We start from the raw sequence: 72,089 nt of genomic DNA on the forward strand, positions 1-72,089 counted from the left end.
ATGTTAGAATCGATCTAAAGGGCATAATAGAGTCGACCGATCTTATGACCTTAGACAGTTTGGTAAATCTAGCAATTGATTAATAGACCCCATACAATTGACCTAGTGAACCGGAAATCCTAGACTTTTAATATCATTGTTTTAATCTCTTTTTATTTCTCGCATTTAGTTGGTTAGATAACAAAACAAAACAAACCCCCATAAAACGGTTACCTTAGACAATTTAAATATTTACAGACTTAACTTTTACTGCCTCCCTGTGGATTCGATACCTGTCTTACTGCTAGCTATTCTTGTTAATCTTGAGATAGTTTTACTTTGATTTGGTGACACGACTTAAGCCTTATCACTCATTTGGCTCGTGACATGGCTATGTATGCATCCTATCTACCATCTTCATCTCCTACAATGATTGTAAGAACCCTTTCTTTCCCTATCTTCTATGTGTAGTTGCATTTATGTAGTTACCTCATGATTAAATCCCTTTCTTCCTACATTAGCAATAGTATTTAAAATCGGTTTGGGGATGTTAAACCATGAAGCGACATACATATATCATATAGTATAGGCTTGCATTTGTGAAATATTTCATATTGCATTCACATTAGTTAGTTCATATAGTATAGTTTGCATTGTAATATATCTCACATGTTTCATATAGTTTGTTGCATATAAACTTGCATTCATGCATACTCACTAATGACCAAACCTATTCCTTTCTACGCTAGAAATAGTGCTAAAATCGGTTTGGGGAGGTTTGATCATAGGTGACCATAGCTTAATAGAAAGCATGCATCATCTAGTGTAGTTTAGATTGTATTCATTTGTTATATATGTCATATAGAATTGCATTTAGTTAGAGCATGCATTCATTCATATCATATCATTACATTTGTACTTTAAATTCCATAAAACTTTAAAAATCCAAAAACATGTATTTCTTTTTCATTCCTACTCCAACATGTACATTGAGGACAATGTCCAAAATAAAGTGGGAGATGGGAATTTATATTCCAAAAATACATAAAAACTGAAAAATTTCGAAAAAAACTCAAAAATATGTTCTTTAATTTCATAAAACAAAATCCATAAAAATTTGAAAATTTCAAAAACCAAAAACATGTTCTTTCCTTTGTAGTGTAGAATTGTATATATTTGTTTGTTTGTTTGTCACTCTTATCACATTGGGTCGACTACGCCACATTCGAGGCATGAAGGAAATAGAAGACCGCATCGTATGATCTTTCCAAACCTCCTTCCTCCTTTTTATATGTTAATGACAATGTGGCTATATTTTGATTGATGCGGTATGAACCAATGTGTTGTTAAGAGTTTGCATTTAGTTTATGTGGCATAATAGTTGATAGAAGCATATGCATTTGGATTGTATATATGTTAGTTGCATCATGGCATGTAGTTGCATGGTTAGAAAATTTTGTGGAAATGCCTATTTGGGAAACTTGACAAGTGTATATAAGACCCTTGTAGATAATTTTTCTCCTTGAGACTTCTTTGCTAGAATATTCTCAAGACACCCTAGGATGTGTCATACTAGTATCTTTTGACCCATGGACTAAGGCCTAGTCAAGAGTAACTCGTGGTGTGATAACTCCTTGGCTACCGTTTATTCCAAGGTGACCCTTGAAACCATGCAACCGCTTCTCACTTCTACCATATTTTGTCAACAAAAAGGGAATGGGCACAAAAATCTCCAAATTGAGTTCAAGTACCAAGATCAAAATCAAAAAGTTTGCAAAATGCATCAATGAAAAGAGGAGCAAAAATAGACTCATGTGCTTTAATAAAAGTACCCTCGCTACAAATGGGGTTACTTTGAAAAATATTCAAAAAAAAACAATATTGAAAAGAATTGTTAGAGTATCAAAATGTCAAACATAAAAAATGGCAAAGAATTGTTCTCAAAAAGTCAAATGCCACAAGAAATTGGGGGGAAAAAACAAATCAAAAAGCAAACTACAAATGTGAAACTCAAAGCATATTGAACCCTTTTTGTCCTTTGATGATCCTACTTTGTTTCATGGTGGAGAGGGGACGACCCTTCTTCTTATCTAGGCAAGAGGGGGAATTTCGCGATCCTACGGTGTTTCTAACACCATAAGGAGCCTACTCTTGACAGAAACATTTAGCGATTGAGGATAAAAGTACCCTAGTTTGGCACAACTTGGAGGTGAATTGTTGGTATCCTTTTAGACTTAGTAGCTTCGAGAAATGATATCTACAATGGAGTGTGTACCCTTATATTACTTCCCCTTTAGATGATTTCCGCCACTTATATGAAGAAAGTGGCTATTCTTTTGTAGATGCATTCATTACTTGTTTTGTGTGCTTAATGCTTGGATGTATCGCCATTTTGGCAAGCCCCGCCTTGTCTTGCAAAAAGGCATCTTACCTCATGGATGTCTTGTTGTGAGTTGAAGGGGTGGAGTGAGACCCGCTAATTGTCTCACATCGGTTATATTATTAGGATAGTTTAAATAAAGGTCTAGTTAGTCACCTCTTTACTCGGGACGAGTAAAGGTTCGGTTTGGGGATGTTTGATATGACTCTTAATTGCGCACATTTAGTCCCCTAATTGAGCCTATTTTGCATACTAATATAGCATTTCATGGTCATTTTATCCGTCAAATCCTTTCTATTTTGCTTTCCTAGTGCATTTTATATGTCTTATAAGAAAGGAGATAATGAGGCGGAATTCCCGTCTCTCGCGCATATTCGGAAGCTTGTTGACGATCTTGGATGGACTAGTATGAAGAGGAGGCAAGAATGATGACCAAGGATATAGAAATAAAGAATATATTGAAGGGCCGTAGGCTTAAAAGCAAGGAAATGGAACATTGCCCCAGGATCGGTGCGTCCCAAGCTCTGGACGAGCATCTCAGCCCAAGATCCGAGCGTCCTTACCCAGGATCCGCGCGTCTCAGCAGAGAATCCAAGCGTCCCAATGCCCAATCCGAGCGGATCCCCTTACAGGATTAATCGTGCTTCAAGACAGGACGCGCGGATCTCCCTAGGAGTTGCTACATGATCCGTGCATGTCCCTCGGGACTTGCAAAGCTCTACTCAACACTTAAACATTGTTATTTACTAACCTACCCTTGCTTAACCTAATGATGCACTACTATAAATACTCTATTTGTAATAATCAAGGGATTAAGTTCCCTTAGTATAGAGAAGCTCTTAGATTAGATTAGAATAATTAATCTCAATCATTCCACAAAATTACACATTAATCTTTCCTTAATTATTGTTCAAGTTTATTATTGGGTAATTGAAAATTATTGGGTTATTATTGGAGAATTGACAACTCTTCATCAATCAATCAAGTTTTCTTCTATTATTCTTTCCTTTCCAATTGTTCATCTTAAGTTTGGTATAATCTCTTTACTCTTTGCTCTTTATTGTTTATTTCCTCACTCTTTAATCATGTTTATACTTGTTGTGATGAATGACACCATTGATAGCATGTCTTCCATGATAATGAGGGAGTAGTTATTTAACTAGGATTAGTGGCAGATTAGGGGAGTTAATCATGGGATAAATTTATGCTTAATGAGTTCATATGAATGCTTGCTTATTGTTATTCAACTTATGCACATATCATGTTTGATGAAATGCTCGACTATGAAACCTTGCATTTTTTACCCGTCTCTTATCTTTTCAATGAGGTTTGTAAGATATAAACCAACTCAAGCCTTATTAGACCATGCATAGAGTTGAATAGGGAAGACCCAAGTCGACTTGTAGGTGTTGTAAAGTCTTAACTGACTCGGCTCCAAGACGTAAGTTTTCCTAGGATTTGGTTTATCATGCATGTAATTTAGTAGGAAGAATTAAGTCGACTTGTAGGTGTTGTACAGTCATAAATGACTCGGCTCCGGGACCCAAATCTTCTTATAAACTATATGACATGAACTAACTTAATTCCCACAATAATAAATTGCTTGCATCTATATAACTCATTTATGCTACCTTACTATGATTCCCTTATGATCTCATGACATCCTAGTATCCTCTATTATTTGTTTACATCTTTATTTGCTTTATTACTTGTTTTACTTTATTGCTTTCGTTAGTTTAAAACCCAACTACAAACCCAAATCAATTGTGACACTAGCATAAATTGAGATAGATAGACTTAGAACCCAAAGCACACCGTCCCGTGGATCGACCTCGACTTAACCACTAACTAGTTGTTTGTTGAGAATATAAATGTGTTTGATTGAGCGTGTGACGACCGCGTGACCATCAATGAGTCAAGTTATTTTCAAATAATAATATCAATAGAAGATTTAATAGTTTATAATCTTATATTATTTATACTTTAATTAAAATATTATAGTTTAGCGTTTAGTGAAAATTATATAGTTTGATAAAAAGATTAATTTTAATAAAAAGAATAATATAATGAAAAACATTATAATTATTAATTTCCTAATTTAGTTAATACAGATAAATTATCAATAGCATCCTTATATAAAAAGATGTTTTTTTGGAGGGAAAATTTGTGAGTTCACATATTCTTTTAGTAGATAGGGGATTATTAAGCCAAATGTATCAATCTAAATATAAAATCACTTTCATTTTGATCAATATTAAGCTTAATAATTATCGGTTCTCAATTTAATCGGGTTAGTATCGGGTCGGGTCAATATCGGCTCGGGTCTAGGTCGGGCTCGGGTCATTGATCATCGGTTCATGTCGGGTTACGGGTCGTCATCGGGTTGCAATATTCTCGGGTTTGCTCGGGTTTAGGTTGGGTCACTCGGATTGGGTCAGACTTGTCAACTCTAATGATAATATGATATCGCCATTTTTGTCTTCTATTTTGAGGCTTTGGTGGATGAAATTGGAATGAAAGTACAAGTGTAGACAGGGTGTATTTAAAGATCAATAAAAGGAAACAACGTACAAATATTTGCACCAGTTCCCCAGGACTTGACTTTAGTATTCCTCAAAAAAAATGTCAACTGGCCTCGACTTATCAATACACTTGGACACTGCATTGTTACCCTTGACTAATTGTATCCGTAGTTTTATTTGTTTCCATTCACTCTAGAGGCTGGAATTATTCAATTCATGTGATCTTCATTTATGCTGTGATAATCAAGAGTTGGTTGAAAATGGATACAATCAAGCAATAAGGATGCATCACACGCCCGTATATATGTCAAAACTATTTGATGAGTTCACATACATGCACGCTTATTCAACTAAACTTAATTAGTAGAATAGTAGATGCAAGTTAGCTTTGGTGATAGACTTATTTTTGAAATTTTTTTGACACGTGGACAGAGAAATAAAGTTACATATTAATGGTTCGCTTAGCTAGTATATGAGCCATTTTATTACAATTTCTAGGAACATAACGAAATGAATGACAATGAAAATAACAACCTACACTTAAAATGTCTCTGATAATGACTTTAGTATCTATGTTAACCGGAATGAAGTCCAAGATTTGAGTGACGACTTGGAGACAATCCGAGTAAATACACACATTCAAAAGGTTACTTCTCCTAGTCCATCGAAGAGCTTCCAGAGTGGATAAGGCTTCAATTTGAGAAGTAGATTGTGCGTAGCGATTTGGTCTCATATTAGTGTAAATGACAGCTCCAATATCATTACTATTCTTAACTGCCCAACCCATACCAGTAGCAAGGTCCGTTCGCCAAGCAGCATCCGTTAAAATAAGAAAATATACCTCACGTAAAACAGGACCAATAAGAGGAATAGTATTTCCATAGTGAAGAGCATGCAAATTAACTTCACCATCATCCGAAATAAGTGTATTATTCAGCTTTTTCCTAATATCAGTCCTCTCTTTTTCAGCATCAATAATCAAGCTCAGTTCGTGCTCATGTAAGCAAATCGAGCCAATAGGAGACAAAGGTCCAGCATGACCAAAAACTTGCTCATTATGAGTAACCCAAATGATCCAAAAAGTGCACCTAAAAGAAATAACCCCGTTATTATTATTCTTCTTCTTCAGCAATAGACTAAGCCAATTGATAATTTAATCTTGATTACTAATATAAGAGCCATTATTAGCATTAATACCAAAGGATATTCGCGCTCCACAATCTTGAGGAGTACTCGCAATCACGAAACTTATTTTTGAATCTTATAACTAATTATAAGTTATAATCCTATCTAGTGTCTATATTATATGAGTATTAGCTTTTTACTTCTTTTAATGAACAAAAAATAGTCAAATTTAGGCATCATTTGATTGTCATTTTTAAAAAACGGGTGAATTGGAAAAAAAATTGGGTTTGTTTGGTTGCCAAAATCACGTGATTTTCTTTTTTTTCACATACATTACCCATTCCTCCATAATGAAGAAATTTGGTTACTTAGTCCCCTAGGTAATTGGAAATTTCGACATGAAATAAATAGCCAACCAAATAAATTTTAGGGAATTTAAATGTATTATCCAATTCATGTGTTTTGTAAAATATTTCCCAATGGCACCCAAACGAATATATATAGCTTCGAGAGTTTTGCTCTTTAACTCTACCTAGATATAACCCTAATTCTCTAATTTACGTGGTTTTATGTAGAGTTGGCAAATAATGGCACGACACGAAAATACGACACGAACCCGACACGAAATTAACGGGCTTGGGTTGAGGCTTAATGACCCATTTATAAAAAGTGGGTCGACACGAACATGACACGATAATTAATTGGGTTGGGTTTGGGTTGAGCTTTCTAAACACGAAAGTGACACGAATGACCTGTTTACTAAATTAATCCTAATTTTTCTTGATTCTCCATCACGTAAATATACTTAAACTTTCCAAATATGGGCATGACACGAAAACCCGACACGAACCCGACACGAAATTAACGGGTTAGGGTTGAGGCTTGATAATCCATTTATGTAAGTGGGTCGACACGAACACGACACGAGATTTAATTGGGTCGGGTTTGGGTTGGAAGGTTTGTGACCCGTTTACATGTGACACGAACACGAACCCGGCACGACCTGATCTGTTTGTCAGGTCTAGTTTTATGACTTAAATAAAACGTACCACATTCCTTTATAAGTTGGCCAAACAAATATTTAGATGAGATAATCATAAATAAGGGCCGCATGACTCGAGTACATCCATGATCTAAGCTCGACTTAATTTTGGATATGGAACAAGACACAACCTAAAATCGGATACCCTTTTTGTAAAAAGATAAGGGCTATGCATGGTAGCCCATTTTGATGGTCATATAGGCACTGACCCGTACTAATATAATGTATCATTAACTTCTTTAATTTATTTGTTTGTAATTTTAAGTGTAAAGAAAATTAAATTAACAAAGCTAATGAAGTTATTCATTTATATTAACTTCTTTAATTTATTTATTTGTAATTTTAAGTATAAAAAAATTAACTTAATAAAACTTATGAAGCTATTCACTTAGATTAACTTGTGCAATTTTATTTTATTTTTATCATAAATATACTATTTTTTTTAGTAAGAAACACTGACAGAATATGACAAAAATTTGTCCAAATTAGCTCGAACCAATTAGTGGCCAACCTAGCTAAGGCAAGACATTAGGCACGACCAGTGGCGAATCTAGGATTTATGAAATGGGGGTGTTTAGTAAAATTTATAACATAAAAAAAAAACGCTAAAATATAATTACTCGATCAGGCTCGCCCCGACATTTAACAAATAATATGAATGTCAATATGTTTATGGTTAGACGGTATTACAATAACACATCATTTTACAAACAAAAACGAAAGATACTCACATTTGTAAAGATCTCACTTGAAAGCTTTCCCTAAATTAAAAAATTGCTTACACAATCATAATAATAACTGAAAAATCATTTTAAACTAGGGAAAAAAATTTCAAGAAGGAAATTATTGAGAAAAGGTCGAAATTTTAGAAAAAAAGAAAAAGAAAACAAGAAAGTTACCATCTTGCCAAATACATTATCAGCTAGTCTTGCTTGTGACCTCTCACAAAAAGGGAGAGGGACAAGGTGGGGCATCCCCATGTGCTTCCCACTCACCTTTCAATAAGTATTTTGTGAGAGGAAACAGTATCCGTCACAAGCTTGTGACGGATACCGCCATCACAAATGAGAATTTGTGATACATTATATGCTTCTCATTCAGAAATTTAGTAAAGTAAAAAAATAAATGCAATTGTGGGCTAGATCCCTGGTTATTTTGATGGTGGATAATAGTTTCTACCAATAAGCCACGAAGGTTTGGCGTAATTTTAACACACAAACAAATATATTCTCCCTCTCATCCAAATCAAAGGTTACAGTTGCTTTTTGGCACTATTTATGGTCGTAGGGAATCTTTGATATTATTCTTAATCTATAAGACAAAATATAGTCATGTGAGATCTTGTTTGATTTATCGTCATGAATGTTATAAGAATATCAAATTTTTATAATTTTTAATAATGTGAATTAAAGATATCGCGTTAAAAACGCGTCTTCATGTGGTGTGATCAATCAGTATGTCTTTGGTGGAGGAAGTATCAGTTATTTCTCAAATTAATGGGGTGAGGCCGTGAGGGTTCACCCCCTATAAATCCGCCTGGGCACGACACGAGAAAGTAACACAAGGGACATCGGCCATGTCAGACACTTATTTATATTAGGCACAACTCATGAGCTACAGTCCAATTACGGAAATAGTACGTGACAGCCTGTTTAAAGAGTATAATAACATGTTCAGTCCATCTTGTTTAAGACCGCCTTATTTTAGATCGCAATAAAACCTCTCACAAGTGAGAAGCACATGGGTGGTGGGACACCCTCATGTGTTTTCCCACTCACACCCTAAATGGGTTTTTTGTCAGAGGAAATGGTATCCATCTGACCATTTTAGACGGATATAAAGGTCTGAAATAAGAATTTGTGTAATATGTTTACCTGAAATCCAGGTTAGATGCATTCTAGAATCACTGAAACCAAGCAACACTAATTAAAGATCGTAAACATTTACTTTAGATCAGAAGTTGCACAACTACAGATAATGTGTCAGTGTCCTGCTAGTTGAGTTCTTGTGTAGAGTAAAAAATTACTAAGTCAACTCCAATGTCGCGTTGACTTAGCACCCATATACATGGCACGTGATCATGGAAATTCTCAACCACACAATCCTTTCTACTTTCTACTCCAAGCCAGCTCAATCCTAAAGCGAAAACACGTTGAAAATTCTTGGCTTTCACACTATTTGTTCCCACTTCTACCGCGGAATATTTCGTTACTATTTACTACCGTTTGTTGTTTGTCCATTTGTTTTCATCTATTAACGTTTGTTTTTAGTTTAACACAAAATTTCATTGAAGACGGCACGTATCCGTCACTTTTAAATGACGGATACCATTTTCTCTCACAAATGACCCAAATAGAAGAGAGAGGGAAGCACATGGGGGTGCCCTCACCTTGTCCCCCCTATCCGTTTTGTAAGTGACATTACCCGTCACTTGCTCCGACCCGTCTTCAGCAAGACTAACTGTTAGTTTAAAGCCCACGAGGACAAATAAGGAAAGTTTCAGTGAATTCTTAATTTACAAATAAGTTCTATGTTAATAAACACGAGATGAGTCTGGCCTTACCCGCGGTGGAGGAGAGAAGTCTAACTCACAAGCCCAAGAATGTTCTTATCTCCCAAAACCAATTGGATAGACAATCTCTCTCTTTTTCACCGATGTGGGACTCACAAGTGGATTTATACTCCAACACACCCCCTCACTTGTGAGTGTAATACTCCGTATTTATGAGTCTTTGGGTACTCTATCGAGTAGGCCTTACTCTGTCGAGTAAGGGTGAGTTGCGTTTTAAAATAGTTTCTGACCTGTTGGGTACTCGATCGAGTAACTAAGATACTCGATCGAGTAAGGGGGCACTCGATCGAGTGCCTTAGCTACTCGATCGAGTAAGCTTCTGAGGGATGTTTTGTCGGGTTTTGTTAAATGATGCGAGATAAGTATAAAAGGTTGTCCGTCACTTTTCTTAGTTTCTTTTATCTTTTCTAAAACCTAAGTGAGGAGAAAAGGAGTTATGTAGTTCGTCTGTCATCGCATCATTAGCAAATCCCGGAGCTAGAGGTGTCGGATTTCATCGTTGGTTATACCGTTGAGATCCTTGCGTCGAGGGTAAGATCTATGTACCCTTTTTACTGTTTTTCCTTTAAGTTGGTTAAACCCTAATATGAGGATTTGGGGGTTTTGTGTAGATTGTGATTTGGTAGTGTTTATGTGTTTGTTTGATAGGAGGAGGTTTTGTAGAAGAGCCTTTTTGATACAGTTGTTGATACCGTCCGATCATTGTGTGCTTTCCAGATAGGATTTTCTACTCAGTATTAGTCCCATAATGGGATGATTGTTGATGTGTTGTGTTTGGTTGTTTGATATAGTAATTGTATTGTGATTGTGGTTGTGATCGTTGTTGATGGTTCGCGAGGCGTGGCCTCGGCTGAGTGGGGTCACTTGCGGAAGTGACTTCACGCCCTAGTTTCGCCTTCTGTGGAACCCGCCACAGAAGGGATGTGCACATTAATGGACAGGGTTATCGCTCACTATGTGGAGCGGGGATTTGGTGGGTATGGTGCGGTCCCCCATCGGCATGGTCGGTCCAAAGGGATGATCGGTGATTGAGATTGTTGGGATTGGTGTGATTGTGTGTGTGTGACGGTTAAGGTCGCTGTTTATCTTATTGTTGATATATTGAGTTGTGTGATTAGTATTGACCCCGTTTAAATGTTTTAAAAACTGTGGTGATCCATTCGGGGTGGTGAGCGATTATTGAGCGGTATGGTATGACGCGTATGGGATAGCCGGGATGAGTCATCATGTGGCAGTTAGAAGTCTTCCGCTGTGTCATACGATGTTTTATAGCTTTAATAGTTTTAACAGTAGACCGTCTGAGAGTCTTGTATTTCTTTTTATCAGTTTGGTATTGCTATGTAATCACTTTAAACTTTATTTTCTTTTAAAGTTGTTTCGTTATTGTCTTATGAATATCATGCCTCGGTAACCGAGATGGTGGCATCCTTATACCTGAGTGGTCCCGGTAAGGCACTTGGAGTATGGGGTGTTACAAATGGTATCGAGCGACGATCCCGAAACCTCGTAACCAATGAACCCAATGAATATAGGGAGTCAATTAAAATGAACCCGGGGTAAAGGTTGTAGGAGCTAATGCAAAGACTTGGGAGACGTCCTAAAGTCGCTAACTCGCCCTACAATTTTGAACCGGTCACCATGGGATATGAGTCGGGATCGCTATGTGTTTATCCTGTGAATGGTGTACCTATATGGTGATGTGTGGCATGAATCAGTGGATGTATGTATGTGGAGAATGAGGAATGTGTAGAAAATATGGTGATAATGTGATTTCCTATGTTGTTGATTGAAAGTATGTTGCATGATAGTTGGTTTACCATGTTGGTTGGAATTGTTCGAAAAGTGTATGAGAATGATGAGTAATGTGTCGGAAATGGATGAATTGATTGGAAAAGATGGGGTAGCAATTGCATGAGAATATGAATTTTGTGATTATGAATATGTTTAAGTGACGAAGTGTATTTGTAATGTTGTTGTATTAGTAACATGGAAATAGGATTTGTAATGTATGAGAATGTTGTGTTACGAAAAGTTATAAAATTTAAAGTATGCGGTTAGTACATGACTAATGAGTTAAATAATATATGTGCATGATGGATGTTGTTGCTTAATTTTTGAAAATAGTAACATATGATTATGAATACTGGTTTTATGAGTTTTGGACTGGTTTTGTTTGCTTGGTTGTTGTTTAAGTTGTTTGGAAGTAAAATCAAGTAGTTGTGTTTTTTTTTCGATTATAAAGAGGTTGTCTTTAAACTGTTATAACTTGAGATGCATAAATGATTTTGATGTGATTCCAATTGGAGGTGATAGCTTGTTCTTTTACGATTCTAAAGATAGGTCACACGCCCAAAACGACGAAGAAATGAGTGAGTTATGACTGTTTTTCTTAAAAAATCGACAAAGTGATCTTTGAGAATTGGGGTACTCGATCGAGTATCCTTGGTACTCGATCGAGTAAGGGGGCACTCGATCGAGTACCTTAGTTACTCGATCGAGTAGCCCTGGTGATTTGTTTTACGTGCTTCTGATCTTCACCTACTCGATCGAGTAAGTCCCTTACTCGATCGAGTGGCCTGTACTCGATCTAGTGACCCCTGTTTTGGGTCATATGCTTATCTTTTGACATTCGTTGCATATTATGTTTAATTCAAAGTTGTTATTTTACTTCTTTATGCATTGTTTTACATGTAAGTTGGTATTGATACGTAAGTTACCCAATCTTATGTGGTTGTGCTGAGAAGTGGAAAAAGAAAAAGAATATTGATGAGCTGATTGAGGCATGGTGCAAGTTTTGGTGAGACGTAGTGAGTGATTTGTTCGCGAAATTGAGTGATGTAAAAGTAAGTGAAAGTGGGCAATGGATGATGTGGGTCTAAGGAACGTGAGAATGAAAAGATTGAAAGGAAGGTTTGGATAGTGGCAACTTGAGATGTGTAAAGAATTATGGAGTGAGATGGTTAGGAGTCGTGTGGGTTAAGAATATACACAGTGAAAGTTCGTTTTAAAGGGGTTGAGAAGAGTAGTATATAGTGAACTTTATGGAGACATGTTGCGAGGTGGATTTGTAGACAGTGAGTGAGTTTGGGAGATTTGGTTTATTAAGAGGTGAAACTACGTGTGATTTCTTTGGGCATTTAACGGCATGAAATGAAGTTGTTTAAACAGTGAACGTTGATTTTATGGATAGGTTAGTGACAAGTGTGAGCGATAGCATAATAAGAGAAGATCCATGGTAAGAAAGAGTGAGATGATATCGACATGAAATAATGGGATTTGAGCTTTGGCGGAATGAGAAGGTAATTGGAGCAATAAAGGGTTAGGTAGAAGTAATAAGGAGTTGAGATATTAAATGGAATTGTTGAGTATAAAGAGAAAAGAAGGATAAAAGTAAGCTGAGAAAATTTTCACCGGAGTTATGTGATATAAAGGTAAGGAATCATCGAAATGTGTGATATTATCATGAGGATGTTAGTTAATGGTTATATGGGAGCTTCAGGACAACATGATTAATAATGAGTTTCGAGGAATTAAGAGAGTAGGAGTTGGTGGAGTATTTACACGATATGAGATTTTTGGTGGAAAGTTAGATGACGATACAATTAAGATAGTATTGGGAATAATGTTGAGGTAATTTTGTTGATGGGTTTGATGTTCTTTATTTGGGGATGTTAACCAAAGATAGGAGAAAAACCGTGTTGTTTTGATACGAGTGTAAGAGGTTTGATATACGAGCAGTGGTGGTATTGTGGTGTTGTCACTAGTGGTTAAGGGTGATGATAGATAAGAAAGACAAGAATCTAGAGAGGTTGATTTTACAAAGGCTGGATTGATATGTATGGTTGTAAAGGAGTATAAGATGTGGTTATACGAGGCGAGCGCTAGTGGTTGAATATTAATGGTATGGCATGAGGTGATGGTTATGCGAATGGGAAAATATGTTATGAGGGGCATATGAGTTAAGCTCGGGCGACAGGTAACCTTTATCGAGTGGTAACTTACGTGATCAGGATTGACTAGTTGGATGTGATTATGGGTCTATGATGTGTATAAATGTTTGTGTGAGATTCTGACCTCACGAGAAGCGGTATGGTGTGGTAGTTATAAAGATGTTATATGAATATTTGTGATATATGTAGGGTACGACAATCTGATGGAATGAGGCTAAAAAGGTAATAATTTGATTGATGTGGCATGGCTAGTTATAATTTTATGTGTATTGATAACACATGCGTATTCCGTGAAATGGTAGAGATGATGTTCATGAGGTGCTTATCTGTTTATCCATATAATATGTTGCGTTGTGATTTAATGAAGTGGATTTGAGTAAGTTTTTCTTGTCCGAGAAGTTATCTTTGAGTCGGTGTTTATGGGTTTGAGTAAGTTGTGATGTCTATCGGTGTGGTTGTGGTGCCTCGGGTGGTGATCCGGCACGGTATTTAGTGTTGTGATGCGGGTATTTTCGCACCGCTGCTGTGTGGTTGTTGGTGGCGGTGTTGTGATGCCGTCACCGGTTGTGGTGGAGTAGGCGGGATGATTATGATTCGAGTTTCGAAAGTACATACCATCATACATAGATTGTTGTTTTGTTTGATGTTGCTTCTGTGAGTTTCGGTTTGTACGAGATAGACAAATTGTTTTGTTATCGATATTTCTTACCGATTAAGTTTTGTAATGAGGGTAGAGTATGATATGAAAGAGAGTTGTACATGTTTTCGTTGTTGTCATGGTATAGTGACATTCTGTTGATGGGACACAGTTGTGAGAAATTGTTACAGTAATTTTGATCTTGTTTTAAGATGAGGCATCGGTAGTCATAGTCATGGCAAGTGATTCGTAGAACATGTGTGGCAATGATCTGATATATGCAGGTAGTTCATAATCCTTTGTTGAGACAGTGAGTGTAGGGTGTTGAATAATAAGTGTCGTGTTAAGTTATGTATAAGTCTTGCAGTAATGAAAGAAAGGAACTTGAGGATCTAGTGTGAGTGTACGTAACAAGTGTAGATCGTCAGTTATGCTTTTGCCGATAAGCGTTTTAGATAGTTTATATAGAGAGGTGTGTCATGTGCGGTAATAGGGAACAAGTGAAGTTTTGGGTTAAGCTAAGGATTTTGTGGTATAGGTTAGGTGGTGTGACGAGTGAAGTGAAGTATGAGAGTTGTTTAAGTAAGAGAGCCTTGGATATGTCCATGGCGAGTGTTTAGATTATAGGTGGTTATCTTTGACATGCGGTGGTGATGAGGATAATGAAAAGATATATCTAGGATTTAGTATTAGCGAGTTACGCGGACGTAACATTTATCTTAAGAGGAGTAGGATGCGATAAAAGAGATTTGGATGGGTGTTCATATGGTAATATATTTGGAAGTTTGAATCTTGATGTCGAATAAAAGGTTGATTCGTGTTGCGGTTAATTTTGTTAAAGGTTATGACCGTGCTTATAGTAGTTCGATGTTCAGGAGTGTGAGAATATTTCACCAGTGTTGACAGTTGGATGATGATGTTTATGAGTGTTAGTAAACTTCGAGGACGAAGTTCCTTTTAAGGGTGGTAGAATGTAACATTTCGTTTGATGTCTATGAGTGTCATGATTTTGGATTTGATAGTGGATGATACTATGGAGCTAGCAGCGTTAGAGGATAGTAGTTGGTGATGTTCGGAGTTGGTGTCGAGAGAGAATATGATGTAGTTGATACGATATCGTGAGACATGTTGTGGAGTTAAGTATAGTTGGTGGAGTTGGTGTTAAGCGTTCATGGTTTCATGTTTGGTCGGTTGGGGTTTTGTTTTGAGTTCTTAGTTGGTTGTTGTGTCTTGATCGAGTTAGTATGTTTGTTTTTGAGTATGGGTTGAACTTCGGGGACGAAGTTCTTTTTAAGGAGGGAAGACTGTAATACTCCGTATTTATGAGTCTTTGGGTACTCTATCGAGTAGGCCTTACTCTGTCGAGTAAGGATGAGTTGCGTTTTAAAATAGTTTCTGACCTGTTGGGTACTCGATCGAGTAACTAAGATACTCGATCGAGTAAGGGGGCACTCGATCGAGTACCTTAGCTACTCGATCGAGTAGCCTTTTGACGGGGATGTTTTGTCGGGTTTTGTTAAATGATGCGAGATAAGTATAAAAGGTTGTCCGTCACTTTTCTTAGTTTCTTTTATCTTTTCTAAAACCTAAGTGAGGAGAAAAGGAGTTATGTAGTTCGTCTGTCATCGCATCATTAGCAAATCCCGGAGCTAGAGGTGTCGGATTTCATCGTTGGTTATACCGTTGAGATCCTTGCGTCGAGGGTAAGATCTATGTACCCTTTTTACTGTTTTTCCTTTAAGTTGGTTAAACCCTAATATGGGGATTTGGGGGTTTTGTGTAGATTGTGATTTGGTAGTGTTTATGTGTTTGTTTGATAGGAGGAGGTTTTGTAGAAGAGCCTTTTTGATACAGTTGTTGATACCGTCTGACTGTTGTGCTTTCCAGGTAGGATTTCCTACTCAGTATTAGTCCCATAATGGGATGATTGTTGATGTGTTGTGTTTGGTTGTTTGATATAGTAATTGTATTGTGATTGTGGTTGTGATCGTTGTTGATGGTTCGCGAGGCGTGGCCTCGGCTGAGTGGGGTCACTTGCGGGAGTGACTTCACGCCCTAGTTTCGCCTATACATGGAACCCGCCACGAAGGGATGTGCACATTAATGGACAGGGTTATCGCTCACTATGTGGAGCGGGGATTTGTGGGTACGGCTGTGGTCCCCCATCGGGTGGCCGGTCCAAAGGGACGATCGGTGATTGAGATTGTTGGGATTGGTGTGATTGTGTGTGTGTGACGGTTAAAGGCTGTCGTCTTTATCTTATTGTTGATATATTGAGTTGTGTGATTAGTACGACCCGTTTAAATGTTTTAAAAACTGTGGTGATCCATTCGGGGGTGGTGAGCAGTTATTGAGCAGGTATGGTATGACGCGTATGGGATAGCTGGGATGAGTCATCACGTGGCAGTTAGAAGTTTTCCGCTGTGTCATACGATGTTTTATAGCTTTAATAGTTTTAACAGTAGACCGTCTGAGAGTCTTGTATTTCTTTTTATCAGTTTGGTATTGCTATGTAATCACTTTAAACTTTATTTTCTTTTAAAGTTGTTTCGTTATTGTCTTATGAATATCATGCCTCGGGTAACCGAGATGGTGGCATCCTTATACCTGAGTGGTCCTGGTAAGGCACTTGGAGTATGAGGGTGTTACAGTGAGCCCACTTAAAGATCGGTCTGGAGGGACTGGACATCCTCACAGCCGTCACAGTGCTCACTCGACCCGAGGGACTGGACTTCCTCATGCTGAAACCGGAGGGACTGGACATCCTCACGGCGGGTCGGTGCACATAAAGGCTCAGTTTTAAACACGAGACCCAGGTCTTTTTTTTTTTTTTTTGCCTTGGGCTCTGATACCATAATAAACACGAGATGGGTCTGGCCTTACCCGCGGTGGAGGAGAGAAGTCTAACTCACAAGCCCAAGAATGTTCTTATCTCCCAAAACCAATTGGCAATGGGAGAAACACCTCTAAGCCTTATAAGATAGACAATCTCTCTCCTTTTCACCGATGTGGGACTCACAAGTGGATTTATACTCCAACATATGTAGAATAAGAAAAAGAGCTAATTAGTAGTTATGTGAACTATTGTTAGAGAATAATCATAGAGGTAATTAGGCCATTTAGGCATTCACATTATATATAAATACTTACTCGAAAGAGATCGAACAATCATTTACTTAAAGTGTGAAACTTGTGAATGTAAATAATTTCGGGGATGTAGCAAATTGCCCCCATTACTTTCATACTATATGCAAAGCAACCCTTTAAGTTTTATTTGTAGCAAATTAGGCACATAAATTTCCAAAAATGTGTAATAATTAAGCACAAATTAAATTTTCTATCATTTTTTAACTAAAATTAATATTTTCTATTATAAAAATGATTTTAAATATATCTATTAAAAATTAAATACAATATATTTCTACATATTCAACGAAAAATAAAAAACAAATTTAATTTAAACAAAAAAATTGGTCATGTAATTTTGTAACTTCACTTAAATTCTCATATTATGAACATTTTTTCACCAAAATAAATAAATAAATATTATAAAAATATATTTGAACATGTTTTTTTATAATTAGGAATTTTAAAATTTATATTTGATTAAATATTTGGACTTTCAATAATAGTATAATAATTAATTTAGTAAATTTTATTCTTAAAAATACGATTTGTGGTTAATTACACATTGGGAGAAACTTATGAGGGTGATTTGCTACATTAATAAGTTAGGGGCTTAATTACACCTAGTATCAAACTTATGGGGGTTATTTGCTACATTTCCCTAAATAATTCAGGAAGAAGGATGAAGTACTTTTTAGTTTTTACCTTTTGTGCTCCGCACAACATAAATATTACCGAGTACTATGCAATTTATATAAATCTAGTGATTGAATCCATTTGTAAAGTGATCACTTGGTTAAAAAGTAAAAGGACAAAAGTTAATAACATGATTATACCAGATAAAATTGGCCTGATCCGAATAAACACCATCCGAGCTTGAACCTACAACCGAAGTGAAGGCCTGAGCATGACCCATAACTCGGTTTGAACCGAACTAATATGATACGAAACAAACGTTTATTGCTACAAATTGATAAAAAACCTGATAACAATTGACCCGAAAATGATCCGACCGAATTTTTATAAGCCGGAAATGACTCAAGTCAATCCAAATTATTAGAAACCCGAAAACAATCCAATCCAAACTAACCCGAATAAGTTGACATATGCAACCCAGATGTACATGTAAGCATGACTCTTGAAATATACTTCGCAGGGAGTAGTAGACGTAGACGTAGTAGAAGAAGTCAATTGAAATGAGCATGTTGTATTATTTTACTCCGTATATAATAATATTACTAGTCCTCTAACCGTGCTTTTATAATGAGTCTCCCCCTTATCAACTTGCTTTGCTTTTGCCCATTTCTTGCAACCTTCCTCCCACTTCATTTCCTCATTCAAATATCTCACCTTCATTCCTTCCTGTACTGTTGATCACAGTAGTGGTTTTTTCTGCAGATAAGAAGCTCAAGGCTTTTATTTGGATTTGATGGGCTGCTGTTTGAGTGCCAAAATCAAAGCTCATGAATGTCATGATCTCCAACATTCAAGTAACTACTCAACTCCCTCCATCTTCTCTTCTCTTCTCTTATATTTCTTGTAATGGATTCATACCATTAGTTCAGTTTAGCTAAATACAAAGTATTCAGTTACTTCTAATACTTTGGAATAAGTCTTCTTAAGACAGTTTTATCTTATGACCAGAAAAAAAGAAAATTGTCAGTTTTTTAACAATAAAGAAACCGATTGGTAACATTTTATGAGGAAATATTTACATTTTTCTCGTAAATTGGTGACATTTGATTCGTCTTAATCTCAGACGAAAATAGTTCGTCTTAATTTTTGCCAATACTTTGTTAATATATGATTTTTTTGGGTCAATTTATCAATGTGAGCTAGTATCCCAATGTCCCATGTCCCATGTCATTGAGATAGGGATAGTGTTTAAGTGGTTTCTTTAGCTGCCAATTGGTTTAAGGATGGAACCTGATTTCGCTTATGTTTACAGGGCTATATGCTTTTCACATTGATTTATTCATGCTTTTGTTGTTGTTGTTGTTTTCATGTGATTTTGAATAGTCTACATGGAAACAGTAGTACAATTATGACTATATCAAAGACCCATCAAATAGTTTATGTTGGTATTATGTATATATCTGAGTTTTGGTGACACTAGAGCATATACTTAATTCCTTCATAACACTATATTTCTGATAGTTCAATATTGTTGTTGTTAATTACAGATGGTGTCAGTAGCCGAGCTCAATCTGGAAGATTGAACGTTATAAGATCAGAGGGTGAGATTTTGCAGTCTTCAAATTTGAAGAACTTTCCCTACAATGATCTCCGGACTGCCACTAGAAATTTCCGGCCTGATAGTGTGCTAGGTGAAGGAGGTTTTGGTTGTGTTTACAAGGGTTGGATTGATGAGCATACTTTGGCTCCGGCTAAGCCGGGTCTTGGAATGGTTATTGCTGTCAAGAGGCTTAATCAAGAAGGTTTCCAGGGTCATAAAGAATGGCTGGTGAGTTGCTGAACAGAACATATAATCAATTAATCATGCTGCTTCATTTGCTCAAATGTGTCGTCTTTTGATTCTTCCATGTTTATCATAGTACGCAGTTCTACTCCCGTTTTAACAACACAATATTAGGCTGTTTATAGACTACCGAGTACCGACCATGAAAATTGCATCCGATGACTGCTACTACATCACAGTAAAAAGAAAGTAGCCAACTTAGTGAGACATTTTAGTTTTTTTTCCAGTGTGTTTGAATATGGTAACATTTCTCTAGTGATGCTGTTCTTTTTTACTGTTTACTGCAACATAGATATTAGATGCCCAACCGACCCCAAATTATTTGTAAATGAGGCGTCGTTGTTAGTGTTGGTGAGTTTCAATCTAGAATGCATCTTTAGTAGGATTTGTATGAGCAATGTGCACCAAGCCGCCAATGATTGTCCCGAACTGTTTAATATCACAATTTTTTATTATTCTTGATTAAGATTTTCAGATAGTAATTGCTCTGTGAATGTTGTCAATGGCAGACTGAAATCAACTACTTGGGGCAACTACGGCATCATAACCTAGTAAACCTCATCGGATACTGCTTAGAGGATGAACATCGGCTCTTAATTTACGAGTTCATGCCGCGTGGTAGCTTGGAAAATCATTTATTTAGAAGTGAGTCTAATTTTTTTCTCATCTTGCTTAGTTGTCTCACACTTTCACTTTCTTCTATATATAACATGAAGATCTTTCTTTTTGAGTTTTCTATCTATAACTTCGAGAGTTTTCTATGAACAGGATCCTCTTATTTTGAACCTTTATCATGGAATCTTCGAATGAAGGTCGCTCTTGGTGCAGCAAAGGGGCTTGCTTTCCTCCATAGCCCTAAGACAAAAGTCATTTACCGAGATTTTAAGCCTTCCAACATACTCCTTGATTCAGTGAGTCAAGCTCCTTTCTAGTAATTGTGAATTACCAACTACTTCAATTTTTTCACTAAGTTATTCAGATTCTTTATATTAACTCGTAAACATGTGCCGGGTTCTTACTCTTGGGTGTGGGATTGAGTGTATGACACTGGGACGCTTTATGACATAACCCAGTTCAGCACTTAGATACACGCACCCATATCAGATACTTTTGGCTGAGCGGCTCAACATAGGTTATCTATCTTGCAAAAGAAAACAATAAAGCATCTCTACTTACAACTTAACAAGTTACAATGGATTTCAATTCAAAACTTTCTAACATTATCTCTTGCCTATGTTATAGAATTTCGATGCAAAGCTTTCTGATTTTGGTTTGGCAAAGGATGGGCCATTGGATGAGAAAAGTTACGTCTCTACAAGAGTCATGGGCACCCATGGATATGCTGCTCCTGAGTATCTATCTACTGGTGAGATTTGCCTTCTTTAATTTCTACTTGTATATAACACGATAACGAGTAAGACGCTTGTCCTCTACCTCTGTATTATTTTCTGTTTCTACAATTTGTTATTGTTGGTATTTATTTCACATGTTCATTAGTTATATGAAGTCATGTCTTATCTTTCTTATTTTTACTGTTTTCCAATTGCTCTGAAATCTGACCTTTTCTTTCCTGTCACTCCAGGTCATCTCACCACAAAGAACGATGTTTACGGATTCGGTGTCGTTCTCCTTGAAATAATGACGGGAAAGCGTGTCCTTGACCCAAACCGTTCCACCAGAGAGCAAGACCTAGTAGAATGGGCAAGACCTTTCCTTCGGAAGTGCAAAATCTCTAGGATTATGGACTCCAGAATCCAAGGCCAGTACTCTTCAAGGTCAGCTAAAGCAATAGCCAACCTTGTTGTTCAATGCATATCTATAGATCCTCGGTTTCGGCCCAATATGGACCAAGTAGTCTCTTTACTAGAACAACTCCAAGATGGTGCTGATACTAATATTATTACAACTGAGGATCTCTACCCTGTTGATAGCCAATTAAAATTAAAACGTGCTTCTGACCGTCCTAAGTCGAGCCACCGGTCTAAGTCACGTAAGAGACGTGTTGTCGCTAGTCAAGTTCGTAATGACAACGCTATGATTGTTTGTAACTGATATGAAGACGATTGTTTGTATGTTTCTCAGCCTGGCTTTTTGAGGTAGATAAGTGACTAATTTGTAAATAGATTTATCTTATGTCAAGTGAAGGATATGGTTCTTGGATTGGCATATAATGTGTTTTAGAGAGAGATTAATTGCTAAGTGTGCTTAGTTTCTTCATAATTTCGGAACATTAATGGGAAAACTGAAAGTCGGAGATATGCATCAAGTATAGCCGTCTCAATAATATTATTCCAATGCCACCGTATGAGTTCCCCTTACGCCTATGGCCGAAGACAAAGGGTGACACTTGAAGCTAGCTCGTAATTTAATTTTGTGTTCAGTGTTGGGACTTTACTTTGTGTCGAGTGTTGGACACGGGTAGGGGAGGGAATAAGACGAGTTGGAATAAAATAACAATTGGTTTTGTTTTATATTGTGATCCAAACCCAAAATAGAGCAATTACAGTTTCCCCACTTTGAACTAATTCACATCATCAGTGCCAACTCCACCAGCTATTCATTCATTCAGTTTCTCCTACCATTTTGTCCTGACCTCTTCTACTCCATCAATCCACACTTTATATCCCGGCTTGTCCTTAGTATAAAAAGGTCACAAACCCATAGCTTGTATTCATCACATTTCATGATGAAACTCGAAGATTTATTAATGCAGTCTACCCAACAGAAGTGTCGAAGAACCGCGCTTGAAGAAGAGGTAATCAGTACTGCAGTTAAAAAATGTAATTTCAAATTTTTAGCCGGTGAAAATTTCATTGAAAATTATTATATTTTAAATTTTAATAACTCGTAATTTCCCCCGCCTTCAATGGAACAAGCGGATTATTTTCAGATAACTGTAGTATGAATTACAACGAGAACCAAATTAGATACGGAGTAACAGTTACTTCGTCCTTATAATAAAAGAATCGCGACTAATTTAATAGGTCTCCTAAGCTGTGTTAAATTGTGATGGACAGGTTGAAAAGTTGCAGCATAGATTGACCAAGGAGCTGAAGATAAACAGTGTGTTACGATATGCATTGAAAGGCCCTGTTCTTTATTATCCACCATTTTCATCACTTCTTCCTTTGAAGGTAATCTCAATAACCTCATTCACAAATTCTTATGTAAGACACGAACGAAAAGTAATATGCTTGTAGGTGTAAAACTGTAAGTCCTTCGAGTTTAGAAGAGTTACTTTTAAAGTCGATAAGAAATATGATTTTTGCGATCTGTACCTTATTTTATGAGACGTGGTGCAGGCGCAGACACTCTTGGCGGAACTAGAAGTTGTAGAGAAGGAAATAATTTGTCTTGAAGCAAAGCTTAAGAGGCTGAAAATAAGCTTATACAAAGAGAAGAAACTCAACAAAGAAGCAGAAATAAAGCAGCAGAGAAAGTGCCTTGAAATGCAAGTACCCTGCAAATTACATATGCATGAAGAACGAAAAGATTTGCATATTTGGAGTCCTTTTTGTAGGATGCAAAATTCCATTATATTTTCCAAAACCCATGTATGTAACAAATAGATCGCCCATGTACATTTATACGGACTACTACTTTGTAGTTTGTAACCCGTGTTTTTTTTATTTTCTACATAATAACCTCATCTTTACCAAAATGCCTTTGACTGACCATAACTCACATCATGAGTTCCGAAAGCGACGATTTTTTTTTTTTCAAATCAAAGATATCATAAACGCGGTCAATTTGAAAAAAAAATATCGCATTCGGAACACGTTACATTGTTACAAAGAGGTACGGCCAGTCAAAGTTTAATGTTTGACTCGCTGTAATTCTTGCCACCAGTTCAGAAACTGAATTTTTTTCCCCCAGATCAAAGATTTCCTAAAGCTGGTCAATTTGAAAAAAAAAAATCGCCGCTTTCAGAAATTTTGATAGTGAATTATGGCCACTCAAAGGCATTTTTGTTAAAAACGAGGTTACCATGTAAAAAAAAAAAACACGAGGTTATCACGTAGAATATCCTTTCTTTTTTATACTCCCTCCACACGCGCCATTTACTTTTTCACTGTCTCCAAAACAATACTTTTACCGTAATTTCCGACTAGTAAATAAGGCAAGTCAATAATTAATCCTAAGATTAAGGGAAGACCTAGACTAATTGATTTACAGAATATTCTAATTGATTTTACATAATATACAATATTCTATGGGTGGTGCTCATTCATGTACGAGTTTTACTCATTCATGGACGTAAATGACCATAATACCCCTTTAATTTTAATGATTTCAATTCAATACCCTTCTTTCATTCTCTATCTGTCTCTTCTTCATTTACTCTTTTCTTACTTTAACTACCACCATCGAACCACCACCCGTCATCCACCATCCACCATCCACCACCCGACTCCGACTCCAAATCCTGAAACAAAAATAAAGAAAATAGAAAAAATTACTAAAATAAATACAAAACATTAATAAAAAAAAATGAAAAATTCGGAAACATGCAGAGTAATCAACGTAATTCATGTATTACTCGTATTTGTTATGGCTTATTGTGATTTGGTTGTCATGTTCACAACTCCTACAAGTTTAACTAAAGTTGGTTTTGGGCTATTTGTTGTGCACGCGACGTGTGACTATGTGCTAGCTAGACTAATTATTAGAGTTGGTTTCGTTCTACGAGTTTAATTACTTGATTGATACAAATCCTAATTTAATTAGTGTAAACAAATCCTAATATAATTAATAAAATTAAGAATTAGAATTATTACCTGATCGATACAAGAATTAGCATTCATAATGAAAAAAAGTCTATGAAAGAGTAAAACTCATCCATGAATAAGCAACTACATATTCTATTACACCATCGTAGTCGAAATGTGAGGTGCTTGAACGCTGAGACTAGAGTGAAAATCGTCAAAGAGGGCTTTCGGAAGACCTTTAGTAAAAATGTCGACACCTTTGTAACGTGATGACACATGTAGCACTTTTACTTGGCCGAGACCAACTTTTTCCGAAACAAAATGTATATCCATCTCGATATGTAAAAATGTCGGCACCTTCAGTTTAAAACTCTCGGTTATACATAAGGGAGATAAAATAATATCGGAAGAAATTTTTTCTTTTTACCTAAATCCCTAATATTTCCTAGAGCATCCGCCCTTATAGGTTTTCACTATAACTTATCATTTTTCTCTTCCTAACTGAAGAGTCTATCAATAGCCGAAATACTCAAGAGGAGGGGGGGGGGTTGAATTGAGAATTGAAAAACTTAGCCAACTTTTTCGATTGTAAGTAATTAATTATTTAAAGTTTATTGATTAAACTTTAACTAATCAACTAATCAACGAATTAAAACAAAGTGTAAATAAAAACGAAACAAACGAAAGAGAAGAGACACACACACGATTTTGAAGTGGTTCAGTTTCACAAATCGAAACCTACGTCCACTATTCTCGATTAATAAATTTAGTACCTTTCTACGGATTACAAATTTACTAACCCAACTCGTACAACTAACCCTAGTTGTAACTCAAGTAAGTATCGTTAAATACTCGAGTGACTAACTTACGCTAATAAGAAAGCACTAATGATTCTACTAAAAGTTCACGTTGATGAACGAGTAAGAAATCAATTAAGCACTATTATCTTATAACGATAACGAAAGAACGAATGCACAAGTATAAGACACACAACCTTTTTCGAAAATAAACAAAACGGTTTTCTTGCTTTAAAACACGATTTTTGCTTTTGAAAATAAAATCAAAATTATGCTCAAGGTCTTACCTTCAAATGTAGCAAAGAGTAAAGTATTTATAGTACAAGAGGAAGCAAGGCTCACGGTTTCACGAAACCCTAGAGGCCGAAATATAAGATATGAAAATAGAATCATATCTTATTATTTTTATCCATAAAATCTTAGGAAAAGATATAAGTTGTTAATAGATTATCTTATCATATATTCACCTAATATACTTTCCTTAATGCCCTAGATATGCCGAATGACAATAAGGAAAAATCATAACAACTTTCCTTATTTTATTTAAGCAATCTCTTAGAAAAGATTTACGATAATTATAAGATAATCCAATCAAATATATACTTAATATATTTTCCTTAAACCCCTAGATAGTCGAAATATATGATATGTAAACAAATCATATCATATTATTTCTATCCTTAAAATCTTAAGAAAAGATAGTGAATAACTAAAAGATAATTTTATCAATTATTCACCTATTATCTTTTCCTTAAATCTTAAGATATGATAAGATTTTTCCATAACAAAAATATCTTATCATATACTCCCTCCCATCCACTCTTTTCTTCTCTATTTCCTAAAACGGATTATTCAGGTTTTCTTTTCCTTTCCTTTTTGAGAAAGTTTTTATTAATATTATACTCCTACCTCTCTCCACTCATCAAACCCCACCATATCCTTTATTAATATTTAATTCTAATTATCCCTACCTCTTTCCAATAACCAAACCCCACCTATCCCCTTTATTAATATTTAATCCTAATTATTCATATCTCTCTCCAATTACCAAACCCCACTCATATCTTTATCAATATTATACTCTCCACTCTTAATCCCCGTGCCCACTTCAAAGGGGAAGAAAAGAGTGGATGAGAAGGAGTATAACCATATCATGCTAAATATAAATCATATGTTAAGATAATTCTAGAGAATAAAATCTTAACAATACTTAACTTCTATTGTTAGGTTTACACGAGATCCACACGGCTCATAAGCCTTGTTTTTGTGAAAACCCTAGCTTGACATTAGGTTAAATTTAGGGTTTTAGAGTGTGTAGTATTAGAAACCCTAGTTAGTAATATGACTCAACTTATAAGTTAATTCAACATAATTACTAATTATAAGCTTAAAATAAAACCACACTCAATATGAATATAAGCTTCCTTGTAAAATAAATACTTCTACTAAAATCATTTAAAAGAATAAAACAGCTTTCTAAAAACAATTTAAAAACTATTTTTGTCGTGTATTATATAAACTTCACATCTCAATGTTATAGTAGAAGAGCTATAACATTGAGCTCTTATACGAGCAATGTTATAGCTGTGAGGCTATAACTTTACCAATCTAAGAAGTGCATTCTTACGTTATCATTACGAGATAATTACCTACACTATTCTAATCTTCTTAGGAGATCTTCGAATGTTGGCTACATCGTTATTCAAGCTTGATCAATCTTTAACTGAGCTTCATCTTCTCATGAATACTTGAATAATTCTTCAATATCTTGTAATATCTTGATCCGTGATTAAAGGCTTGATCATAATATGTTCTTGTATACTTCCATCACAATTCTTTAATGCTTGCGATTAATAAGTCTAATCTAAAAGAACTAAACAAACAATTACGCGCAACGAGTATATAGAATATAAAGCACTCTTGACATCATCAAAATATAAATATATATTTCTATGGTCCAACACTAACTTTTACTCTAAGTGGCTCGCTATTGGTTTCCTCATTTTACTGGAGCACCATGGGTTTTCGCTCCCTCATCGGCTCCATCCCGCTTTTGTTGAAGTGCTTTTTTAGATTTTCATCTGACCAGGAATGTTTTTCTTTCTTTTACTTTCGTTTTTCTTTTAATAAATGGGTAGCTGAAATAAAAAAACACACCACACAAGTACAATGATATACAAATCTAAACGATTCCACCAAACTCCTATATTTTTTATTCACCGAATTCTCTCTCATACTTATTCTTTATATTGTATTCACCTACCCTTCTATCCCAATAAATAGTTTACACTTACTTTATTTTGTGAAGGGAAAATATTTTATAAGGGGGGAAATAAAATAAGTGTAAACTATTGACTGGAATAGAGAGAGTATAATTCTATAAGGTCATAAAAAAGGTAAGTTAATCAAAAGACATCATCACATGACCTCACACTTAATATTTAATTAGAGTTTTTTATAACTGCTACCACGTCTAATTCAAATTTTACCAACTGCTATTAAAGTAATATTTCTTTAAAAACTGCTACCAATATTGCTAGTTTGGATTAAAACTAACTACCACATGACCAAGAATATAACAACCCAACCCGCCATCGTCGTACCATAACCCCAATGAGATGAGATGTGCACTTTTGGGCCCATTAATTTGTCCTTACTTAAGCCCAAAAACACAAGGCCTTGTTACTAAGTTATGGGTGGAATGTAACAACCCGGATTATAAAACAAAGGAAAATTTTATATAAAGTAAATATCAGAGTACGATACTGATAAAAGGGTCAAGGTGGCGCAAACACCTGACCAATCCAGTTCGCTACTAAAACCAAACAACTAATACATTATTCAAAGGGTTCTTAAAACTTAAAATCAAACTCCTATTTTATTATTAAGCTCGCTTCGCACATTCCCCAAGCAAGCATCAACCAGTCAGCAACATCTGAACAACCTGAGAAAGGGGGTCGACAATCAGTCGGCAATAACTAGATGCTCTCCCAGTCATGTTTACAACAATTCAATATAACCAACAATCAATAACAATTGGAATGTAAAACAAGTAAACATGTGAGATCATCTATACTCGTGAAACCCAACACAAACTTACCATAACTTCATCTACCTTAGACGGATGCAAACATGCAAACCTAGACCATATGCAACAACTAGACCATGAACACTTACAAGACTAGTAACGATAAAAGACCCACATCAACGAAAGGCACAAAACTAGCATTAAAGCATACAAACATGATGACACATGATCCACAGCAACAGAAGGCACAAATCTATCATCAAAGAATAGCCGAATAGAGCGAACGCCGTCAGAGCGTATAACGCACTACCTCTAACTGCTAGAGCGTATAACACACTGCCTCTAGCTGATGAAGTGTATAACGCACTGCCTCCATCGGTGTGGAGCGTATAACGCACTGCCTCAAAGGTACTATGTATAGCGTATAACCACTGCCTATATGTCTAAGACCTGGCCAGACTCTCGATGCAAACCGAACGACACTCGGGGAACTTAGCGTTTAACGCACTGCCTCTGTCCCCCCCCCCCTCCCTCGACCATAGACCATTCACCAGTCCCCGAAGGGTAGCGTTTGTTCGTTCCGATAGTATATAACTGATACTACCGTCATCTATTCAAACCAGCCAACAAACAAATGTACAGTATAACTGACTGTACTAACATGCGTGAACAACATCACGACTCAACTGACAGGATAGTATAACTAACTACCCTACTTCTCATATGAACAAGAGTAACCAACGTCAAATGAAACATAGCATTATATAATAACAACTGAACATCACATAACATATGAAACAAGTATAGGCAACCAATGTTATAGTAACTTCAGCTATAACTTTAACATTAACCATTCAATGTTATAGTAACCCTAACCATAACATAAACTTTGGGTGCCAGGTTATAGTAACCTCGACTATAACTTCAACATATACGACTTGAAGTTATACTTACCTCAAGTATAACCTTGACACGAAACTCAAAGTTATACTAGTTCCAACCATAACCTTGAGCCATAAATTTCAGGGTACGTTAGTTTCAGCTATAACTTTAACTCGTATCCAATGTTATAGTAGATTCAACTATAACCTGGATTCATATTTCCAAGGTTATACTTGTTTCAGCCAAAACTAGAGTAACTACCCAAAGTTGTATTAACTTTAGCTATAACACTTGAATCATCATCAAGGTTACACTAGCTTTAGGTATAACTTCGGAGAGAACTCTTGGCCGCCTATCATGCCACCACTAGGGTTTGATTCGTAAACTCTAATTGCGCTCATGACACCCATAATAAACATGTAAACAATATACAAGATATAATTAAAACACTAAATCATATACTAACATGTGATGAGTTGTATTTTAGTCGCTTTTTACCCAGCGTTAATACCTTATTTCGACTCGATTTTGCGTGTTTAAATGATCAAAAAGCTCATTTTATTTACTAATTTATAATAATTAGTCGTATGTATATATTACATTAGTATTATTATTATTACTTATTTATTAATATTATTATGTGTAGGTAAGATGGGATTGCAAGACGGAATTAGCGAGTCAAGGAGAGGAGATGAGTCAAAGTCAAAGTCAAGCCAATCTTGACCAAGACCTTAATCATCGTCCTCCATCCCCCTGCACTTCATCACCAAACCCGTCCTCCATTCTCCATTTTCACTCACCATCACCATTAACAACCCAACACCATTTCGCCCTCTGCAATTCAAACCGACTCCAGACTTTCGAACCCACAATAACCAATTCAATTCCCTTCCATCCTGAACTCATCCCCAGCATCACCTCCATCGCCATTTTTGTCCCCTTTCATCACCATTAAACTCGACAACCATGGCTCCGTTTTCCGTTCCTCAATTCAACAACATAGCACCTACCCATCATCTTCACACCATCAATCCAATTCGAAAACCCGTGTTGCACCTTCACTCCACCTGCAACCACCGTCACCATCATCAATTCATTCTGCATCACCTGCACCAACCTCGACACACCATCATTTCTACTCACCTATGCCTCACATCACAACAACAACCCACGACAAGCAGCAGCAGCAGCTCCACCTCATCATCACTTCATCATCCCCACCGCGACATCATCATTCACTATTCACAACAGCAACAACTCGACATTCGACGCACCAATTCGAGCAACCCAAATCCCAGATTCAATTCAAAAGGCTCCGTTCAACTCACCTCCGTCCAAGCAGCAACACCAGTCGCAGAGCTTGCCTCCATCAACAACATCGCAACAAACTTGCATCCCCAGCTGGTCTCACCGGTGGCCGGTCAACCGGCTCACAACTCAATTACATCAAACTTGCATCACCAGCCGGCAACCCGACCGCCGCCCCTCATCCCAGTTGGGAATACATAAAATTACACCCTTTTCTTCCAGGGACTTCCCAGCCGGTGTCAAGCCCGACCGCCGGTTGGCCGGCTAAGCGTATCATGCTGCGTGATTTTCCCCTTTTTATGTTAGACGATTAATCCTCTTTACCCTTTTTTGTTTTGTTTTGACTCATGTATCGTTGGTTTGGTGTGTCTTTAGTTAGATTAGATTATGTGTTGATTTTCGTAGTACAAATTTTACTCATTACAGTACACATTTGACAATTCTACCCCTCTCATTTATTTCTATCATGTGTACTGTATAACAAATTGAAAGAAAAAAAACCACCCAAACCCCGTGTACTACTCAACCACCTTTTCCCACCCCCACTAGCCCCTCTCTCCAGTGAACACCACCACCACAATATTGCCACTAACCCACAACCTTGCTGACCGGCACCACTGTCAACCACACCACTATGAGAAGGTAAGAAACCCTCAAAACCCACTGCCGCATGTCGCATCGCCCACCACATTCTACCATCATACCGCACCTGTGGCGCCTTTTCAGTCGTCGACCACCCGTACCCGTGTCCCACCAGTCGACCCGCGCTCCCCTTGACCACCACAGAAAATGCCAAATTGGCCAAACCCTAAAAAAATCTAAATTAATCATAAAAAATACTCAATTAATTAAAGAAAACATTAGTTCGTCCGATAGTTGGCAAGTAACATATCAAATAGATGTTTAACCTACAAATGGAGATCCCTATTTGAATAGGTTGATTGATTTGAGGGATTGTATTGTTTGGAATTGATAAAATTAGGCTATTGAGTTTTTTTTGGTTAAGGGGCAGGTAAATAGAAAATATTGTGAAAAAAATACTGTAATGAGTAAAAAATGTATTGCGAAAATAAATTACGTATTATTATTATTATTATTATTATTATTATTATTATTATTATTATTATTATTATTATTATTATTATTATTATTATTATTATTATTATTATTATTATTATTATTATTATTATTATTATTATTATTATTATTGTTTCAATCATGTTTGTTTAGATTAAAGTACTTATCTTTATCGTTTTAATCATGTTTGGTGATGCAATATTGTTAGTGGATTGTTTGATTAGTGTAGTTTTACACATGTTTAGTGAGTAGTTTTATTTGTTGGGGGTTGGAGTTTATGCCTTGAATGTATGGTTCTCTTTAGGTCAATATTTCATCAACAGGTTTTGAGGTTAATTTGTGGTTGGTTTTACCTTCTTGATTGTTTAGTTTGTTAAATGCACCTAGTAGGCCTCTAGGACCCGCATTTTATACCACTACCCTTCCGCAAGGAGACTTGGGTCGGGAAAGGGAGAATCAAGAGATGGGACTTAGGATCCATTGTCACGAGAGTGAGTGGTGACTTTGTTGGGATTTGGTGCGGACAATTGTGGTCACGAGAGTGGACGATTGTTCTAGCTTTATGTTAGGCTTAAGAGAGTCTACCATACCCCTTTGACTAGCACACTTTTACCTTGATTCTTGTCTATCTTTTAGCCTTTAGAAAATCATCACCTCTTGGCTTGAACTCCGTAAATCCTCCAACATCTTTCTTAAATTAAGTTTAATCTCATTTCCTTATTTATTTTAGTTGCTTCATTCATCTTAGTTTTATTTAATTGTCATTTAGTTATTTATTTCATGTTTTTAATCATTTCAATTAGATGTTTAGTTCAAACCTCTCATTGTTGATCGACTAGACTAAAGCAAAGACCGAGACTTATAACCCATTTCTAACTCCGCCATCCTTGTGATCGACCTCGACTTACCCGACTTTACTAGTTAGGTATTGAGCTTTATAAATTTATTTTTGATAAGGGTGTGATGACTTTACCCGCTTATCAACATGCGAAAACATAATTAACATGATAATAAACAATCAAAACATGTACTAATCATACAAATCAATCATTAAATCACATTAATTACATCAATTGGCATAAACACAATTAAAGGAAAACCTAGTTACCTTTTTAGCAGAAAAATCCTAGAGATCGTCTTCAACGATGTAGATGTCCTCTCCAGGTGCAGTCTCCACGCCTTTATTAAATCACCACACGTGCCAAAGGGAAACGTTCCCAATTAAAACGCTAACGGTAGATATAAAACTATAAAACTATAAAAACAACGCGAAAGACGTAAAACTTATAACGAGGAAAGATAGATCCAAGAGGTAGGATCGATCTAGGCACAATAGATGAGGAGGGAAGGAGGAAGAAGCACACGAAAAACCCTAAAAGAGGGGTAGGGCGTGCAGCACAAAGAGGGAGAGAAGAAGGAAGAGATTACGTTTAGGGTTCGAGAGAAATTATGAGAAAAGAAGCTAGGGTTTAAGTTAGCTCTCATATATATAGAAGATATCTTGGGTTTATATCAAGTCTGGGCCCAAAACCACCCATCCTTTCCTACATCACACGTGAAACCCAAGGAGGAGCGGGTCTTTACAGAAATTCGAGCCCAACGAGTCGAATACGCAAAAGACGGATATTTTCCCGAAAATAAAATATGAAATATGGGAAAATAAAATTATAGAATCATATTATGGAAATTAGGGGTGTTACATGGAATCCCTTAGAAACATATCACAAGCTAATTTTACTCTCATAATCACAGGCTTACCACGCGGTCGCAGAGTTGCTTTGATACCATTACTAATAACCCAACTCGCCACCGTTGTAACACAACTGCAATAAGATGAGATGTACACTTTTGGGCTCATTAATTTATCTTCACTTAAACCCAAAAGTACAAGATCTTGTTACTAAGTGGTGGGTGAAATCCCTTATAAAACATATCAGAAGTTCCTTAATTTCCCGATGTGGGACAATTTTCTACTCATAACCTCATGGGGTGTTACAATGAACCTCATATTTGTGCATGAGAAGAAAATAACACCCCTATCTTACAGTGCCCTCACTCATACCATTCAATTACCCAAACATATTCCCTCTTTAACCTAAATTTTTAACTTCAGTTATCATTCAAGCTAAACCTAAATTACATCCCAATTAAATTGGGGAATCTGAGAATCATCTCAATATTTTAAACTTCTTCCCCAAATTGAATCCCAGATTAGAATTTATATTTAATCATCTCAATTTTTTAAACCCTAATCAAGAAATCATCATTCATACTCCTTATTCCCCAAATTGAATCCCAGATTAGGTTTGTCTTGTGTCCATGACCTGAGTAGAGCAACTGGAATCCCACAACCACATTTAATTGCCCCAAAATTTCTGTCACCACTACCTTATTCGACATTGTTACGACGATTAAAAAACAAACCCATAAAAAAGAACAATGAAGAACCCTAATTTGAAAGCATGCAATGGTTATATGAAATAGAGGAAGTGAAAAGAAGATATAGAATAATTATCTAAACTTGAAAATAAAAGATGAAATAAGAAATCAGAATAAGAATAATGAAGTAGAGGCAGAGAGTGAGTGAGTATGAGTGTAGATACCTCGTTTCTGCACCTCTCGCAAACCACCAGGTGATGATTGGGCCGCATGTTTGGTACGCAGAACAATTTGTGACAATTCGTAAGTTTATCGTCAAGTGATTGCTCAAATATTAATGTCTACCTCTTAGTTCTCATCTACGTGCCGATACGGTCGTTTTGACAGTAATTAGAGTACATTTGGAGTCCGGGCCTAAAACCGTCTTCATTTTCTGATAACCGTTAAATCCCGAGTCAGAATGTTCTGGAATGTTCCGGATATTTCAATTCCATATTTCATAATCTTTATCCTTTGGTAAACAATTTCCCGAAATATTCACATAAAATATTAAGGAAAACCAAATTATTCCGTCCTACCATAACTTAAACACGGAAATCTTTCTTCCGCAGGAGGAAACCACTTGGGAACAGACGCAGCGGTGTCGCGCCTCTTCCAAGAGACGCAGGCTCGCTGCGCCTCTTCCCAGTCCTTTCTCGCGTATTTCTCGTATCTTTTTCATATCTTTCCGAGATTTACTTCTAAAGAGTCTCCGAAACCCTAATTCCTTCACGTGATTAGTATAAATAGGAGCCTTCGCTCCTCATATTTCTCACGCGAGTGTCCGCCCTTCTCTTCTCCCTTTGCATTCTAGACCTTTGTTCTTACTTTTTGGCGTCTACGTGCTTGAACATTCGACCACGTAAGCTCGGATCCTTTTGAGTACCAGCCTCGTTTGCATGACCGACCAATTTGACCAACTCCACAATCAATCAACTTAATCAATTTGTTTTAATTCCTCTTACGAGGGCACTTTCGTTACATTCGCGTCGAGCATCACTAATCGATATCTTAGTCCATCTCGTTTCGTCAAACATGTAAGTCTGAGGGTGTAAATCTCTCTTTATTTATTGTTATTTACTTTTTGTATCATCAATTTTAAGGTTTATGTCGAAAATACCAATTAAAACCGATTTCTAAAACCATACTTTAAAACCTCTTTTTACGGATTTTCAGAAGACAAACCGTCGAGAAAAGACGCAGCAACTGCTGCGCCTCTTCGAAGGAGCGCAGTACCTGTTGCGCCTCTTCGTGAGGCTGCCGCAGTTCCTGCTTCCTTTCTTCTTCCTTCGTCCTCTGTAATTCGTTCGTTCTATTCGTTTCGTTTGTTTATGCTAATTCTTTGACATACAATCGTATTGAGTTTCTGTAATTCACTTCTTTGATATATTTTCATATGTCTATTGTCATATGTATCGCATATTCATCGCATATCTGTCATTAATTCATCATGTTTAGTTTATTTCATTCACTCATGTCACTAATCAATCACTCGTTCATGTAAATTAGTTCGTTTAATTCCGTCTTATCCATGTTTTATTGCTTTTATGACCACTAATCGCGTGTAAATAACCTGTCAAATCACTTCCATCCGAGTAAATAATTTAATTAACCATTAAATTCACCAATGAGTATTAACAACACGCAATTCCGGCTTCACAGCCAGAATTCAAGTCAGGAACAGACGCAGCAACTGCTGCGCCTATTCCAAGGGACGCAGCTCTGCTGCGCCTGTTCCGGGTTGAATTCTGTCCCTGAACTCCGTTGTTGCTTGACCTAGTTTAATTACCCTTACGTATAATCAACTATTATTCGTATTATCACCTACTGATTCATTCGTTAATTCTTTCTTTTATTCTTTTTCTCAAATTATCCGTTTTAAAGGTATTTTCGACATAAATCATTAAATCCGATGTAATTATTGTAATTTTCTTTATTTTATTTTTTCTTTATTGTGTTTATCATATTTCATGTATCATTTGTATGTTTTCACATGTAATTGAGCATTAAATCCTACTTCGACCCAATTGTTTGCTAAATTGTGTGTTAACCGACTTAGTCTAATCTTCACATGCTAGGATTAAAACTTGGATGTTGCATTGCATGCATATAGCCGACGATATATCGAGTATAGATAATTTCCCTAATCATTAGTAGAGGCCGCTATCGAGGCGGGCGGGATTAGGTGTTCGATCAAAAGAGCTTCCTAATACGTACCCTCACCCCTTACTCCAGATCTCCGTGAACACCCGTGTTCATTGGCATCCGCCACGAGAGTCATTCTAGACATAGAATGCTAAGGGTAACGATTGCTTAGTGTTCATGTCTCTACTTTGTGTCTTGACATGACACGAGGTATTCGAACGGTTCCAATTTCCCATAAAAATTGGTGGCGACTCCAACAAAAATGCAAACGCTTGTTCTATTCCTCCCAAGCGCCCCCGTGGGCACCCCCGCTGTCCACAATGAGAATTAAAATTGATGAACTTGAAAATTGATGGAGGTGTTTATGAATGAATTAGAAGAATATACTATAAAGGAGAGGGTAAAGGCAATAAAGAAAGTAAAAATACAACTTAAGATGACAATTTGAAATGTATGGCTGAGATCTTCTCCTTTTTTGCTTCATTTCCTGTTTTAATAGTTAATTTTAATCCGAACCGACAATTATTAGTGTAACAGTTTTTAAAGAAATATTATTTTAATAGTAACAGTTGTGAAATTGTGATTATACATAATAGGGTTTTTCTATCCTATGCCCACTAGGCATAGGATAAGAAACCCAAAAAGAAAAGAAATAAATGTATTTCTTGTAAGGAAAAGTAGAAGTGATAGGATATTGCAATTTCCCATAAAAACATCATTTAATTCTTTCCTTTTTAGTTTTCTTATCCTTAGTACGTGTTTTTTCTGTAAAAAGAAGGGACACATGAAGATGGATTGCATTAAGTTTAAGGCTTAGCTAAAGAAGAAAGGTAATTTTCATGCGTTTGTTTGTTATGAGTCTAATATGGTTAATGTTAGTCATAATACATAGTGGATTGATTCTGGATCTACAATCCATGTTTCGAATACCTTACAGGGTATGGCAAACCTAAGGAAACCAGTGGGCAGTGAACCTTCAATCTATTCAGGAAACCAGATTAGTTTACATGTGGAGGCCATTGAGACATGCAGCTTAATATTAAGTAGTGGTTTTATTTTGCATTTGGAAAAGACATTTTATGTTCCGAATTTCTCTAGAAATTTGATTTCAGTATCAAGACTTTTACCTTTGGGATTTACCTTTAATTTTTCAGACTCTGGATTTAGTATTCTCAGAAATTCTGAAATTATTGGTTATGGTATTTTGTCTGATAATTTATATCGTCTTGAACTGCAAAATAATATTACTCATAATTCTTTGCATGTCAATGCTGGTTTAAAACATTGTATTATGAATGAGAATTCCTCTATTTTGTGGCACCGGAGTTTGGGACATATCTCCATTAAGTGGGTAAAAGATTAGTAAAGGATGAAGTACTTGATACTTTAGACTTTACTGATTTTGATACTTGTGTTAGTTGCATTAAGGGTAAGCAAACTAACATGTCTAAGAAAGGTGCAAAGAGAAGTTCTAGCTTATTAGAAATCATACATACGGATATTTGTTGTCCGGAAATGAACGCTAATGATCCAAAATATTTTATCACCTTTATTGATGATTACTCACGTTATATGTATCTTTACTTACTTTGTTCTAAGGATGAAGCTTTTGATGCCTTTAAATTGGTTAAGGCTGAAGTAGAGAACCTATGCGGTAAGCGCATTAAGATTGTGAGATCTGATAGAGGTGGTGAATACTATGGTAGATACACTGAGAACGGACAAGCACCTGGTCCATTTTCTAAAGTTCTTTAAGAGCATGAGATTGTTGCCCAATACACTATGCCTGGTTCTCCAGATCAGAATGGTGTAGCAAAAAGAAGAAATAGGACATTAATTGAGATGGTGAGTTGTATGAGAAGTAATGTTAAACTTCCTTCATTTTTTTGGGTTGATGCTCTTAAGACGGCAGCGTATATATTAAATCGGGTTCCTTCCAAGGCTGTGTCTAAGACACCTTTTAAGTTATTTAAAGGATGAAAACCGAGTTTGAGACATATACGCATTTGGGGATGCCCGTTGGAGGTGAGAGTGTCTAATCCACAAGAAAAGAAACTTGATCCAAGGACTATTAGTGGGTATTTCATTGGATATGCCGAAAAGTCTAATGGTTATAGGTTTTATTGTCCATCTCATAGTACAAGGATTGTGGAATCAAGAAATGTTAAATTTCTTGAGAATGACTTGATCAGTGGGAGTGACCTAATTCAGGACATTGTCCTGGAGAGGGATCATCATGAAGTTCCACCTTCTGATTCAAGTGACAGATTGGTTGTCATTCACACTCCTCAAGTTCAATCAAGTGTTACACAACCAGTGATAGAATTCCACAAAATGTTGATCAAAATATAGTAGATCATAATAAGGAAGAGGTTTACCATGAGGATGAACAAGTTCCATTAAGAACATCTATTCGTGAAAGGAGATTGACTATTCCTGATGACTATGAAGTATATCTACAAGAATTGAATTATAATATTGGAGCTGATAATGATTCTATGTCGTTTTCACAAGACATAAGTTCTATAGATTCAAACTTATGGTTGAATGCTATGAAAGATGAGATGAATTATATGGCATTTAATGGAGTTTGGAATCTCGTTGTATTGCCTAGTGGTGTAAAACCCATTGGGTGCAAGTGAGTCTATAAGACTAAAAGAGATTCACTTGGCAACATCGAGAGACATAAGGCAAGACGCGTTGCTAAAGGATTCACTCAAAGGGAAGGAATTGACTACACAGAGACCTTTTCTCCTGTATCAAAGAAAGATTCTTTTCGAATTGTCACGATATTAGTAGCTCATTTTGATTACGAGTTACATCAGATGGATGTCAAAACAGCATTTCTCAATGGTGATTTAGAGAAAGAGGTTTATATGAAACAACCTGAAGGATTCTTCTCTAAAGATGGTGAGCATTAAGATCCATAGAGATAGATTCGAGGCATTTTGGAGTTGTCTCAAGAGGCCTATATCAATAAAGTACTTGAAAGATTCAGGATGAAAAATTGTTCACCAAGTGTAGTACCAATTGTGAAAGGTGACCGGTTCTGCTTGGACCAGTGCCCCAGGAATGACATTGAAAGAGAACAAATGAAGAATATTCCATATGCTTCAGCTGTTGGTAACATTATGTATGCTCAGGTCAGTACTAGACCTGACATTGCATATGCGGTTGGAGTGTTAGGAAGATATCAGAGTAATCCAGGTCTTGATCACTGGAAAACTGCAAAGAAAGTGTTGAGATACCTTCAAGGTACTAAGGATTACATTCTTATGTTTAGACGAACTGAGAATCTTGAAGTAGTAGGTTACTTCGACTCCGACTACGCTGGTTGCACATATTCACGTAAATCCACATCAGGATATGTGTTTATGCTAGCTGATGGAGCTGTGTCATAGAGGAGTGTGAAGCAAACCTTGACGGCTACTTCTACTATGGAGGTCGAGTTCGTATCTTGTTTTGAGGCTACCTCACATGGTGTTTGGTTGAAAAGTTTCATATCTGGGCTTAGAGTTATTGACTCTATTTGTAGGCCGCTAAGAATGTATTGTGATAATTCAGCTGCTCTGTTTATGGCTAAGAATAATAAAAGTGAAAGTCGAAGTAAACACATCGACATAAAGTATCTAGCCATAAAAGAGCGTGTTCAGGAAAAGAAAGTGATCATTGAACACATTAGCACAAAGTTGATGATTGCAGATCCCTTGACTAAAGGCATGCCAATTAAGACTTTCAAGAATCATGTAGTGAGAATGGGACTTGGTTCCATTATGTAGTACATTCATTAAGTTTTTGTAAGAAACTTTTATTAAGTTGGATATTTCTCTTTTGGATTTACTAGTCGTTGATCCGCGCCCTACCGGGCGCGGTGCCCCAATTTGATTAATCGTAAAAAATACCTCGTTAGCATGTATTGTAGTGAAGTTTGATATTGCGAGTGACGTTTTGTACGATTTGTGTATTACACGGTAGGAAAACACTACGTATAACACATCATGTAAAGATTGAAAACACTACGTATAGCACAAAAAATATGTGCATTTTCCCGTCCTATGTTGAGACTGTCTCAAGGAAGACTTACTCAAATGGTAACCATCTACTTTTTACTCCATTTACTTGGGATTCTTGTATTTCCAAAAAAATACATACATGAATACTATAAGTTTAAGCATTTATATAACAAAAATAAATTAAGACTGGACTTCATTTTAAATTTTGTTTCTTGTCACCCGAGGAATGACAAACATTTAATAGCAGTTTCACAATTATTGAACCTAAATCAACCATCTTAAATTGATGATGTAACAACCACGGTAAAATAAGAATATAAATTATGTTCAAGGTGGCGGAAACACCCTGACACCGCGGTAGCTACTAAAAAAAAGCTCTAAAAAGGAAATACATGGTCTACGGGGAGTAAATACCCCTATATCCGAAATAAAATAAGACTAAAAACAAGAGTCAAATAAAAACTAATAGAGTGCGCTAAACAAAGGCGCTCGCTAGCTCACTCGATGCAACCCCAGCAAATAATAATAAGCAACCATCAACCAACTGTCAGTCATAAGAATGACAGCCACAGTCAGTGGGGAGTAACTCGGACGTCCTCCCAACCATATTACATCACGATAAAGCAACCAAGTAATTAAGATAGATCAATAATGAACAAATGACTTACCAATAAACATATTATACAATTAAAATTATAAGCTCATTATAAATTAATCACACTTTAAACTAAATAAATCAAATGACTCATTTAATAAAGGTAAACTTATTAAACCAAACATATTAAATCGGTTACTACTCAGTAAGGCAAAAAGTCAAGGCAACCCATCACTGTTACCTTATCCCTACGGTAGGACTACGATATATATATACGGTCCCAGTCTAAGTATGGCCATACTCTCGGGACAAATAACCCCGATTCGACGATCACCAAGCCTATAAAAATCCAGGCTGATGACCCCATAGACTCCATATTAACCTATAAACAACCGGGCTAATAGGATGACTCCGACCTGCCTAGACTGCCCATACACACAGCTACTAGGATACAAGTGAAGCGGATAATAAAAGACAGATTCATACTTACGTTGGTTAACCAATTAATAGAAGTACAGAAGCATATGTACATACAAATATACGTGTTGCGATAGTCAACTCTATAAAATTAGTCATATAAACTCATATCGTTACTAACTTGCAGTATTAATATAGTATTAATATCATATACTGACTGACATTGGAACCGTAATAAGAATAACCACATAATGGCTCAAATGTTTACAATCACGTGACCAACTAACTCGATAACCTTTTAAGCCACTGACCAATTTGATGAACCATGGAATTAGAAATGACCAAACCCATAAATAAGTTAAACATTACCATAATGCACATGGGTTAATTTTATCAGTACACTATTCACTTTGATCCATATTTTACATGCACTACCCTGATATAGAAGTCAAGGGTGAATTAGCTAAAATTCATTTCTCATATTAACATCACTAGTATGTAAACTTTTCCATATATTATCAGTATTATTACGTTCAATTGCATTAAAACATGAATCACGCAAACAATAGACCAACTTACACATAAAACACTTCATAATTCACATGCTGTAATAGTCAAATACAACATCTACGTACCACTTACATTTATTTCCATGTACTTATATGATGATGACGATATTTAATCAATGCCCACAAATTTGCAACATGGAGTACGTACAACATCAGTTCTAATAAGTCTTGTTTCATGTGAGTTTTATTAAATCAATATCACTCCATACAACAGACTAAGCAGGTTGAAACACGATCCAATCAATCAGGATTAACATAAACATCATTGAGCAATTATCGATCCTAATCTAATATACAAGATCACAAAACCGCGACGTGATACCGAGGACAGTCGTCGACGTTACCTTTTAGTGCTTAATCTTCAATCGAATCGTCAACAATGTAAGAGTCGACGTCCGGGTCGTCTGGGTTTGAACCTATGTCGAAAACGGAACGAAACGACGTTAATTTACACGTTTTATGATACAGGGACACGTATAAAAGGAGGCTAAGTGGAACGAAAATAATACGAATACGATCCTTAACACGAGATGAAGAGAATGGCGCAAAAATCAATAAAAACGGATGAGAAATAAGGGAGAACGGAGCTTATGAAGATGAGGCTTTGATATAGAGAAGAATAGAAGATGAGGAGTTGATATCTTAAGCGAGAAGAACACTAGGGGCTTCCTCTTATCAAAATACTATTGCTAACTGAAACGAGATATTAGCTACTATAATCTTGGGATGTGAAATGATCTTCCACAACCCAAATTTACGAGTTGACTAATTAGCTCTGTTACGGTTTTACATAAAAGCTTAGAGATTAAGCTTAGCATCAAAATGGTCTTATACAACATTAAAATAATGCGGCCTATATAACAAATACGTATCCCGATATTAAACTATGAGTTGAAAATAATTAGTTTTATATTTTATAACAAAAATCTAAGGTTTCGAAAATAAGAATAATTTATAAAAAATAACCTACTTGAATAAATACAGCGGCTTATGAAATATTATAAAATAGTTTAATGAAATTAAAACTCCCTACTAACTAATATTATGACGGATAAAACGCGGGTGTTATAGTCACCCCACCTTTTAAAAAGTTTCGTCCTCAAAACTTGACAGCAGAAATGAAGGGTTATATAAAATAAATATGGAATTTTGAAATCGGTAACCAAAACATTAAAAGGTTACTTACTTGTAAGAATTAAAATTCTTTCAAAAGGTTCAATTAAAATTTTCCGACAGAACCCGGTCGAAAGGCAAATCATTGGTATAAATCAAAAATCAAAATGCTTTCGAAAGCATTAAAAGAGTTTTCAAAAGTGTAAGTCTCATTCATGGAACGAAATTGCTCTTGTTTTGCACACAAGAACGCTAACTTTCCAAACCAAAGACAAATTTAAAACAAAATCAATTCGTCGACAAGTGTAGAACAAGTTATAAAACGTTTCTAATAACGAGTTCTAACATCCGATCAACGTTAAAAGCAAAAGAAAAAAGATAATCCACTCAAAGTTCCTTTTGCAAAAGCCACAATGGAGATAAAGGTTTAACTTTTAACTAAAAAGGGAATCAAATTCCTGAAAATATAACGTTATACTTTGACAAAGAAATCATAAATGGATCAAAGCTAATAGAAATTGGGTAAAATTTAAAGAATTCTCGAGTTTAGCAATTAAAATCATGGTAAAGAAGTCTATACTCAAGGAACAATTATGGAATTAAATCAAATTTTTATTTTTTCAAATTTTTAAAATAGGCAAGGTTTTGCAAAAGTAACATCAACTTTTAACAACGAATCAAAACTGGTAGCTTGAAAGTTTAGAAGTTGTACAAAAAGGAAGGTAACTTAGATAGCATAAATGTAACACCCGCGAATTTCCCATTTTGACATTTAAAATTTATTAAACCGTTTGGTTACTTTATTTTATAATTTTGAATTATTCTATTTAATTAATTTTGTGTCAAACACGATTTTTTAGAAACGTATTATATAAAAGCTCATTTTTATAAAAATACGTATTATTAAATTATATTTTTGAGGCATATATTATATAAGAATAAATGTATACGTATTGTTGGTCGGACAGTAATAGTGATAATAATAATATTAGTTTCCGTCTCAAGTTAAAATAAACACGAGACATTTTTCCGTCTAGCTATAGACCGTCACATTTCACCTTATACCTACTTTAATTCGGACCAACCAGTTATCGAAACCACATTGCACTCACTTACCCCTTTTTCACTCTACTTTTATATTACTAATTATTTTATATCATTAGATATTATTATTATTAGATATTATTATTATATATAATATTATTATTATTATTTATTGTTGTTGTTTTTAGGCGTGACCCCCCACTTCCCTTTCTTTCCTTTTCTTTTCTTATCCCCTGCACAACGACTCAGCACCAACAACACAAACACAGCTCCGTCCAACTCCATTTCCTTCCTCATTCAAACTCCGATCCCGCTTTCGTTTCTCGACCAAATTCGATGATTTTTACACCATTAGCTTCCCCTCCTCATTCTCCTTCCTTCTATGTAAAAAAGAGCCAAGCTTTCGTCTGTTGCATTTCGGTCGTCTTTCAAAGGATCCGGTTTTTGAGTTTTTCCGTACCATTTTTGGGTTTAAGATCATCCTGGGGCGATTTCTTGGACGTTTAGGAGAGCAAAAAGGTAACGGTGATAGGTTACTCGACAGAAATGTCAAAATTTCCGTCTTATGTGTCTTTTTACATGCCTTTGTATGTTAAATCTCGGTCCTTTATGCTTTACTCTTTTGGATGGTTGAATATGTTGGCATAGTACTCTATTAGAATCGAGAGCCGAGAAATATTAGCCAAAGCTGTGTAGTAACTTTCTCTATATTCTACAATTTGGGTATTCATCATTAGTTTTGGGTATGCATCATGAGTTTTACTATTTATTTGTGGTTAGCGTGTGTTTGATACTAGTTATTACCAAGGTGACCATAACTCTACGCTAACCATCTCTCGAGCTATAACTTATATGCTCACTTGAGGTACTTTTGTGACTCGTGCTCTATATGACGAGTTTCCGTCTCAATGTGCTCTTAAATTGGACTGTTTTGGGGATGGCTTTGTGTAAGTTTTCGGGACTGTTTTAAGACGAAAGGTGGACTGTTTTGGAGACGGTTTTATGCAGATAGTTCTGAGCGTGTAAATGATCCCTTTCGGGACTGTTTTGGGGCGTGAGAATGACTGTTATTAGGATGGTTTTACTGTGCATTTTGGGACCGTTTTGGACAGTTTAATTACGGTTGCATTCAGGCCGAGTTGGGACTGTTTTTAACATGTTTGAGCTGAGAAATTATAGTGCTAGAATTGTTGGTTGAAAACGTAAATTATTGACTTCCATCTCATGTATATAAGATTGGCTAGGTAGTTGTAGTACTCGGTAAACCCGTCTTTTAGCTTTTTGTTGGTCTCGGCTTGGGAGCCGTGACAGGCTGAGCGGAACTCTGTTTTTGGTATGAGATTATGATGTGATGTGGACCATTTTGGGACGGGTTGAGGCCGTGTTTGGGTGCTGCCAAGTAGCTCCTCAAGTCGTGTTAGGGGTGTTTGTTTTAGTTGCCAAATGTGATAGATACGTATTATTTAATTTTCCATATGGTGGAGTATATAACGTGATTTATTAGTTATCGTTCATTTATATACTTTGTCTCACATGATTTATAATTATGAAATACATTTATTAATTATCTCATTTGTCTAGGAAATGACATGTTTCCATTTTAATATGAGTCCAATGTAATTATTCATGCCTTGTGAGTAGTAAATGGTTTATCTTAAAATTGAGTCATTTATAATTGAATGCTTGTTTGCTTGTTATAAATGGTTCATTTCCGTTTATTTACATTTTTATTCAAGTGACAAATATTAAAGATTTGGGTTACTTATTCATATTCATGAATATTATTTGGCGTGAAATGTCTCATTTAGATTAGCATCGACGCATTTCATTATTAGTCTCTTTCCAAGTTGATTCGTATCGCTTGGTAGAGTCATATCCTTGATAATGTCTTGTATTTTTCGGTTGTGAAGGTCTTGGTCCTATCGGACACTTGGGGTGAGCCATAGGCCCTCTAGTTGCGATATGATCGTTGGGACTAATGTTCTCATCCGTACTTATAGTGAGATGCAAGCCATAAGTAGGGGTGTGACATTAATAATCCCGTCCCATGTACTTGTTTATTGTACTTGTTTATTTTATTTAACCGGCATGTATAATTATGAAATGAAATGTTTATTTATATGTTACAAGTATGAAAAGGTTATTTAAATAATTACTGGTAAGAGTCGTATTCTTGTAGAAATGCCATATTACCATCATATGTGCTTGACATACTTTTTTGCCCTGCTTATGCTATTCTGGCAAGCACAGGTTTAACCTACTTGTGCTGTTCTGGCAAGTACGGTTTTGGCCTACTTGTGCTGTTCTGGCAAGTACGGCTTTTGGCCACTTCGTGCTGTTTTGGCGATTGGGGTACTCGGTCTCCTAAGTAGTCGAGTCTTGGGTGCGTGCTGTGCTGGCGCACGTCGAATCGAGATGTACACCCGAGAATCTGCAGATTTAGACTAGGATCGTATTATTATTGTAGTCCTACCCGGGGAAATTATAGTCTAAGAGTGATAAATGTCTTGCATTATTTGGATGGTTACTTTGATCATATCTCCTTGAAATATGTGCTTGTGGCTAAGTGGTCGTGTCTGTTTCCTTGTCTTTCTTCTCTTTTTATTTTATTGTTGCGTATGCCTTACTTACTTGTTTATTCTATCATTTCTTTTATCCTTGTTGGTTTAAACACGTATGATCCCATGTTTAGTTATAAGTCGATTCACTCATAACTTATCTAATATGGTTATTTGTTCATGTCCTTTCTTATGTTCGTTTTGACATCTTGTGGCTGGGAGAACCTTGAGTTACTCCCCACTGACTGTGGCTTTCATGTTTACATGAATGACAGGTTTGTGAAGATGCATTTGTGGGGTTTAGACGTGTGAGCTAGCGAGCACATTGGTCTAGTAGTTGGTTTATTAGGATTGTTTAGACTCACCTCTTATTGTATTGTCATTCGAGGGATATATTTTTCCTCACCTTGACTATTACGTTTGTATAATTTAAATCTTTATTTCCGCATTCTTTATTTGTGTTTTATGTTTTAATGAACTCGCGCTTTAATTTTTAAAAGTTTTGAAATGTTTCTAATTTCCGCTTGAATTTATATATATTTTCCGCTTTATCGCGGAGTGTCACAGTTGGTATCAGAGCCTATGTTGCTCCCGACGCACACACGTTTACCCCAAATCTAAATTTGAACTTGACCTTAAATAATAAATGAGAGATGGGTAGACTTAAGGACCTAAGGTGGTAGTCTGTAGTGTGTTTGCTCTTTGTTAGGTTCTAACATGCTTTCTGATTGGCATTTAATAATTGTGGTACCGTGGATCAATAACCGTAAACCTACCAACGTGGAGATTAAGATTTGGTGCCTATTGCCGAGGATTGAAGATTTGTTCAACCTTTGAAGAATGCTTCTACTTCCTCGAAGATGTTTCTCATTCTTTGTGTATCTTGCCGTATTCTTTATCTCTTGGTGCTTATCCTTCTTCTAAACTCTCTTCGGTTTTTCTTGAAAGTTACTCTTGTACCCCTAACTTGTCCTTTATTTCTTGCTTATCCTCCCTTAACGCCTTTTGATGGTACTCTTTCTTTTGAGGAATGTTGACCTTGGTTGGAAAATTTGACTTTTGAGGAGATTGTGGTGTTTGATCCTTAAACCTGATTTTGAGAGGATTTGATGTTGGAAAGACTTAAGTAGTGTGATGAGACATATTTAGTGATTCTCATACCTAGTTCTTTGGTAAAGTGTGTATAATTGATCGCTGGAATTATGTGTGTTAAGTGTGAGTTGCCTATGATACTAAGACTATGGAACTTGGCCTTGTTGTTTATACTTGGAATTTGAGGATTTGGTAACTTGAGTTTTGTTGCTTGGGTTTTGACATGGAGTAGAGTTTATGATGAGAGCTTGGAAGGAAACACCTCTAGGACGTTGTTGGCCATTGGTGATGAAAGTGTTACTTGGAAATTTGAGTTGAACTCGAGGTTAGAATAGTCGGTATACTTTTGTGAGTGTTGTGATGATTACCTGAGAACCATGTTAGGTGTCCACTTTGCGGTAATGAGGTTTAGTAGCCAGAGTTCTTGAGATGCGATTATAAGTTGGGATAGATAGAGGTTGAGATGAGTTAGATGTTTTGGGTGGTTGTCTCATAACTAGGAGAATGTCACCATCTATGCTTTAGGTTTCGAGAGTATAACAAGATCTCCTTGGGATTAGGTGTTCGATCAAAAGAGCTTCCAAATACGTACCCTCACCCCTTACTCCAGATCTCTGTGAACATTCGTGTTCATTGGCATCCACGAGAGTCATTCTATACATAGAATGCTAAGGGTAACGAGTTCTTGGTGTTCATGTCTTTACTTTGTGTCTTGACATGACACGAGGTATTCGAACGGTTCCAATTTCCCATAAAAATTGGTGGCGACTCCACAAAAATGCAAACGCTTGTTCTCTTCCTCCCAAGCGCCCCCGTGGGCCCCCCCACTGTCCACAGTTTGGCGACTCCGCTGGAGATAATACACTTACGTGTAGCAAGGGTGAAACTTGAACAAGGTTAGGGAATAGTTTGTACAAGACAATTGTCGGTTTTCATAACTCGGTCTTCCTAGATCGTTTATTCGGCCTTCCTAGGCCCAACCCATCCAATTCGACCAATTGTCCCGTCTAAACGGTCCTAATTCTTATTTGGGCCTAAGGATGGATAACGATTGACGTCATCCATACCATGATGCTTACTGTTGTTTGTATCAAGGGCCTTCACTACTTGAGGAAATGGACTAGGAATCGGCCTTACTCTTGTTTGGTACGAGCCTCTCCACAGACTTCGGGTTTGATGGTTCGGTATGGCAACCCACCCTTTAAACCAAAACCCTTTTAAATGCACTCAGCATCCCGTTATAATGCTTGTATGAATGTTCGTACCTTTCGTGATCACCATTTCTAAACAAAACCATGACGATTTTGCAAAAATCAAAACCCTCTTTTAATGAAAATTTCGAAAAAAAAAAGAATAGGCCATTGATTAGCGCAAAACCCAGTCAAAACTCTGTCCGTTTGTCAAGTCAAAATTCGGGCCACAAGGCCATTTAAAAACCTCACTTTGAGTCCACTCCTACAATTACACTATAGTTGACTAGGATACACATTTTTTAAAAAAAAAAAACCCTGTCTTTATTCAAAGCTCACTCAACACAAGTAGCACACACCCACTTCACGAGTCAAAACATTTCTTCTTTTAGCAAGTGTGTTAGAATGGTCGATCGTGTTTTGATTCGTCCTCGATCTCTTATCTAGTTTTCAAGATGCCTGGATCCAGCGAAACAAACCTCCACCAACTTCAAGATGGTAATGATCGAATCCTAGCCGCACTAGCCCAAATCCAAATTACCCAAGACCAAGTCCATGATCGCCTTGAAACCATCGAGGGACGGATCTATGCCGTAGAGGGAAGGTTGCCTCCCCATGAAAGTGAAGTAATAGGTGACTCCGCGGATGAATCCAGGGATAAAAATCCTCCCATGGGACTAACTGTAGCCGAGAAAAGACTCCAGTACTTAGAGGAGCAATTGATGTACCTTAAAGGGGATGACATTTATAGGGAAAACAATCACAAGTATGAAGCCGTCAATTCCAAATTGCCAACCAACTTCAATATGACGGATATCCCTAAATTCAAGGGGCATGAGAACTCTTTGAACCACATCCGTTCCTTCAAGGATTACATGTCTATCAAAGGCATCAAACCCGAGATGTTCTTAAGGATCTCTCCTTCATCTCTTGACACCATCCCGAAGAAATGGTTCTACTCCTTAGAACACAAGAAGGTCGCTACTTGGGAAGATGCCGCAATCGAGTTTGCTAAACAATATGCGGATAATGCCGAGATCCAAGTTAACATGCGCACTCTAGAGGTTCTTACCCAAAATGACAAAGAAGGGTTCACCGACTTCCTAAGTAGGTATAGGAAGACTAGTACCCAACTAGTTGAACGTCCGGATGAAGCCACCCTTGTGGAGAAGTTTGTGGACAATCTCAAACCCATCTATGTCAATCATTTGAGATACCAAAACATCAAAACTTTCAAGGACTTAACCGTACTAGGGACAAGGATTGAAGATGACATCCGTAAAGGACTCTAGTCCAAAACGGTAGGTCGAGGATATCAAGGCTCAATAAGTCGTTCATACGGCTCCACTAGCAAGACCGATGAAGTTAACCTTCTCGAGCCATCTAAGAAAAGTACCCCACCAAGGAAATTCACAAATCTTGGGGACACTTACTCCAACGCTCTAAAAAGGTTAATGAAGCAAGGCAAACTTCAACCCATTGGACCTACTCCCGAACCCGAAAGGAAATCCAAATTCTGGGACGAGAACTCGTACTGTGAATACCATAGGGGCAAGGGGCATGACACAGAAAAATGCTACAAGTTGAAAAATGTGCTTCAAGACATGATTGAAGATGGTCGATTGCCAATACCGCCGGGAGGTAAACCTAACAACACTCAGAATCCTCTTGGAGTTCTAGTGATTACAAGTGACGAATCTACCTTAGATTGTTCACATCTCATTTCTCCAGTCGAAGATAATATCCACGCAATAGAGAGTGAGGGGTTCTACTCTACCATCTCCTCTACCATTTCCGACTTCATCACATGGGCAAGGAGTGTGGATAGGCAAGTGTGGGAATTAGAAAATGTGGTGATAACTCTACGTGATCCCAACGCAACACCCAAGGAACGTATGCCACTAATCTTCTCTCAAGACGCTACTATGCAAGAAATAGTCGCGGTGGTAGATGAATTAGTCAACCAAATCATACGACTAGAAGATGAAATCATGAGAATGAGGAAACTAGCTACAATCAATGGAGTTTGGGCCGACGATGATGAAGACGAGTACCTCATTGAGAACTCCCTAGTCAAGGAAATAGTCCAAAATGGTGAAGACCAAGATGTGGACCACTTAACTCGTTCGGGTCGTCCATATCAAAGCATTACTCAAAATGGTCCAACCAACGTTGTCACACCAAATGATAACGAAGAGGACTCCACTGACCATTTGCTCAAGCAATTACAGAAAACGAAGGCTGATCTTTCAGTCTGGCAATTAATAGCAAGCTCATTCCCACATCGCCAAGCTTTACTGCAAGCTTTGGCCAAACTAAATGTAGCACATAACTCGACACCTGAAGATGTAGTCAACTTGGTCTTCCAAGAATCACCAAAGCTAAGTAATCCTATTACTTTCTCAGACGAAGATTTGCCACCTTTTGGCGCAAGTCACAATTTAGCTCTTTACATCACTGTAATTTGTCTAAAGAAGAACGTGCCAATGACCTTGGTAGATGATGGCTCCGCGGTCAACGTCATACCCCTCAAAACGGCATACAAATTAGGCATGAAAGAGTCGGATTGGACCACTACCAATCAAGGTGTGCGTGCATATGATGGTACACGACGAAAGGTGGTAGGACTTGTTAACCTAACCATAGCCACAGGGCCAATTGACCGAAAAGTTAATTTCCAAATAGTGGACATCGAAGCTTCCTTCAACATACTTCTAGGAAGGCCTTGGATTCACGCTTCCAAAGCGGTAACATCCACCCTTCATCAAAAGATCAAGATCCCACTAAATGGCAAAGTGGTGACGATCACTTCGTCACCCATCAAGGCAATAATCGAAAAGCAGTCAAACAATCAAGTCCTTGCAGATCCCGTATACGAACTTGGGGGCTTCCAAAGCATAAGTGTCATAGAAAGCAAATTGGCACCCTTATACTATGATCCCTACTCCAACTTGGTGGTCAACCACATGCTCAAAACCCAGGGATACTTCCCTGGAATGCCCTTGAACCGTACCCGAAGAAATACCTTCGCACCATATAAGAAAGGCAACTCAAAGAGGATACCACTTGGACTAGGGTACAAACCCACTAAAGAAGAGATTCTCGAGATGCTTGCTCAAGTTCAAAACCGTAAGCATGTAGGAGTCCAAATGCGACCCTATTTGCCTACCCTGAATGGGTACTTTGTTGAAGAAGGAAGTCTAGAACTCTTTCACGGATTTCCCGAGCCTTGGCATTATCGCGAGAGGAAGCTAGCCGGAATCGAGATCTTTCACGATTGCTACTTCATCCCTCCAGAAACGGTTCCTACCGTCAAAACCCGTCAAGCACCTTGCTTAGGCGAACAAGCCGTTAGCCTATTGTTTGGAGAAGATCGATTTGTTAGGGCCGCGCACGATGAGATCATTACCATGACACTTCAAGACGATCGCTTCAACCCCACCGCGTTAATCACAGAAACTAACGCAAGTCAGCAGAAAGGATGGAGAAAATCAATCAAGTGGACCAAGAATCAAGGAAGACTCTTCAAGCTCACAACTGGAGAAGGAGAGATGTTCAAATGAGAACCAGAAGACGATGAGTTCGAGTCGGAGTCGGAGTCAGAGTCGGAGTCTAGAGAAGTCATTAGAGAGTCTCCTCCTGTCGTCATCCCCACTCCCTTTGTTTCTCCTAGCTTAGCCTCGAGTAGTCACAGTAGTTCGGGAAATGTCCCAACCACTGTCCCTTTGCCGCCACTGACCATGGATCAGTTGGCTTCTTTGTTTCATCTCTACTCAAATTTTAATATGAATAAATCAGGTTCTTCTTACTCTTTGTGTTATCTTGAGTGCAATTCTATTTACGATGATACTGAGGATGACCAAGACCCAGACTCAATTGAAATACCTCCCTACGTAGCCAAAGAAATACTACAGGAAGAGGAAGGGGGACCAGTAATAGAGGACACCGAACCCATCAACGTAGGAACCGAACTAGAACCCCAAGAACTTAGGATAGGGACTACCTTGAGCTCTACCGAAAGGGCCGATTTCATAGACCTCCTAAACGAGTTCAAAGATGTTTTCGCTTGGTCCTACAAAGACATGCCAGGGATTGACAGGGATATCGCCGAACATAGAATCCCGATTAAGCCAGGTTTCAAACCTGTAAAACAGAAGCTTCGACGAATGAGGACAGAATGGGCTCTCAAGATTAAGGAAGAAGTTGACAAGCAATTCAAAGCCGGGTTCATCAAAGTTTCCGAGTATTCTGACTGGGTAGCCAACATAGTACCCGTACCAAAAAAGGATGGGAGAATCCATGTTTGTGCTGACTTTAGGGACTTAAACAAAGCAAGTCCTAAAGATGACTTCCCTCTACCACACATCGACATATTGGTGGACAATACTGCAGACCACGCGTTACTATCCTTCATGGATGGGTATGCGGGTTATAACCAAATCAAGATGGCCATAGAGGACATGCATAAGACCGCCTTTGTCACTCAATGGGGAACCTATTGCTATACGGTCATGCCATTTGGATTGATCAACGCCGGGGCTACATATCAACGCACCGCAACTACACTCTTACATGACATGATGCACAAAGAAGTGGAGGTATACATAGATGACATGATTGTCAAATCCAAGGATAGAGAAGGGCATATTGCGAACCTTCGCAAATTTTTCACAAGGCTACGAAAGTACAACATGAGGCTCAATCCTCAGAAATGCACATTCGGAGTGACATCTGGCAAACTCCTGGGATACGTCGTTAGCCAACGAGGTATAGAAATAGACCCTTCAAAGATCAAAGCTCTGATTGAAATGCCACAACCTCAAACAGAAAAAGAAGTCAGAGGATTCTTGGGAAAAGTGCAGTATATAAGTCGATTCATATCGAAACTCACCATGATCTATGAGCCTATCTTCAAGAAGCTCAAGAAGACGGACCACACCATGTGGGATGATGATTGTCAAAAGGCATTTGACCGAATCAAAGAGATATTGGCTAAACCACCAGTGCTCATGCCACCTCAACAAGATCAACCTCTTGGTTTATATCTCACAGTAACCGAAACGGCCATGGGTGCCATGCTAGCTCAAACCGTAGGAAGTGAAGAAAGAGCTATCTACTACCTTAGTAAGAAGTTCTTGGAGTACGAGTGCAAATTCTCACAACTCGAAAAGACATGCCTCGCTCTTGTGTGGGCAACGAAGAAGCTACGCCATTACATGCTTAGCTACTCTGTCAAAATATACTCCAAAATGGATCCAGTCAAATACCTCTTCGAGAAACCCGTCCTCAACGGACGCCTAGCAAGATGGACTCTAATGCTCTCAGAATTTGATCTCAAATACGTGCCTCTGAAAGTTATTAAAGGGCGCGCCGTTGCCGAGTTCTTCGCAGAAAATCCCATCAATAACGCACAAACGATAGACACTTGGTCATTTCCAGACAAGGATATACTCCAAACTGACGTAGACTCCTGGGACCTTTATTTTGATGGAGCATCAAACTTAAGAGGATTTGGAATAGGAGTGTTGCTCATTTCTCCTGAAGGCGAGCATACACCAATTGCTGTCAAACTCGACTTCGAGGTGACAAATAACGCTGCAGAATACGAAGCTTGTCTCATTGGATTACAAGCGACAGTAAGCTTAGGCATTAAAAACCTCCGGGTACATGGGATTCATCCTTGATCATCAACCAAGTTACGGGATCTTGGAAAATTCGAAGTGAAAGCCTAGCACCTTACCAAGCCAGAATAGACCAAGTTGCCCAATTCTTTGATCACGTGACATATCTACACCTACCTCGGGAAGAAAATCAATTTGCAGACGCTCTTGCGAAACTTGCATCTTTAATTAATATACCGGATCACATGGTGGAAATGCCTTTGTGCATCGAACGACGGTCAGAGCCGGCTTACGTCCACCAAATCACCGACGAAGAGGAAATCGCGCAGGAACCCTAGTTCCAAGCAATCCTGAATTTCAAGCTCAACGGTACCTATCCACCCGATATGGACAAGAGGGGACAACGTGCTATACGCCTACTAGCTTTCCAATACGTTCTAATGCAAGGGGAATTATACAAAAGAACACCTCTTGGTGTAATCCTACGCTGCCTTGATCATTCACAGGCGCGGAAAGTGATGGAAGAGGTCCACGATGGAGAATGCGGTCCTCACATTAGTGGCCCGATGATGGCAAAGAAAATCACGCGTTTGGGGTATTATTGGACCACGATGGAATCCGATTGCATCAAATATGTAAGACATTGCCATAATTGCCAAATCTTTGGGAATGTGCAACATGTCCCTCCTTCATTGCTCTACACAATGACATCTCCTTGGCCATTTTCTGCTTGGGGAATTGACATAATCGGGAAGATAACCCCAGCAGGAACAGGAGGTCACTGTTTCATCCTAGTGGCAATCGACTATTTTACCAAATGGGTAGAAGCAGCTTCCTACACCAGTCTCACGGCCAAAAATGTGGCGAAGTTCATACAAAACAACATCATCTGTCGATACGGTTGCCCACATGAGATCATTAGTGATAATGGATCACATTTACAAGCTGAGACTGAGCAATTGCTAGCCAAGTATAAAATTAGGTACCACCACTCTTCGCCCTATAGACCACAGACTAACGGCGCGGTAGAGGCAGCAAACAAGAATGTTGTCATGATTCTCAAGAAAATGATTGACAACTATCAAGATTGGCCAAGCAAAATACCCTTTGCTTTGTGGGGGTATCGTACATCCATTAGGACGCCCACTGGGGCTACTCCTTTCTATTTGACCTACGGCATGGAAGCCGTACAACCAGTCGAGCTAGAGATACCATCCTTGCGTATCCTACTCGAAAGTCAAATCCCGGAGGCTGATTGGAAAAGGGATAGATATGAAGAACTCATCCTCTTGGATGAACGTAGGCTACGCGCCTTGCATAACGTCCAAACATATCAAGCACGTATCAAACGAGCTTTCAACAAAAGGGTGAGGCCAAGAAACATCAAGGAAGGAGACTTAGTACTTAAATCGGTCAGAGCTCTTGTACCTGTCGATCCACGGGGAAAATTCAAACCTAATTGGTCCGGACCATTTCTAGTCAAATCCATACTTCCAGGGGGTGCGGTTAGAATCACAGACCTAGACGGGAATGAGTTTTCAAACCCAACAAATCTTGACCAACTAAAACGGTACTATGCCTAGAATAGGAACAAAAATGCGCCTCGCGTAACCCCACGTGTCGCTCCTGTGGCACTAAATAAACGGCCCCTGGCCAAGCTGAAATAAGCTAATGTCACTATGCTCTTACATTTTGACAAATTTGTCATCCTCATGTCATCAAATAAACTAAATTTGCACCTTCAGAGTAAGCAAAAAAGCTCATGCTTATTTTCTAAGTTCATTACAAGCTCTTGCTTAGAACAATTATTCTTTTACATTTATTCGAACTACGCGCAAGGGTTTGATTTCATTTTTTTTAAGTGAATACGTAGGCAATCCTTCACAGGATACAACCCATTATATTTAAAATGTAAATAGAAGGACATTTGCTTTGCATTTGGAATTCGACAAGAATAATAAATAAAAAATAACAACGGTTTCATAACCATTTAACCTCTTTATTTCATTCATTCTAATAATAATAGTAAGCTACATAATAAAAATAGAATAGGCTAGGATTCTAAAAACCCCACCTTTTTATTACAACAATAAATAATAATAATAATAATAATAACAAATAATAAATAAAGACTCGGGCTATTCCTCCATCTTCCCTTTGCCCTTGTCATTCTTGTCATATTTCTTGTCACGACCTCGAGCCAGACGCTCTTGCGCCACTTCAGACCTAATCACCAAAGGTCTTTCTCGAGGCCTAGACTTCCCATTCTTGCCAATCACCATCTCTACGGCAGGAGAGGTCCTCGGTTTCTTCGAAGGATGAACAACTCGAAACCCGGCTTCTTCCTCTCCTTCAGTCAAATGCTTCTCCTTTTCTTTCTCTACCTCGCGCACCTTGTAGTCAACGGGCTCGCGCTTCCTCAATCTCTCGCGCTCTTCCGGAGTAGTAGCTTTTCTCCATCGCAGATAAGAATCCGACACCCACAAGGCATTTGCAGAAGAGTTCAAGAACCACACATTTCTTTGAGCCCATTTAATGGCCCACTCCCTTCGGCTCTCGTAGTAAGCGCCACAAAGAGTCTGGGACAAGATCAAGCTTCGGGATTGTCTGTTTTAGTCCCACCTGTCTCATAAGCCTCTCCGGGAAGATGCACACCATAAACTCCAAACCAGGAATGCGCACGGACCGAGTAGGATCCAAAAAAGACACTCCAGTAACAGATTTGAGATGCCACCACGGAACAATCCACCTAATCAAGGGACCATCATCGCTCTTCAGTTTGTTCTCCCAATAATTGCAGACTCGGGTGAAATCCACCATGTAAAGCCTAGTCCTCATTGCAATAGAACGAGCATGATAGGAAGGAACATGAACTGGGGGCTCGATCAATCAGAGCCGTTCCATAAGCCAAACCTACCAAAAGCGGGTATTAGACATCAAAAAAAAAAAAAACAAAAAAAAAAAACGAAAACGAAAAAAAAAAGAGAAGACGAAAAAAAAAACAAAAAAAAAAAAACGAAAAAAAAAGAAGACGAAAAAAAAAAAAAAAAAAAAAAAAAAAAAAAAGAGAAAAGAAAGAAATGTCTTTTACCTGCAGAGTGACGGGACTTCCCAAGTATGGTAGGTCACGATTGGCCTTCCTATTATCCAAGCCCAAAAGGATCTCTCCTAAGCATAAACAAGCTGGGCTCCTGCGCAGCTCCATTTGCTCAACAAGGCCCAGAAGACGGGGATTACCTCTCAAGTCTTCATCAACATGCCCTTGGAAGACATACACATGTAACAAGCAAAAACCAAATGCCCTCCGCCTAGCAACATGAGAAACGGTGGGGTCGGCCCTGTTGATGAATCGATCTATGAAGTCCAACATTCACACTCCCTTCGAAGTCACTAGACGGTCCACCTCAAGTCTAGTCAACCCACGCAAGTCTCTAAATTTGCTCTTATACCCTTGCGAAGTAGAAGGAATGGCAGACAAGTGTTCAGGGTCCCACCCATCAATAGCGGCAATTTCTTCAGGAAATGGGCAAATATCACCTCCAGGGAACGCAAAAACATGGTAATTCGGGTCCCAATAGTCAAGACATGCATCCAAGAACGGTTTAACAACCTTAATGAGTTTTAAACTCAACAAAGACCCAAGGTTATAAGCGCCCATATCATATTTCTCCATATTTGAAAATTCATTGGTCCACTCCTTCAAACGGATCTCCAAAGTGTTCATGATGAAGAGCTTATTTTGAGAATTTTATGTAATTAGACGAAGAAGAGACGGAAGAATTGTGTGAATAAAAGCTCAATCGACGTTTCTATTTATACTAATTTCTGTTTCCAAAAATCTGCCAGAATAGAACAACTTGGGAACAAAGCAGACTGACTGCGCGCTCTTCAAAGGGACGCACTCATGCTCGCGCCTCTTCCTCGCCTTCACTTCGTGATTTTCCGCGTTGGATCTTTCCTAATTCCATGACGAATAATTTCCTATTCCTACGGGTTATTATTTTGGTAAATACGTGAGGATTACCATGTTTCAGGTTTCCTAATTCCGTGGGCACGCATTTCGAGGCGACATCAACATTATCGCCATTTTACCGCACTTGCACATTTTCATTTTAGGAAACAATTTTCATTTTCATTTTAGGAAATAATTTTCATTTTCGTTTTAGGAAATAATTTTCATTTTACTCCATTTTAGGACATAACTATTATTTCGATTTACATTTATTACATTTATTTCATTTCTTTCTTAAATCATCTCACTTCTAACTTATAGATTTCTGTTTTTTTCTTTTTTTAGGGGGTAACCCTCCCTACCGTCCGGTCATTTCCGGCAAAATTTTTGCAATTTTTTTTGCATTTTTTCGAGTCTTTCATTTTGCACTAATTAAGGCCATATGTATATACAAATGTATGTTTTGCGTGATTTCTATGTCAATTTCGGCAGCATGACGGCGTAAACCGTCATCCACCAAACCTGTTCAAAGCTAACCTGCAGGTACAAGCAACGCAACCCAGCAGCAAAGGCACTCAGGCCATCGTATATACAACCAAAAAAGGAAATGTACAACAAACTGGGGGCTCGAGCCCCAAACAAAGTCCAGAACGTTCAAAATGAAGGTCCAAATATACAACTGTGCAAAATACAGCCAACAAACAAACAAAAACTGAACAAAACTACTGTTGGTCGCCCTCCAGCTCCGCAACCCTTGCCGCAAGAGCGGCAATCTCGGCGTCTCGAACCTCAAGCTCCCTCAACAAGCGAGCTGTCTCCTCCCGAGACTGGGTCAACTCTCGCTCCAGCTCGTGGTCACCCTGTAAACAACAAAATGGCTCATGTCAATCGTTTCAAGCAAAGTTGGAAAATCAAAATTCAAAAATAAAGCAGGAACAAGGTTCATACCTGACGACCTCGACCGCCGACAAGTGCCTCGACGGCAGTAGCTCGCAGCCGGTTGGCCACCCTCCATAACGCCACGAACCGAGACGACGCAACCTGCATTTTCAAAAAGAAGTTCTCAATAATCGAACAAACTCAATCAAATGTGTTCTTACACAAAAAGTTATGCAAAGTTAGAGGTTTACCCTCCGAATCAGATGCTGCCAGTCGTCCAGGCCAGCATCCGTCACAGCCACGTCAAAGTCACGCAGCTCGGAGATCGTCGTCCTCCCGGTCGCGTCAGTGTACTCGAGGGTCTCGGGGTACTCTGGGGGCTCGATGCCCGCTGCCTCAACCTCCTGCAAAGTCAAAAGTCTCGTTAATCGATGATATTTCATCATAGTTCTCAAAAGGAAATCAAGTAAAGAAGAAGAGTAAAGATGCTCACCACCACCGGCCAGTACGCCAACCTCCCGTAGAGGAACGCCGAGTAGTCCTTGCTAGGAAGAAGGAGGGCGTCACCACTGGCACCAGCCAAGTCCGCCTCCCTCTCAGCCTCAGAAGGCTCCCTGAAAATCATCCTGGGAGGATCGACGGGAACCGTCAACACGTCCCGAAAGCACTAACGAGCCAAACGCTCGCCCAAGTACCACACAGGACCCATCGACGTCCTCAACAGCAGACGGCTCGAGCTCCTAGGTCGAAGGACCTCGGCCACGAAAGGAGGCACGTCAGCGTACTCCGCCCAAGGCCTGGGCACCCACTGGGACAAGATAAACAAAGGAATCATTCTTATGATCAATTTAAAAGCAATGTAGAAGCAAATGGATATAAGTGAGATACTTACGCTGTCCAGCTGAAGAGCGTTCACGTCCCGCCGGTAGACACTGTGAGAAGAATGCTTGCTCTTCGTCCTACACATCACCCAATCCCTCACCATGGGATAGGCCTTCTCCAGCGGCTCCGTCCTCTTGGGCACAAGGCTCGGGAAGTAGGAGTACACCCACGCCTGCAAAACAGGATAGTTAATAGCGATCTTTCGTAATTTGATAAGGAAAGGAATTGATTTCGGTCTAAATGAAGGTTCATACCTCCAGCAGTAGTCCAGGTCCGACAGCGCCAGGAGAAGTCCCCTTCTCCATCAACTCCGGACGAACCATGGCCCTCATGAAGCGGATGAGGACCGCAAAACCAGCAGTGACCCAGTCCCAACGCCCTAGGGAACTCAGGTCATAAAGGAAGAGAAGAAGCTTCGTCGACAGCCTCTCACCCTTGTCTCCGAGGTAAATCGAAGACAGAAACCACCAGAGCCAGAAACGGACCCTCTGCTCAGCTGTACAGGGAGGAGGAGCCGTCTCCCTCCCGTCGATCGTCACCAGTGCCGGGATCTTTCCCGCAAAGTAGTCTCGAACGTAGGAGCTGGGCACCAAACCCGGCACTGTGACAGCCCTCGTAGATAAGTTCCAGCCGATCAACCTCCTAACCTCGGCCGAGTCCGCCCTCATGGCAGTCTCCGGCCACTCCACAACCTTAGTCCCGCACGACAGGCCAGAAATCATGTCGTAGTCCTCCAGATTGACTCCCACCTCACCAAAAGGCATGTGAAACGTGGAAGTCGTATCCCAGAATCGGTCCAAGAAAGCACGACCAGGCTAAGGTTAGCCCGCAGCTTCCTCTTCGCGATATCCCTCCAGGCCTGCACCAAAGGACCGAACGCTCCACGCTCGATCATGGCGCGCTCCTCCGCCGACAGCCGCTCGTAGCACTCCATCGCTGTCGTGGAGCTCGAGAACGACCTGATGTTCCCGGCCTCCTATTATGATTTGAAACAAGAGCTATCTTTAGTTTTGAATGAAAATTGAAAGAAATTATGAACAAATGAACGAAAGGACATGAATAACGAGTAGTGAACTCCTATTTACCAAGCTCTTCACCGTCCTGTAGGACAGGTGACCCTCTGCAGCCCACAACGAGTGCCTACTCTCCCAGGTCTCAGCCCACGCAGGAGCTCCTCTCAGCTGACGACCTCCTTGTCTAACGTTGGCCCGTCTCGAGGCCTCTTCCTCCTCAACAGCCTCCTCCTCATGGATCTCGTCCCCAGCAGCCATCACCGCAGCGGTGAAGGCCTGCTCTAAAGCCTCCTCAACAGTAGCAACGTCTATCTCTATGGGAGTCCTCCCAGAAGTAGAAGCCACGTCACCTGCAACATTAAAGCAAATTTAGGCCGCGTCACGTGACGACAAGCCTTGGTTAAGGGATTTTCAAGCCTTTGAAAGCCCTGAAACCACTCTTTTCTCGCCATCTTTGGCCATATTCTCACCAACCCGACCACTCATGCGGTAATTTGGGTCAAGTCAAGCCTAATTTGAAGCCTAGTTCCGGGTTCAAGTCGAAATTTCGGCAGCATTTCGCTATAACGGCAATTATGCCCTAGAAAGGTGTCCTGAAAAAGCTGTCACAAACCAAAATTCCGATATGGTAGGAAGTTTACCCATCATTCGAGGATCCCAAATATCAAGTTTCATCACAAATGGGCAATCCTAAGGCTATTTTCGAAGCAATTTACGGTCTAGCTGTGAAACCGTCTCAAATTTCACTCAAAGGCTCAAAACTCAACAAAAATTCAAGACAAATACATGGTTATGTTCCTTATATCACCAATTATCCGTTTCCAATGTCAATTTGACAAGGCAAATGCATTTGGGGGAAAAGCCCCAAATTTTCGATCAAATTGGGTCATAAACCCTAATTTTTCGATCCAAAATTAAGCCAATGCGGAAGATTAATGCAAGAATGAGACACATACCTCGATTAGTCATGATTAATGCAAGCTTTTGGATCAAACCTTGGCGGAAATGGTGAAGATTTGAGAGAGAAAGAGGAGATTGATGTTTCGAACAAATGATTTGCAAACCTTCTGATTATCGTGTTTTTACGCAGAAAAAACACTTTGGGGAGTAGACGCATCAGGCGCTGCGCCTCTTCCAAGAGACACAGCTCTTGCTGAGCCTCTTCCTTGTGTTCCCTCCATACGAATTTTCAAAAATTCGTTATGAGTTCGTCATTTGTGGGCCCATCTTTGGTGCGCCTCTTCCCCGATGCTATTTTATCCTTTTGGTCCGTTTGACGATTTTCTTTCGTTCCGGCCCGCATTTTCCAAGCCAGCAGCAGACTGTTGCATATTGTTCATTTCTTCCAAGACCTTTGCTCGTCGCAATGAACATTTATTCCTTTACAGGTGTTTCGGCACGCCTTCATTATGTTTCCCGACGAGAGTAAGCGGATACACTTTCCCTCTCAAGACATGGAGATCAACATTGTTTCCTCTCAGCAGTTCCCGCCTGTGTCCTGCTATCTCGCAATTATTTCTCGAAGACTACCCAAGCAGCCTTCTCTCAGCAGTTCCCGCCTGTGTCCTGCCATCTCGAAATTAAGACTACCCAAGCAGTCTTCTCTCAGTAGTTCCCGCCTGTGTCCTGCTACTCACCTTACACTTGATCTTCGCTTAATAGCTCCCATGTACCTCCGGAAGCGTCTCGAGAAGAAGTCTCAGGTATGGTCTCTTCTTATGGCTGGCGAGCCTCCTTACGTAGTCTAATGGACTTTAAACGACCCTCCCCGATAATCGACAGACTCTAAAATGTTCCCGATGACAGGTCCTTGGCTCAGACCCCTTGAGCCGCCTCGCGTCGCCATAGTCGTCAGGTTGTAATCTTCGATTGACCTGATGGCTATACTTTGACTTTCGCCTTGTCCAAGCCTCAGTCAAAGTGGGGGCTCTGTAGATACCTCGTTTCTGCACCTCTCGCAAACCACCCGGTGATGATTGGGCCGTATGTTTGGTACGCGGAACGATTTGTGACAATTCGTAAGTTAATCGTCAAGTGATTGCTCAAATATTAATGTCTACCTCTTAGTTGTCATCTACGTGCCGATACGGTCGTTTTGACAGTAATTAGAGTACATTTGGAGTCCGGGCCTAAAACCGTCTTCATTTTCTGATAACCGTTAAATCCCGAGTCAGAATGTTCTGGAATGTTCCGGATATTTCTATTCCATATTTCATAATCTTTATCCTTTGGTAAACAATTTCCCGAAATATTCACATAAAATATTAAGGAAAACCAAATTATTCCGTCCTACCATAACTTAAACACGGAAATCTTTCTTCCGCAGGAGGAAACCACTTGGGAAACAGACGCAAAGCAGTCTTTGCGCCTCTTCCAAGAGACGCAGTGGCTGCTGCGCCTCTTCCCAGGTCCTTTTCTGCGTATTTCTCGTATCTTTTTCAAATCTTTCCGAGATTTACTTCCAAAGAGTCTCCGAAACCCTAATTCCTTCACGTGATTAGTATAAATAGGAGCCTTTGCTCCTCATATTTCTCACGCGAGTGTCCGCCCTTCTCTTCTCCCTTTGCATTCTAGACCTTTGTTCTTACTTTTTGGCGTCTACGTGCTTGAACATTCGACCACGTAAGCTCGGATCCTTCTGAGTACCAGCCCTGTTTGCATGACCGACCAATTTGACCAACTCCACAATCAATCAACATAATTAATTAATCGTTTTCCTCTTACGAGGGCACTTTCGTTACATTCGCGTCGAGCATCACTAATCGATATCTTAGTCCTTCTCGTTTCGTCAAACATGTAAGTCTGAGGGTGTATAATCTCTCCTTTATTTATTGTTATTTACTTTTTGTACCAATATTGTAAGGTTTATGTCGAAAATATCATTAAAACCGATTTCTAAAATCATACTTTAAAACCTCTTTTTACGGATTTCCAGTAGACAGACGTCGAGAAAGGACGCAGCAACTGCCGCGCCTCTTCGAAGGAGCGCAGTACCTGCTGTGCCTCTTCGTGAGGCTGCCGCAGTTCCTGCTTCCTTTCTTCTTCCTTCGTCCTCTGTAAGTTCGTTCGTTTTGTTTGTTTCGTTTGTTTTCGTTAATTCTTTGTTACAATAGCATAATAAACACATGTATGTTAATTATCGTTCATTAACATGTTTAATTCATCATTTAAATCGGACTTAAATCCCTTATAATCTCATATTGGCGGGTTTTCGTCATTAAATTCAATTCGGGTTGTAGAAATTCGATTCTTTCATATTGAGTTTCTGTAATTCACTTCTTTGATATATTTTCATATGTCTATTGTCATATGTATCGCATATTCATCGCATGTCTGTCATTAATTCATCATGTTTAGTTTATTTCATTCACTCATGTCACTAATCAATCACTCGTTCATGTAAATTAGTTCGTTTAATTCCGTCTTATCCATGTTTTATTGCTTTTATGACCACTAATCGCGTGTAAATAACCTGTTAAATCACTTCCATCCGAGTAAATAATTTAATTAACCATTAAATTCACCAATGAGTATTAATAACATGCAATTCCGGCTTCACAGCCAGAATTCAGGTCAGGAACAGACGCAGCAACTGCTGCGCCTATTCCAAGGGACGCAGCTCTGCTGCGCCTGTTCCGGGTTGAATTCTGTCCCTGAACTCCGTTGTTGCTTGACCTAGTTTAATTAGCTTACGTATAATCAACTATTATTTGTATTATCACCTACTGATTCATTCGTTAATTCTTTCTTTTATTCTTTTTCTCAAATTATCCGTTTTAAAGGTATTTTCGACATAAATCATTAAATTCGATGTAATTATTGTAATTTTCTTTATTGTATTTTTTCTTTATTGTGTTTATCATATTTCTTGTATCATTTGTATGTTTTCACATGTAATTGAGCATTAAATCCTACTTCGACCCAATTGTTTGCTAAATTGCGTGTTAACCGACTTAGTCTAATCTTCACATGCTAGGATTAAAACTTGGATGTTGCATTGCATGCATATAGCCGACGATATATCGAGTATAGATAATTTCCCTAATCATTAGTAGAGGCCGCTATCGAGGCGGGCGGGATTAGGTGTTCGATCAAAAGAGCTTTCTAATACGTACCCTCACCCCTTACTCCAGATCTCCGTGAACACCCGTGTTCATTGGCATCCACGAGAGTCATTCTAGACATAGAATGCTAAGGGTAACGATTGCTTAGTGTTCATGCGTTTGTTTGTTATGAGTCTAATATGGTTAATGTTAGTCATAATACATAGTGGATTGATTCTGGATCTACAATCCATGTTTCGAATACCTTGCAGGGTATGGCAAACCTAAGGAAACCAGTGGGCAGTGAACCTTCAATCTATTCAGGAAACCAGATTAGTTTACATGTGGAGGCCATTGGGACATGCAGCTTAATATTAAGTAGTGGTTTTATTTTGCATTTGGAAAAGACATTTTATGTTCCGAATTTCTCTAGAAATTTGATTTCAGTATCAAGACTTTTACCTTTGGGATTTACCTTTAATTTTTCAGACTCTGGATTTAGTATTCTCAGAAATTCTGAAATTATTGGTTATGGTATTTTGTCTGATAATTTATATCGTCTTGAACTGCAAAATAATATTACAAATAATTCTTTGTATGTCAATGCTGGTTTAAAACATTGTATTATGAATGAGAATTCCTCTATTTTGTGGCACCGGAGATTGGGACATATCTCCATTAAGTGGGTAAAAGATTAGTAAAGGATGAAGTACTTGATACTTTAGACTTTACTGATTTTGATACTTGTGTTAGTTGCATTAAGGGTAAGCAAACTAACATGTCTAAGAAAGGTGCAAAGAGAAGTTCTAGCCTATTAGAAATCATACATACGGATATTTGTTGTCCGGACATGAACGCTAATGATCCAAAATATTTTATCACCTTTATTGATGATTACTCACGTTATATGTATCTTTACTTACTTTGTTCTAAGGATGAAGCTTTTGATGCCTTTAAATTGGTTAAGGCTGAAGTAGAGAACCTATGCGGTAAGCGCATTAAGATTGTGAGATCTTATAGAGGTGGTGAATACTATGGTAGATACACTGAGAACGGACAAGCACCTGGTCCATTTTCTAAATTTCTTTAAGAGCATGAGATTGTTGCCCAATACACTATGCCTGGTTCTCCAGATCAGAATGGTGTAGCAAAAAGAAGAAATAGGACATTAATTGAGATGCTGAGTTGTATGAGAAGTAATGTTAAACTTCCTTCATTTTTTTGGGTTGATGCTCTTAAGACGGCAGCGTATATATTAAATCGGGTTCCTTCCAAGGCTGTGTCTAAGACACCTTTTGAGTTATTTAAAGGATGAAAACCGAGTTTGAGACATATACGCATTTAGGGATGCCCGTTGGAGGTGGGAGTGTATAATCCACAAGAAAAAAAAACTTGATCCAAGGACTATTAGTGGGTATTTCATTGGATATGCCGAAAAGTCTAATGGTTATAGGTTTTATTGTCCATCTCATAGTGCGCTAAACAAAGGCGCTCGCTAGCTCACTCGATGCAACCTCAGCAAATAATAATAAGCAACCATCAACCATCTGTCAGTCATAAGAATGACAGCCACAGTCAGTGGGGAGTAACTCGGACGTCCTCCCAACCATATTACATCACGATAAAGCAACCAAGTAATTAAGATAGATCAATAATGAACAAATGACTTACCAATAAACATATTATACAATTAAAATTATAAGCTCATTATAAATTAATCACACTTTAAACTAAATAAATCAAATGACTCATTTAATAAAGGTAAACTTATTAAACCAAACATATTAAATCGGTTACCACTCAGTAAGGCGAAACGTCAAGGCAACCCATCACTGTTACCTTATCCCTACGGTAGGACTGCGATATATATACAGTCCCAGTCTAAGTATGGGCACACTCTCGGGACAAACAACCCCGATTCGACGATCACCAAGCCTATAAACATTCGGGCTGATGACCCCATAGACTCCATATTAGCCTATAAACAACCGGGCTAATAGGATGACTCCGACCTGCCTAGACTGCCCATACACACAGCTACTAGGATACAAGTGAAGCGAATAATAAAAGACAGATTCATACTTACGTTGGTTAACCAGTTAATAGAAGTACAGAAGCATATGTACATACAAATATAAGTGTTGCGATAATGAACTCTATAAAATTAGTCATATAAACTCATATCGTGACTAACTTGCAGTATTAATATAGTATTAATATGGAATTTTATGAACCATGGAATTAGAAATGACCAAACCCATAAATAAGTTAAACATTACCATAATGCACATGGGTTAATTTTATCAGTACACTATTCACTTTGATCCATATTTTACATGCACTACCCTGATATAGAAGTCAAGGGTGAATTAGCTAAAATTCATTTCTCATATTAACATCACTAGTATGTAAACTTTTCCATATATTATCAGTATTATTACGGTCAATTGCATTAAAACATGAATCACGCAAACAATAGACCAACTTACACATAAAACACTTCATAATTCACATGCTGTAATAGTCAAATACAACATCTACGTACCACTTACATTTATTTCCATGTACTTATATGATGATGACGATATTTAATCAATGCCCACAAATTTGCAACATGGAGTACGTACAACATCAGTTCTAATAAGTCTTGTTTCATGTGAGTTTTGTTAAATCAATATCACTCCATACAACAGACTAAGCAGGTTGAAACACGATCCAATCAAGCAGGATAAACATAAACATCATTGAGCAATTATCGATCCTAATCTAATATACAAGATCGCAAAACCGCGACGTGATACCGAGGACAGTCGTCGACGTTACCTTTTAGCGCTTAATCTTCAATCGAATCGTCAACAACGTAAGAGTCGGCGTCCGGGTCGTCTGGGTTTGAACCTATGTCGAAAACGGAACGAAACGGCGTTAATTTACACGTTTTATGATACAGGGACACGTATAAAAGGAGGCTAAGTGGAACGAAAATAATACGAATACGATCCTTAACACGAGATGAAGAGAATGGCGCAAAAATCAATAAAAACGGATGAGAAATAAGGGAGAACGGAGCTTATGAAGATAAGGCTTTGATATAGAGAAGAATAGAAGATGAGGAGTTGATATCTTAAGCGAGAAGAACACTAGCGGCTTCCTCTTATCAAAATACTATTGCTAACTGAAACGAGATATTAGCTACTATAATCTTGGGATGTGAAATGATCTTCCACAACCCAAATTTACGAGTTGACTAATTAGCTCTGTTACGGTTTTACATAAAAGCTTAGAGATTAAGCTTAGCATCAAAATGGTCTTATACAACATTAAATAATGCGGCCTATATAACAAATACGTATCCCGATATTAAACTATGAGTTGAAAATAATTAGTTTTATATTTTATAACAAAAATCTAAGGTTTCGAAAATAAGAATAATTTATAAAAAATAACCTACTTGAATAAATACAAATGGCTTATGAAATATTATAAAATAGTTTAATGAAATTAAAACTCCCTACTAACTAATATTATGACGGATAAAACGCGGGTGTTATAGTCACCCCACCTTTTAAAAAGTTTCGTCCTCGAAACTTGACAGCAGAAATGAAGGGTTATATAAAATAAATATGGAATTTTGAAATCGGTAACCAAAACATTAAAAGGTTACTTACTTGTAAGAATTAAAATTCTTTCAAAAGGTTCAATTAAAATTTTCCGACAGAACCCGGTCGAAAGGCAAATCATTGGTATAAATCAAAAATCAAAATGCTTTCGAAAGCATTAAAAGAGTTTTCAAAAGTGTAAGTCTCATTCATGGAACGAAATTGCTCTTGTTTTGCACACAAGAACGCTAACTTTCCAAACCAAAGACAAATTTAAAACAAAATCAATTCGTCGACAAGTGTAGAACAAGTTATAAAACGTTTCTAATAACGAGTTCTAACATCCGATCAACGTTAAAAGCAAAAGAAAAAAGATAATCCACTCAAAGTTCCTTTTGCAAAAGCCACAATGGAGATAAAGGTTTAACTTTTAACTAAAAAGGGAATCAAATTCCTGAAAATATAACGTTATACTTTGACAAAGAAATCATAAATGGATCAAAGCTAATAGAAATTGGGTAAAATTTAAAGAATTCTCGAGTTTAGCAATTAAAATCATGGTAAAGAAGTCTATACTCAAGGAACAATTATGGAATTAAATCAAATTTTTATTTTTTCAAATTTTTAAAATAGGCAAGGTTTTGCAAAAGTAACATCAACTTTTAACAACGAATCAAAACTGGTAGCTTGAAAGTTTAGAAGTTGTACAAAAAGGAAGGTAACTTAGATAGCATAAATGTAACACCCGCGAATTTCCCATTTTGACATTTAAAATTTATTAAACCGTTTGGTTACTTTATTTTATAATTTTGAATTATTCTATTTAATTAATTTTGTGTCAAACACGATTTTTTAGAAACGTATTATATAAAAGCTCATTTTTATAAAAATACGTATTATTAAATTATATTTTTGAGGCATAAATTATATAAGAATAAATGTATACGTATTGTTGGTCGGACAGTAATAGTGATAATAATAATATTAGTTTCCGTCTCAAGTTAAAATAAACACGAGACATTTTTCCGTCTAGCTATAGACCGTCACATTTCACCTTATACCTACTTTAATTCGGACCAACCAGTTATCGACAACACATTGCACTCACTTACCCCTTTTTCACTCTACTTTTATATTACTAATTATTTTATATCACGTACACCCGCGGGTTTACCCAGTGCGCACCGAAGGTAGCGGCTGCGGGTTCCCTCGTTACCAAAAAAAAAAAAAAAAAATTATTTTATATCATTAGATATTATTATTATTAGATATTATTATTATATATAATATTATTATTATTTATTGTTGTTGTTTTTAGGCGTGACCCCCCACTTCCCTTTCTTTCCTCTTCTTTTCTTATCCTCTGCACAACGACTCAGCACCAACAACACAAACACAGCTCCGTCCAACTCCATTTCCTTCCTCATTCAAACTCCGATCCCGCCTTCGTTTCTCGACCAAATTCGATGATTTTTACACCATTAGCTTCCCCTCCTCATTCTCCTTCCTTCTATGTAAAAAAGAGCCAAGCTTTCGTCTGTTGCATTTCGGTCGTCTTTCAAAGGATCCGGTTTTTGAGTTTTTCCGTACCATTTTTGGGTTTAAGATCATCCTGGGGCGATTTCTTGGACGTTTAGGAGAGCAAAAAGGTAACGGTGATAGGTTACTCGACAGAAATGTCAAAATTTCCGTCTTATGTGTCTTTTTACATGCCCTTGTATGTTAAATCTCGGTCCTTTATGCTTTACTCTTTTGGATGGTTGAATATGTTGGGATAATACTCTATTAGAATCGAGAGCCGAGAAATATTAGCCAAAGCTGTGTAGTAACTTTCTCTATATTCTACAATTTGGGTATTCATCATTAGGTTTCGGTATGCATCATGAGTTTTACAATTTATTTGTGGTTAGCGTGTGTTTGATACTAGTTATTAACAAGGTGACCATAACTCTACGCTAACCATCTCTCGAGCTGTAACTTATATGCTCACTTGAGGTACTTTTGTGACTCGTGCTCTATATGACGAGTTTCCGTCTCAATGTGCTCTTAAATTGGACTGTTTTGGGGATGGCTTTCTGTAAGTTTTCGGGACTGTTTTAAGACGAAAGGTGGACTGTTTTGGAGACGGTTTTATGCAGATAGTTCTGAGCGTGTAAATGATCCCTTTCGGGACTGTTTTGGGGCGTGAGAATGACTGTTATTAGGATGGTTTTACTGTGCATTTTGGGACCGTTTTGGACAGTTTAATTACGGTTGCATTCAGGCCGAGTTGGGACTGTTTTTAACATGTTTGAGCTGAGAAATTATAGTGCTAGAATTGTTGGTTGAAAACGTAAATATTGACTTCCATCTCATGTATATAAGATTGGCTAGGTAGTTGTAGTACTCGGTAAACCCGTCTTTTAGCTTTTTGTTGCTCTCGGCTTGGGAGCCGTGACAGGCTGAGCTGAACTCTGTTTTTGGTATGAGATTATGATGTGATGTGGACCATTTTGGAACGGGTTGAGGCCGTGTTTGGGTGCTGCCAAGTAGCTCCTCAAGTCGTGTTAGGGGTGTTTGTTTTAGTTGCCAAATGTGATAGATACGTATTATTTAATTTTCCATATGGTGGATTATATAACAGATTTATTAATTATCGTTCATTTATATACTTTGTCTCACATGATTTATAATTATTAAATACATTTATTAATTATCTCATTTGTCTAGGAAATGACATGTTTCCATTTTAATATGAGTCCAATGTAATTATTCATGCCTTGTGAGTAGTAAATGGTTTATCTTAAAATTGAGTCATTTATAATTGAATGCTTGTTTGCTTGTTATAAATGGTTCATTTCCGTTTATTTACATTTTTATTCAAGTGACAAATATTAAAGATTTGGGTTACTTATTCATATTCATGAATATAATTTGGCGTGAAATGTCTCATTTAGATTAGCATCGACGCATTTCATTATTAGTCTCTTTCCAAGTTGATTCGTATCGCTTGGTAGAGTCATATCCTTGATAATGTCTTGTATTGTTCGATTGTGAAGGTCTTGGTCCTATCGGACACTAGGGGTGAGCCATAGGCCCTCTAGTTGCGATATGATCGTCGGGACTAATGTTCCCATCCGTACTTATAGTGATATGCAAGCCATAAGTAGGGGTGTGACATTAATAATCCCATCCCATGTACTTGTTTATTTTATTTAACCGGCATGTATAATTATAAAATGAAATGTTTATTTATATGTTACAAGTATGAAAAGGTTATTATAAATAATTACTTGTAAGAGTCGTATTTTTGTAGAAATGCCATATTACCATCATATGTGCTTGACATACTTTTTT

At 37.9% G+C, this 72,089-nt stretch overlaps 3 protein-coding genes across 3 annotated transcripts; all 3 read left to right on the forward strand.

The window, feature by feature from the left end:
• The first annotated feature begins 18,543 nt into the window (after nt 1–18,543).
• On the forward strand, nt 18,544–22,029 carry LOC141604836 (receptor-like cytoplasmic kinase 176). The gene is made up of 6 exons (XM_074423370.1): nt 18,544–18,823; nt 19,517–19,797; nt 20,322–20,457; nt 20,581–20,723; nt 21,055–21,178; nt 21,395–22,029. Exons 1-6 carry the CDS (start codon nt 18,763–18,765, stop codon nt 21,862–21,864), a joined length of 1,215 nt encoding a protein of 404 aa, XP_074279471.1. The 5' UTR covers nt 18,544–18,762; the 3' UTR covers nt 21,865–22,029.
• A 100-nt stretch (nt 22,030–22,129) lies between these two features.
• LOC141604840 (uncharacterized) lies at nt 22,130–23,784 on the forward strand. Its single transcript, XM_074423383.1, has 3 exons — nt 22,130–22,567; nt 22,830–22,946; nt 23,115–23,784. The coding sequence occupies exons 1-3, from the start codon at nt 22,496–22,498 to the stop codon at nt 23,379–23,381; spliced, it is 456 nt and encodes a 151-aa protein (XP_074279484.1). The 5' UTR covers nt 22,130–22,495; the 3' UTR covers nt 23,382–23,784.
• A 15,217-nt stretch (nt 23,785–39,001) lies between these two features.
• On the forward strand, nt 39,002–39,577 carry LOC141645446 (secreted RxLR effector protein 161-like). The gene is made up of 2 exons (XM_074453985.1): nt 39,002–39,086; nt 39,201–39,577. The coding sequence occupies exons 1-2, from the start codon at nt 39,002–39,004 to the stop codon at nt 39,575–39,577; spliced, it is 462 nt and encodes a 153-aa protein (XP_074310086.1).
• The last annotated feature ends 32,512 nt before the right edge of the window (nt 39,578–72,089 follow it).

The sequence above is a fragment of the Silene latifolia genome, chromosome 1 (genome assembly GCF_048544455.1).
Source record: "Silene latifolia isolate original U9 population chromosome 1, ASM4854445v1, whole genome shotgun sequence".
In the NCBI taxonomy this organism is placed as follows: Eukaryota; Viridiplantae; Streptophyta; class Magnoliopsida; order Caryophyllales; family Caryophyllaceae; genus Silene; species Silene latifolia.

Excerpts from the sequence above, each read along its gene's own strand:
- LOC141604836 (XM_074423370.1), top strand. The coding sequence starts at position 18,763 with ATGGGCTGCTGTTTGAGTGCCAAAATCAAAGCTCATGAATGTCATGAT. Across the intron at positions 18,824-19,516 it reads TCATGATCTCCAACATTCAA|ATGGTGTCAGTAGCCGAGCT; the intron begins GTAACTACTCAA and ends TGTTAATTACAG. Across the intron at positions 20,458-20,580 it reads GGAAAATCATTTATTTAGAA|GATCCTCTTATTTTGAACCT; the intron begins GTGAGTCTAATT and ends TTCTATGAACAG.
- LOC141604840 (XM_074423383.1), top strand. The coding sequence starts at position 22,496 with ATGATGAAACTCGAAGATTTATTAATGCAGTCTACCCAACAGAAGTGT. Across the intron at positions 22,568-22,829 it reads GAACCGCGCTTGAAGAAGAG|GTTGAAAAGTTGCAGCATAG; the intron begins GTAATCAGTACT and ends TGTGATGGACAG. Across the intron at positions 22,947-23,114 it reads CATCACTTCTTCCTTTGAAG|GCGCAGACACTCTTGGCGGA; the intron begins GTAATCTCAATA and ends GACGTGGTGCAG.
- LOC141645446 (XM_074453985.1), top strand. The coding sequence starts at position 39,002 with ATGGATGTCAAAACAGCATTTCTCAATGGTGATTTAGAGAAAGAGGTT. Across the intron at positions 39,087-39,200 it reads AGGATTCTTCTCTAAAGATG|TACCAATTGTGAAAGGTGAC; the intron begins GTGAGCATTAAG and ends CACCAAGTGTAG.